The sequence below is a fragment of the Manis pentadactyla genome, chromosome 4 (assembly GCF_030020395.1).
Source record: "Manis pentadactyla isolate mManPen7 chromosome 4, mManPen7.hap1, whole genome shotgun sequence".
NCBI lineage: Eukaryota > Metazoa > Chordata > Mammalia > Pholidota > Manidae > Manis > Manis pentadactyla.
In genome coordinates, this window is record NC_080022.1 from 122,980,448 (window position 1) to 123,041,810 (window position 61,363).

Sequence of the window (61,363 nt, forward strand, 5' to 3'; positions counted from 1 at the left end):
GGTGTTGCAAATATGAACATATATGCACACATTTCCTTATATTTAATGGAAGAATACATCAGAAACGTTTTAAATGTTTAGCTCTGGGGGAGGGAGGAAATTGGGTTGAGGGTAAAGAACAGAAGTAGATTTCTCTGAAGTGCTTTGATTTGTAGACTTTACTTTGACAGCATGAAAAAAAATACCCAATTATAAAAAAATAAACAGTTAAGAAAAGGCACTTCCTGAATTTTGAAAGTAAAATAAAACAAATGAACCTGTATATATTAGTTTCCTAGGACCACTGTAACAAATCACAACAAACGTGGTGGCTTAAAACAACAGAAATTTATTCCCTCAGTTCTCAAGCCAGAAGTCCAGAATCAGTTTCAGCCGTAATCAGGTTGTCAGCAGCCCATGTTCCCTCCAGGGTTTCTAGGGGAAAATCCATTCCTTGCCTCTTCCAACTCCTGGTGGCTGTAGGTATTGCTTGGCTTGTCACAGCATCACTCCCACCTCTGCCTTTATGGTCACATTATCTTCTCTTCTGTTCAATCTTCCTCTGCCTTCCTCTTATACTGCATTTGTGATTGCATTTGGAGTCATGCAGCTAACCCAGGGTATCTCCCCGTCTCATGACCTTTAATTAGTTACACCTGAAAAATCCGTTGCCATACAAAATATTCACAGGGTCCAGGAAGTAGGACCTGGATATATTTGGGGGCCATTATTTAGTCTACCATACTGTGTACAAGGAGGTGTTGTAACATCCAGAGAAGAATTACTCCAAGTTACTTTAAAACATATTAATTTGACATATTTCCCTAGTAGGCTATAATCTAATGTCTTGCCAATGGGTTTCAGCCCCGGGCAAGTTAGCTATGGATTCAATGTGACCAAAGAAATTGACAGCAAAACGTTCTTTGGAGTGAAAGGGTTTTATTACCCAGCTTGTTCTCCTGGCGGTAGGTTGAGCACTAACGTCTCTGCTTCCGCGCAGAGCACTGGGCCGAGCTCTCTATATAGCACAATAATAACTTATTGCCTAAAGGTGTGGAAGCGGTAGCCTAGCAACAGGCCAGTTACATCAGCAGGTGGTTTAAGTTCAGTGAGGATCCTGGCCTTAGAAACCTCACTTCCCCACATCTAATAACAGAAATAAATTTTAAAAAATCTTCAACTTCTCAAAAATATTGTTTGTAGTAGTGTTATGGTTATTCTGGGACTTGTTTAAGTATAGTTTGATAAAGCAAATTAGTACTTATCTTGGTATAATTGACAATTTGTGTCCTCAACATGAGAAAGTAGAGATAAAGATGTAAGATTGATGATTTAAGTAAAAATCTTGTTGTTCTGAGTTGAATGGGAAATAGTAGTTTGAACTCTAGTCCTATCTGGAAAAGGCCTAGAAACACCAGTACTCTTTAGTGATAAACTCCGCTAACCCCTACCTAGATTGTGGTCTGTAAATACCAGATCCCTCTAAAAGGAACCAGGGTTCTTTGAAAAAGTTGTTAAATCCAGTTCTGGGGAAGGAGGTGTACATGATGAACTGGATACATGTTATCATTTCAGAAAACAAAGAAGTACCAAATCATTTATGTTAAAGGACTTAGGAACCAACCTAAAAAGACTTCCACAGATCAAAGATTGTACAATTAGAGCATCAATAAGAAACTAATTGCAAAGAAATTGAAATGCTGTCTTGCCAAGGGGTTTCAGCCCCGGGGCAAGTTCACTATGGATTCAATGTGACCAAAGAAATTAACAGCAAAACGTTTTTGGGGTGAAACGGTTATATGCAACTTTATTTCCAGGTGGCAGATCAGTCACTAGAAGCCCATTCACTCAGAGCGAGTCTGCGTGCAGCAAGCCGGTCTCTGCCTCTGGGCCCCTCTGTCTGCACAGCTGTCCTCTGGGCCTCTCTGCCTGCACAGCCGTCCCACACAGCCGTCCTCTGGGCCTCTCTGCACAGTCGTCCTGCACAGCCGTCCTCTGGGCCTCTCTGCACAGTCGTCCTGCACAGCCGTCCTCTGGACCTCTGTCCTCGGTGCTGCCACCACTCCAGCCTCTGCTCTCCTGCAGCCTTGCAGCTCTGCCACTGTGTTGCGCCCAGAGCACTGGGTGGAGCTCTTTGTATAGAGTCAACAGCCATGTATTGCCCACAGGTGTGCAGTGAGCTAGTCAACCAGGGCCAGGTGAGAATCCTGGCCACAGGAACTCTCATTTTATCCACAAATGCATTAAGTAGTTTAAATACATGAACGCCCACACTTAAAAAGCAAGCAAGCAAACAACTAAATAAACCTCATTGGTCATTTTTGGGGTATCCTAGAGAACAAATTTATTACTTTGAAAGCTGTTTAAGAAAGGAAGAAACCACACATTTATCACTTTCCTGTATAAACTTTTTACTCTAGAGTAGTTCAAGAGTTGTTGAGGAATAATCCAATTTATAAATGAAGGAATAACAGATTCAGAAGATCAGTATTTTGCAACCCCTAATGGATTAATGATCAACAGTTGCTTACATCACAAAAAGAGAAATCCAGACATTATGTTCCTTCTGAACGAAGAACACAAACACCCTATGAAGTATTCTTGCTAAAAAATTAAACTGAATGGGTTCAAGCCACACTGTGATATAATAGGAAACATTATAGAAACACTTAGGACAGAAGAACAATAAAATTAATTAATGAGCAAACCCTGGATTGTGGGAAACTCTACAGAACTAAAGACCCAGTTTCCTCAAGAAATATACTGAAATAAATAAATGTCAGGGGAATTTATAGATTGAAAAAGAGATTTTAAGTGACTTATCAATTGACTTAGAAGTGTAGAACTTATTTGGATCCTTTTTTAAAGTGTAAAGAAGACATCGCGCTGTGCTTAAAGAGTCTCCCTCTCTAGAATGTACACTGAAATGTTTATAGGTAAAATATGATGTTGAGATTCGCTTCAAAGTAACAGGGGAGTCGTGAGGCGGGGGAAACGGGACTGGGCGGCTGTTGAAGCAGGTAAACGAAGGTCCACTGGAGACCAACGAGAAGGCCTCTTGGAGGGAGATGGTAGCTGCTATCACGGGGGCCAACGCGTAACTTATGGAAACTGCGTCACCAGGCCTTTCAGTCCCTGAATGCTCAGCTCCCCAGAGCAGCTCAGCTGGAGGAGGACGGGAGCGCAGCTCAGTTGGCGCGCGAGGCCTTTAGCAGGTGCGCTTGGGCACATAGGGGCGGAGCCACGAAGGCGGGAGGTGCGCCTGTGCCGCGGGGTTGCAGCCCATACTTCCCGGGAGGGCCGGCGCGCTTGGCTCCGCCCAGTGCCCCAGAATCCCTTTCAAGCCGGAAGCCTCAGTCTGGTGCTACCTTTGGGCTGCCGGGTTGCGTGTTCTGTGGGCTCATGGACGATCCTTCAGGGACTGGCTGCTCTTGCACCAAGGCCGTTTTGAACAGGCTTTAGGTTCGAACTCTCCCTGTAGGAGGTGAGCTGGGTCCGGTCACTTTCCGCTCAGCCGGACGGCGGGGTCGTCTCCGGTGGCTGGCGAGGTGGGGCGGTCGCCCCGCCACGTGGGCCGACTTACAGGCTCTTGGAGGCGGGAGGAAGTTGGGAGTCGATGAGGAGTGGAGGTTACAAAGCGTTTCATACTTAAAGTGAAATAAGCACTCACTTCCTAAAAGCTACCCTACCTCGTCCTCGTTTAATTGAGTGAGCGACTGACGTTAGGGAGAGGAAAGGGATGCCCGAGTTACACGGCAGGTTAGGAACAAAATGCTAACTTGAACCACGTTTCCTTTCGCAAGACTAGAAAACGAGTACACACATCGGCGACTCCACACAGGGAGTCGCCCCTGAACCGGCTCAGATAACCCTCTCCAAGACCCACCTTCCCCACCTCACCACACCCACCCGACTCTGGTTTAAGATGTAGGATTATAGGTGCACAGGCGTGGGGTGGTCGGCAGGGGGCGCCGTTGCTCCAGCATTCTCTGTCGGCAGCATTGACTTACTGCTTCCTCAACAGCTTTCCCTTCTTAACCATGCCTTTACGCGCACTGCGCCTATACCCCTTTAGGTCTATGCTTCGGCGCTCTCCTGACCGTTTTCTCACTCCCCTCCCCCACATGCTATAAATGTCGTTCCTTTTATTAGTCTGCCTGGTGTTTGGCTTAGTCCATAGACTTGAACCCCAGGCCTATTGTGTAGATGTAGAATCGGCTGACTTGTTCTATAAAGGGTCAGATAGTAAATATTTTAGGGAGTGTGGTCTCTGGTCTTTTTATGGTTCACAACTTTGCCTTTGTAGCTGGAAAATAGCAATAGATAATACTTAAAGGAATGAGTATGGCTGTGTTCCAATAAAACTTTGTTGACCCTGAAACTTGAATTTCATTTGTCAGGAAATAATCTTTTTATTTTTTTCAACCATTTAGATGTAATATATGCTCAGAATGAGTATAATACCTCAGGTGTAGTATTAAATTAGTGCACAGTGGAGTGAGAGCATTACTTTGCAACTTCTGGGTATAGATCTGATTTGTGACCTAACAATTTTCTCAGGAAGAGATCTCTGCCTTCTAGGCTTGAAAACAGGCGACTCGTTTTGCTTCCTATCTTCTCTATAAGCTGCATTGGCCATCAAATTCTTGGTTGGAGATTTCTGGTCTAATACACTGGAAAGGACACTACTGGGCGAGACAGTGTGTCATAAGCCCTGAGCATCCATACATGTTTGTGCTGTGTATGCCAAGAATACAAGGTCTTAACTGTTCTTTACGTGGGTCCTTTCTCAGGGTTGTGTTTACAGCAAGCAAATATATAACGCAATGTCTCTAGGGCAAAAAGCATGCTTGCTTACTGTTAACCATAAAAATAATTTCCCCGAAGCTCAGTGTTGTTTTTCTCTAATGCTCATGCTGGAATCCATCTAGGCCCACCTATGTCACCCACTTGGAACTTGGGGTCGTGGGGTTGCAAGAGTAATCGATTCAGATGTGAAGTCTGGCTACTGCTTTTGCCATGAGAAAATTTTTTTATCTATGCCACAGGAATATCATCTTTGGCCAGCATCTGTGAAATAACAGGAAGCTAGTTTTATTATTTTGTTAAGTTGGGTAAAATCCAGACCTTTCACAGTTCTTGGACAGACATGTAAAATAATTTTTATTTTCTAAGAATACAATCTTGATTAGTGTGCAAAAATTCCGGCAGAGTTGCATTAATCAAACATTTATTGAGAGCCTACTTACTCAGTATGTTGCGTATTGCTATGTGCCTGGTGCTGTCCTTGGTATAAAAGATACAAAAATGACTTAGTCTCTCCTTTGTAGGAGCACATTCTCCAGTAGGAAAGGCAGTCACCCTTGAGTCCTATTTGTCTCACTCCCAGTCCAGTTAATTAGCAAATCCTATAAACTCTACCTTCAAAACATCCAGTGTTGGGTAACTTCTGCGGCCACCACTAGTCCTCTGAATTACTGTAATGGCTTCCTGACTGGTTTCCCAGAATATGCCCTTGCTCCACTTTAGAACATTAGAGTCACTAGAGGAGTTGAAGTGCAGGCACACCTCGTTTTATTGTGCTTTGCAGATAGTGTTTTTTTACAAATCAAAGATTTGTGTCAACCCTGCATCAAGCAAATCTATTGGCTCCATTTTTCCAACAGCATTTGCTCATGTCATGTCTCTGCACATTTTAGTAATTCTCCCAATATTTCAAACTTCTCATTATTACTAAATTTGTTATGGTGATCTGTGATCAGTGATTACGATTTGCTGAAAGCTCAGATGATGGTTAGCATTTTTTAGCGATAAAGTATTATTAGAGTGTGTAGTTGTTATTGCACACTTAATAGCCTACAGTATATTGTAAACATAACTATATGCAATGGGAAACCAGAAAATTCATTTGACTCACTTTACTGCAGTGTTCTGGAATTAAGTTAGCAATATCAGTATATAGGTATGCCTATACTGATACCCACACCACATCCCAAATGAAATAAATTAGTATTTCTGGCAAGGCAATTTTAAAAGCTCCCAGGTCATTCTTATGTGTAGCTAAGAATGAGAGCCATGCAGTATAGCACAGAGAAGACAAAAGTAGTGACTCTATAGCATCTTACTGTGCTGATGGACAGTGACTATAATGGGGTATGTGGTGGGGACTTGATGATGGGGGGAATCCAGTAACCACAGTGTTGCTCATGTGATTGTATATTAATGATAGAAAAACAAAAAAAGAATGAGAGCCATGGCTATTGACCATGAGAAGATACTGAAGGATTTTAAGCCAACAGTGACAGGGCCACATGCACCACTCAACCTGCACAGCTGCAGGTGCAGGAACCAGTTAGATGTTTTCAGGAGACTTAGGCAAAAGGGTGGGAGATATATCGAAAGTGGTGAGATTAGGGTCAGGGTAAACACTTATTGGGCTATGAAATAATATAAACGAGCTGACAGCCTGATATGATGTAGTGGCAGAGAAGAGATAATCAGCTGTAACACAGGGGAGGTAAAAAACGGATAGGACTAAACTGCTGATGAAGAAGAGAGTGGCTTCTGGCCTCTCTAAGCTATGGTGAATTAAAGAGGAGGTTTGGGGGTAAAAATTCCATTTTAGATGAAGCCACTTACGGTATTTGTGAATAGTTCCAGGTGATCATTGTGTGATTCTGAAACTTGGGAAAGATATAGGGGTACACAAGAGTTGAAGGGGGGAGTGCATTCTCTGTTGGGCTATTCAAGTTTAAAGATTTGGACTTCAACTATATAGGAGGGGAATCAAAAACAAACTTTCAATGCTCTAGTCTCATCAAAATATATCATTTTATAAAATTGTAGGTACATACTGTTTGTGCTCTGAACTTTCATTAACATTTTATAGGAAGAACTCAGTGCTGAAGTCATGGGTTCCCATCCTTATTCTGTCAGTGTGACTGTATGACCTCAGGCAAAACAGTACAGCACCATGGCCATCACTTCAGCCATCCATACAGATGACTGTATTGCTTGTGAGCTTACACATTTATACACATAAGTATGGTACACATGCAAATGGCTATACTGTCCTAAGGAGATTAATGACTATAGTGAAATAGAGGACTAAGTACGTTTACAGGCACATGCAAATGAATTGATACCAGAAGATACAGATGAGGGATAGCTCATTCCAAATCTGGGGCATGGAAGGTAAAAGGTGAACCTGAGATATCTTGTGTCAGAAGGCAATTAGGTGCCTAAAGACTAGAGAAAGGATGTCAAAGGACACAAGAGCTACTTGAAGGGCTCCAGCTGGCCAAATTGGGGACAATCTGAGCATCAGAAACAATGGTCATAATTGACTGTAATGGTCAATTAAAAAATTGAATTATTTGTCGTCATTGCCAACTCCTTACTCTGAACAAAGGAAAAGAATTTAAGCACACCCTGCCTCTGTTGCATTCCCAGTTAATGCAGGAAAGCTCTTCTTACAGAAGAATGCCAGTCAATAAATGACAGAATTAGAGAATTGCCATTTTGCAAACCTTGGTGAAATAATTGATTCAGGCAAAAATCGTCTTTGGGTACTAAAACCACCAGGTGAAAGGTTGTTGGTAAACAGGCCCAATGCAGCCAGTGTCAGTTCACAGATTTGTTGACTGCAACAGGAAAGATGTATCTTCACATTGGGAAGACACAGTGGTTACCACCTCACTCAAGTGATCAAATTTGGCATCACTGAAAGTCAACCAGATATTAATCAGTCTTTTGATGTGATGCACCATGAAATAATTTAAAAATGTTTAACCTGAATCTAATCAAGACTTTGATCCTAAATGCTAATTTACAAAAACTACAGGGGATACAGGAATGAGATAAACCACATGTAAACAATGTTAATCAGAATGTGAGACATTCTACAACTGATCTGATGTATTTTAAAAATCATGGAAAAAAATCAAAGGTGGGATACTGCTCTAAATAGATTAAATAGCATAACAATAAAATAGTAATGGTGCAACTTGACTGGATCAACAGGGAAAATTTAAACATGGACTAAGCATTAAGTATAAGAGATTTCCTGTTCATTTTTTGAGGTATGTAGTGGTATGGTGGTATAAAAGACTTATTTTATGAGATGCATGCTTAGTATTTAAGGGTGAAGTATTATATCTGTAAATTACTTTCCAAGTGTTCAGTAAAATATATGGCAGAATGTTAACTTTTAAAGCTAAGTGGTGGATATACAGTTCATTTTATTATTTTTAACCTTTCTGTATATTTAACAGTTTTGTAATAAAAAGTTGTGGAAATAGGACTATCTGCTAAAAAACTTGAATGACACGTGGGTCAAACAACTGTAAAGGGAAAAATACGCAAATCTAGGATTCTCCATGATTATTATAAGGGCATTAATTGCTTCAGTCTATCAGCGAAGTCTTTATAAATGCATTATTTACAGAAAACACATAAAGGCAGGAAATACAAATTAATGCAAAGAAAGGTGCTATGGAATGGACTGCAATACTCCACACATACATTCCAGGACAAAAAAGTGTAAAGTTTGAAGTGGCATTATAAAAATTGCATCTTGGTTATTTTCTAACGTGACAACTACGGCATAAGCATAATTTGAGTATTACTGCAACCTGGAGACAGTCTGCACTTTGTGAAGGATAATTCCATGACAGCAAGATTAACCAATGTGAAGACAAGGGGAAGCAGTAACTTCTTAAAAACACTCAACAGGAAAGCCTTGAAGACGCTAGCACCCTAGGTCTTTCCTTTGGCACCTGTTTATAGGATGTTTATATAAACAGTAATGTCCAAATGAAGCTGTGTGGTCAAAACATGCTTAAACTAGTATTTATGGATCCAGAATTTTTATCAATTTTTCCTCAGCTCAGGAAAACTTCCTATACAAAGATATCCTCTGATATCCTTAGGAATATCCCCATTGTTAATATTTGGGGATTCTAAATCTTCATATTTAGGTGGTTCCTATTATCCAGTAGATGCCCAAAATTTGATAAATATTTCTTTGCATGGATGCACAAAAAATATTTTAAATTCTATCAATTTCACTCCATATCAGTTAATTCTACCTTATTACCCAACTCTGAATTTTTACTTATTTACTCATTAATTCAACCAACATATACTGAAGAAACAAAAGCAAGACAAAATCTCAGCTCTCAGAATATGGTCTTATATTCTGATAGTGGAATGCTACACACATTATAATAGCATTTCTACCTATTTGTTTGTATTTCTGCCATTTTCCTTTTATGTTTAACATCACAAGCTCAGTTATTTTTTAATGATTATTGTATCAATTTTTGTATCTGATCTTTTTCCAATGAATTTTTTCCCTGATACTGTAAGAAAAATCCCTATTTTACTTATATGTATAAAGGAGTACCAACTCCAATTATTCCTTTAAAATCAGTCACTGAGTTTCTTATGAACAGGCAGAATTTTGTTTTAATTCAGTTAGTTACTCTTATTTTCTTAGGTAAACAAGTCCAGTAACATTTCATGTTATAAGTTATCTGTTTTCTCTATCCTCATTGTTAAGTCTTCACCTTGACTTTTTTCCAACCTAATTTCTGCAGTGAACTCAAATCTACCTTTTACACTATTTAAAAAGCTGCTTTCAGTACTTCCCTGTCATGGGATATGGGGTAGCATTTGGCAACCACTTTAGTGAGTTTCTTATGCTCACTTCATGACACAGTAGTTAAGATCATGTCCTTTGTTATGGTTCACTATAGAGAGCTTTGTTGCTTAAATCAGCTGTGATTTCTAGCACTAAGAAGCTCTGAAAGAATCCAATTAGGAATGTTAGACACTGAGCACAGTAGGCACTCATGAAACATGTTTCAGTGGAAGAGGTGGACTTTCTACAGTAAAACAGTCACAGGGGAAGCTTAAGTTATGAATTTAGGAGTCAGGAAAAAAATGGAATTTTGTATTTTCTTTCAGGATGACAGATGTCAAAACTGAAACTAAGGCTATTTTAAAGATTAAGGTTGGGTGTTTAATTTTTAACCTGTTTAAATTTGTTCATGTCTAAGGATTATATATGTTAGTTTATTGGAACAATCTTTCACTAACCTCTTCCTTTAATAGTATTTCAGTATTTAAAGGAAAGTGTAAACAGTGGTGGTCACATAGAAATCCTTCAACCACTACTTCCAACTTTTTTTTTTTTGCAAACCTACTGGCTCCATGTGACTGTTTCGGCATATTAGGAAAAGGGAAGGGCATCCTTTATGTATTTAAGGCTTCAATACTGGGAAGAAATAAAGACCTGAAAGCAGCTTTTTCTTTTCAATTATCCCAGGATTCTCTCTAACGTGCAATCTCTACTTGATGGAAACTTTACCAAGTTTACATTCATAAGGCCTCATTAAGAACTGCTTGAAATACAAAAGAAGTTGATGAGTTACAGGTTTTTGAGTGCTCTTTTATAGGGTTTCTTCTGGAATGAACTAAACTGGTATCAAATAAGGGTTAAGAAATGAAGTTTTCTTAAATTTCACATTAAATGTAAATAGGTAATATCCACATTACTAATTCCAATACTTGTGCTGAGCAGTGTCTAAAGTACATTGCACTTCTTTTGAATGATGTTTTAACGCAGGGAGTACAAAATAAAGTTAAATGAGTAAGTTGTAAAACCTAAATGAAGTCTCCCATATCCATCATTTATGATGCTTGGCCCCTGTATGAACACGCTGATGTTGAATAAGGTTTGTACTCTGGGTGAAGCTTTTACCACATATACGGCATGCATAGGGCTTCTCTCCTGTGTGAATCCTCTGGTGTTGAATAAGGCATGTTCTCTGGCTAAAATCTTTATCACATTCATTACATTTATATGGTCTCTCTCCAGTATGAGTTCTCTGATGTTGATTAAGTGATGAGGAATAAATAAAAGCTTTCCCACATTCATTGCATTTATAGGGTTTCTCTCCAGTATGAATCCTTTGATGCTGAGTAAGATTTGCACCCTGTCTGTATGCCTTCCCACATATATTGCATTTAAAAGGTTTTTCTCCATTATGAATCCTTTGATGTTGAGTAAGGTGTACACTCTGGCTGAATGCTTTTCCACACACACTGCATTTATATGGTTTCTCGCCAGTATGTGTTCTGTGATGTTGAGTAAGGTTTGCACTCTGGCTGAAGGCTTTCCCACATATGTTACATATATAGGATTTCTCTCCAGTGTGAGTAGTCTGATGTTGAATAAGAGTTGAGGAATGAGCAAAGGCTTTTCCACATTCATTACATTTATAACACTTCTCTCCAGAATGAATTCTCTGATGTCGAATAAGGTAAGTACTCTGACTAAAAACTTTCCAACACTCGTTGCATTTATATGGTTTCTTTCCAGTGTGTATTTTTTGATGTTGAAGAAGGTGTGTACTCTGACTGAAAGTTTTCCCACATTCATTGCATATGTAAGGTTTTTCTCCAGTATGAACTCTCTGATGATTAATCAGTGAGGAACTGTGGCTGAAGGTTTTCCCGCATTCCAAGCACTTATAGGGTTTCTCCCCAGTATGAGTCCTTTGATGTATAGTAAGGTGTGCACGCTGACTGAAGTCTTTTCCACAGTCATCACATTTATAGGGCTTCTCTCCGGTATGAATTCTCTGATGTATAGTAAGGTGTGCACGCTGGCTGAAGGCTTTTCCACACTGGTGGCATTCATATGGTTTTTCTCCTGTATGCATTCTCTGATGTGCAATAAGGGATGAGATATGCCTAAATTCTTTTCCACACTCTTCACATTCATATGATTTCTCTTTGGCATGGCTACTTTGGTGTTTCAAGAGGGATGGGTATTTCCTAAACTTTTTCCCACACACATTACATTTGTAAGGCTTCTCTCCAGGAAGTATTTTTCTATGTACAATACCATATGAAACATGACTGAAGGTTGCTCTGCCTTTGTTATAAATACTTTTATTATCTGATTGGGCACCAAACTGTATAATTAGATTTGAATGCTTTTCGAAATCATTTCTGTATATATTATATTCACTATGACACACTTCTGTAGGATCATCTTCCTGTGAAAGGACTGACTTCAGCCTGAAATTTCTTTCATTATGGGGAATCTTCCAAAAGGTAGCTGTAGCTTGCTTCTCTAATCTGTCATCATAGTCATATGTTTCTTCCAATTTGATGGTCTGAGTTCCATCCTTTGTGGGTTTAGAAATATGTTTAACTGGAGTACACTCTTGGGCTTCTGTTTCCCGTTCTGAAATTAAAGAATATATAAAGTTTTCCTCCATTTGGAGAAAGAAAACTGCCCAAACAGAAACAAAATAGCAAACATGAATAAATGCTTAACCCATGGTTCTGGTGTCTTCCTAACATGACTCTTATAGCTTTGGAAAAGAATGAAATGGCATAAAAATAGACTGAACTGTTGAAAAAGGAGAGGGCCCTCACTCTTCATCATAGGCACAGAAAATAAAATCGGTTAGGTCAGGTGACAGAGCTAAGTGAGCTGAAAATACTGGAAGACAATGTGGGTTAACCTGGGATGGCTTCATGGGTTTAGATAGTGGCTCATAAAGTATGCATGCTAACTCCCATGACTCCTTTTTCCAGTATACTCTGCATAACCCTAAATATTATGAAAACATTTCATTAAATGCTCTCCATGCTTAAATATCTCTAGTAAATCTCATAACCTAAAGCAATAGTTCTCAAAGTACAAGTCCCCAAACTAGTGGCATAGGCATGACTGTCACCTAAGAATGTGTTAAATTATTAGGATCCACCTAGATGTGCTGAATCAGGAACTTAGGGGTGGGGTCGAGCAATCTGTTTCAGCCCCCACAGGTGGTTCTGAAGCACACTAAAGTTTGACCATCAGTGGCTTAAAGGAGAAAAATTAAAGAAATAAAAGTTCAAAATAACTCTGGCATTCAGTCCCAGAATAATCTAGCTTTTCCTATTCTATATATTCTATCAAACTTCACATTCAGCCTAAAGTTTAAAGTTTGTTATTCACATAACAAAACTACTTATTCAATCTTCTATGGGTACCATGCTGATTTTGGATTCTAGGCATTCTCTTAAGATAACTTATCCACTTACTAAAAAGAGATGTCTGTGGTCCAGCTCACATTTCTTTCTCCTTAGAGTCCTAAAGTCAGAATAGATTGAATCATATGAAATTGCCTTTTATGTAGGTCAGCATGGCTAAATATCAGTTTCATATGGTTCAACCTAGTATAATGTTGAGGCCATGACAAAACTTGGCCTTATATTGTTTCACGTTTTTGTACATTTATCATATTTCCAACTTAGATCAAACTCCAGAAACAGCTTACACTTCTTTTACATTTCCTTCGGAAAATGGCTTAAGACTGGATGCAGTGGCTGCTCAAATGAATTAGTAAAATAAATGGCAATAACTTGTTTTTAAAAGGTGAACCTAAATGAAAGCGTACATATACACACAAAAACAAACGAGCAAAACAAAAGAATTTCTGACCTCAAAACAGGCTGCAAAGGAAATGTGTATTTTTTGATGCCTATTATGTATGTTTCCAGCATGATGGTTTAAAACAAACAAGTTACATATCTTTCTCTGAAATCAGGTGGTAAAAATATAACCTGCAAGTATTAAAAATTATATAATGAAATTAATCAAATATCAGCTTATATTTGATAATATATCAAAAATTATATTGGATAGTTCAGAAATTTTTTAAGATGCAAATCAAAGTGGTTATAACTATAAGTATATCCGTTCAGTAGAATCATGTAGTCGTTAAAAATGACAGCTCTATCCATCAATAAAGGAGTCAACACCAGAGGTTAATGGAATATTAATACCTAATAAGAAAAGGTAGGTCTATGTACATTGATATGAAAAGGTGTGCAGGACACACTAAGTGGAAAAAGATACTTGTAAAGGAAGATCCTATCTATGTAAGGATATGCTGTATGTATTGGAGACAGACAGACAGACACACACATCAGACAGTCATAATCTAAGGGGATAAGATCCTGATAATGGATGAGAGGAGGGAGACACACATTTCATTTTGCTTCCCTGTACTGCCTGGATTTACAAACTACTTTTATTACTTTGATTGAAAAAAAAGTTGATGTTAGTTAATGCTTAGGAGTAATGTTAGATAAAAAAAAGCTGTACAACTAGCATGAAAACTCATTAGAATGACAAATATGAAAACATGAGATTTTAGGCTTTTAAAAAATTTCTAATTTTCAGTAAATTTGCTATAATTTTTTGTGATTTAGTACTAGAAATGTAGTTACATTAACTTCTATAAAAAATATTTTAAATCAACTTTATCAAACCAGGGTTTGTTATTCTCCCCTCCAAAATAATATTAGTAGATTATATAGGTAAGTGTATAGATACACAAAAAGATGAGATAGTGGCAAAAGCTGAGTTTAATTCTGATTCTATGTATAGAGTCAGTCTGTGGCAGACATATACCTGAAAAGGAAATAGTAAAGTTACATTTAACAAGCCTAAAGTAACAAGACTGAATGATGACCATGAGCTACAATAAACACATTTTTAAACCAGTTGGTTTATTGGGATTCAGAAACTGAGATCATTAAGCAGGGCATAAATATGTGTATATAACTAACCAGAAAGGATTGGTGAGAAGTAGTTTGAGTGTGTTGGTCAAAAGGACCAAAAGTCATATAATATTTCTATTAGATGAGATCAGTGTTGACTCAGGTAATCAAAGAAAGCTTCAGGAGGAGGTGTGATGTGAGTTGAACTTCAAAGAACAGTAGGTCCTGTATAAAATATAAGACATCAAAGTTCTGGGACACGAATGGTCACCAAAGACCATACTACTACTATGAGTTACCAGAGTTTCCATTTCCTGAAGTTATTATTACCAAAGGTTCAATTTATATATCTCTGAGCTGCTAAGAAAGAAATCCTCAAGAATCCAAAAATCAAGTAAAAGGAAGACAGGAAGTCAGCAAGAGTGAACTTGGATAGCTTCTAGATCTGGTTGGTGACCTTATGCTTCCACTTTGAGGGGGCATGGGGCCCAGGGGCCAGAAGACAAAACCTGGAGCCCTCAGGAATTATGAGAAAAATTAGCTTTTTAAGTAATACAATAATTACGATACCTAATGACCAGATAAAAACTTTTCAAATAAAGTGAAGCAGGTCACTCTAAAGTGGCATACTATATTGTCATTACTCTTTACATGGTTAGTGCTGTATTTCAGCATCAATTTTGGTAGATATATAAGAAGTCAGTGCCTTGAAAAGGCAACAGGAAAGCAAGATGCCAAAGAGCAGTGTGCTGCTTTTGTATTTGAAAGGAGATAGAATATATTTATGATCTATTTTTGCAATGAGAAATATAAGAAGGATAACCAGAAATGAATGAATATGATTACCTATAGGGAATGGATGGGAACAGGGCAGAAGGGTTGGGAATGTATACCTTTCTCATAGCTTTGACTTCTGAACCATGTCAGTGTTTTTGCATACTAAAAAATGTAAAATTAAATTCAAAAGAAAAAAGCAAAACAAAATTGAATACAAACAGAATCAAACTTAACTGTATCAAACAGGATAACCATAAGGAAAGAACTTTTAACCTAGTACTCTGTATACCCTTAGGGATATATTCTTAGCCAAGGACTTAGAAGAAAATTAGAATTTTACCTAGACAGTTTGTTATGGGTCATGATACTGATATAATACCGAAATAATTTTTTTCTGTATTACATGACAGAACAAATGAGTAAATATACTGGTTCTTGGGAACCAGGTCACTCATTGTAAGGGAAAGGAAATATAAATGGGATGATGCCCTTGTGGTGTTGGGATTTGAATTAGAGTTACCACTGTGAACTTATGATTAATAAACTTCATACATACATACATATACTTTCCAGCTCTGTCCACTGAACACATTAGAAGCAATGGTACCTACAGTAATGAGCACACTTACTGTCCTATTAGATTTCCTATTAAAATGAGCCAGGGTTTCTAGGAAAAATTCCAGGTCTAAAGGAGGCACAAAGGTGAGCCTAAAGAACATCTTATGCCAGAAAGACAGGCAATGCTCAGAGACTACTGGGGATATGTCTGAAGGATGCTAGACTTGGTCTGAAGGACTCCCACTGTCCAAATTTGTGACAATTGAGCATTAAAAACAAAAAGTTGGGATTAATGGACTAATAACATTGAATTAAAAAAATACCATTAGTCCAGTGACATGTACACATAAAAATGGGGTGGGAGGAGGAAGAGCTGTTCTTTACAGGAGAAAGCTATGGATCCTTTAGAAGAGATGACTGAATTAGACAACATTTTGCAACCAGCAACATAATAAAGGTTATCAGGGAATAGAATAGGCATGTGGCCTTTAAGTTTAATTCCACAGATCACCTACTAATTAAAAAAATGCACATTTAAAAAGGAGAGCCTGGTAAACAACACCTTCACCTAAATGAGCATCACCAGTCATGAAATTATCTGTAGAGGAAATCATACATCTATGAGTTTATTCACATAAGTATTTAATCTGGGGAAAAGAGATGGCAGAATAGGAAGGCAAGGCTGAAACCTCCCACAAACACACCAAGGAAGCAACTACAGCAAATAAAACTAAACCTGAAAATGACCTGAAGACTGCAGAACAGACCACCTACACCTGGGGAAGAGAAGACCACACAGAAAAGGGTAAGGTGGCAGAGCTGCGATTGAGCAGGACCCAAGCTGTTCCCCCATCCCAGCCCACAGGTGGGAGAGGAACGGACAAGGAAGTGGACAGGCACACATGAAATCTGCACACCTGGCCCCAGAGACGTGTTCTGGGAGCACAAATCCATATTGCATTGGGTTCTGATAAGTGGGACTGGACACCAGGGACGGTTGGAACACTGGGAGGCTGAGACTCCAGCTGCTCATGGAGGACAAGCATACTCCACCAGTCCCATGAGACACAAAGCAGAGGCAGCAGTTTGAAAGACTTGTCAGCAGTGGGAGGGGTATTGGGTGAAGGTTGAAAGGAGCTTCTCCGCAGGAGAAAGAGCAGGTAGATGATACCTCTACAGGCCTCCCTTGGCCCAACAAGTTAGGCACTCTCAGGAGTTGTGATTTGCATAATATGGAGTACCAGAAGTAGAAGAGAGAGACAAAGGGATAGAAAGTTGAAATAATTTGTTGAAAACTTCCCCAGTGTGGGGAAGGAAATAAGACACTCAGGTCATAGAAGCACATAGAGTGCCTAACAAAAGAAACTCTAGGAAAGACAAAACCGAGACATATAATAATTAAAATGACAAAGATTATGGATAAGTAGAGTATTGAAAACAGCCAGAGAGAGAAAAAAGATTAGTTATAAGGGAAACTCCATCATGCTATCCATCAGACTTAGCAGAAATTTTACAGGCCAGAAGGGAGTGGCATGAAATACTTAACAGAAACACAAAGACCTTCCATCAAGAATTCTCTACCCAGTGAGACTGTCCTTCATATTTGAGGGAGGGATTAAACAATTTCCTGATAAACAAATTCTCAAGCAATTTACAACCACTAAACAAGCACTACAGGACATGTTAAAGAGACTGCTGTAGAAAGAAATGTTCCTAAGGCTAAATTGTTTTCACTAGTGAAAGTAAACCCACGGTAAAGGTAGTAGACCAATTAATTGGCAAGCAAGTATGAAATAAGAAAAAAAAACAGTAGTAAGACCAATTATACACAGAAGCAGTCAAGGGATACACAAAAAGTGCAGATTATAACACCTAATACATAAAGTGTGGAGGAGGAGGAAGAAAAAAGTTGTTTTAGATTTTGTTTGAAACAGAGCAGTCATCAACTTAAAGACTGTCAAACAAGAAGCTACCCTTGAACCTTATGGTAACCACAAATCTAAAGCCTATAATAATAGATACACACAAAGAGGGATCTAATCACAACACTAAAGAAAACCAGCAAATAACGAGAAGAGTATGAGAGGAAGAAAGCAGCAGAGAGGAACTATAAAAACAACAGAAAACAATAAAATGGCAGTAAGTACATACCTATCAAGAATTACCTTAAATGTAAAGTGGACTGAATGCACCAATCAAAAGACACAGAGTGGTAGAGCAGATAAACAAGACCCATCTATATGCTCCCTACAAAAGATGTTATTTCATACCCAAAGATATACACACACTAAAAGTGAAGGGATGGAGAAAGTATTCCATGAAAATAATAGGGAGAAAAAAGCATGAGTAGCAGTACTTTTATCAGACAAATTAGATTTCAAAGCAAAATAATAAGAGACAAGGACATTACTTAATGGGGTCAGTCCAACAAGAAGATATATGTCTATGCACCCAACATAGGTGCACCTAAGTATGTAAAAAATACTAACAGAATTAAAGAGGGGGATAGAATGCAACACCTTCATTTTAGGAGACTTTAACACATGACTCACACCAATAGACACATCAGACAGAAAATAAATAAGAAAACAGGCATGGAACAACATTGTTTCAGATGGACTTAACAGATATCTACAGAATATTCCACCCAGAACAACAGGATACACATTCTTCTCAAGTGTACATGGAACATTCTCCAGAATAGATCACACACTAGGCCACAAAAAGAGCCTCAATAAATTAAAAAAGATTGACTTTGTATCAAGCAGCTTCTCAGACCGCAATAGTATGAAACTAGAAATAAAGTACACAAGGAAAACAAAAAATCCTACAAACACATGGGCTAATCAACATGCTTCTAAATAACCAATGGATCAATGAACAAATTAAAACATCAAGCAATGCATGGAGACAAATGAAAAAAAAATCAACAGTCCAAAATTTGGGGGATGCTGCAAAAGTAGTACTAAAAGGAAAGTACATAGCAATAACAGGCTTACCTCAAGAAACAAGAACAACCCCAAATGAACAGTCTAAAATCACAAAGAAACTAGAAAAAGAAAAACAAATGAAACCCAAAGTTAGATCAGAGCAGAAACAAATAAAAGAGAAGAATAAACAACAGAAAGAAAAATCAGTGAACCCAAGAGCTGATTCTTTGAGAAAATAAACAAAATGGATAAATCCCTAGCCAGATTTATCAAGGAAAGAAGAGTACACAAAGAAAATCAGAAATGAAGAAGGAATGGTCATGACAGATAACACAGAAATAGAATTATTAGAGAAATATTGTGAAAAATTATATGCCAATAAATTGGACAACATAGAAGAAACACATAAATTCCTGGAAAAATACAACCTCCCAAGACTGATCCAGGAAGAAACAGAAAATCTGAACAGACCAATTACCAGCAAGGAAATTGAATCGGTAATTTAAAAACTCCCCAAAACAAGTCCAGGTCCAGATGGCTTCACAAATGAGTTCTACAAACATTTAAAGTAGAGCTGATTCCCATCCTTAAAGTATTCCATGAGGTAGAAGAGGAGGGAATACTTCCAAACTCATTATATGAGGCCAAAATCACTCTAATACCAAAACCAAGTAAAGACACTAAAAAAAAAAAAAAGACACCAATATCCTTGATGAACATAGATACAAACATCCTCAACAAAATATTAGCAAACCAAATCCAAAATACATCAAAAGGGTCATCCATCATGACTAAATGGGATTCATTCCAGGAATGCAAGGATGGTATAATATTCATAAGTCAATCAGTATCATATACCACATTAACAAAAAGGATAAAAACCATATTATCATCTCAACAAATGCTGAAAATGCATTTGATAAAATTCAACATCCATTCATGGTAAACTTGCCACAAAATGGGTATAGAGAGTATGTACCTCAACATAATAAAGGCCATATCTACAAACCCAAAGCTAACATCATACTTAAAAGCAAAAAACTGAAAACTTTTCCTCTAAGATCAGGAACAAGGATGTCCACTCTCACCACTTTTATTCAACATAATACTAGAGGTCCTAGTCATGGCAGTCAGACAAGACAAAGAGATAAAAGGCACCCAAATTGGTAAGGAAGAAATTAAACTGTCACTATTCGTAGATGATATGATATTATATATAGAAAACCCTAAAGACTCCACCAAAAGACTAATAACTGGATTCAGCAAAGTTGCAGGATACAAAAGTAATACACAAAAATCTGTTAACGTTCCTATATACTAACAGTGAACTAGCAGAAAGAGAAATCAGGAAAACAATTCCATTTACAATTGTATCAAAAAGAATAAAATACTTAGGAATAAACCTAACCAAGGAGGGGAAAGACTTTACTCTGAAAACTGTATGACACACTTATAAGAGAAATTAAAGACACACATAAATGGAAATCTACCCTGTGCTCATGGATAGGAAGAATTAATATTGTCAAGATGTCCATACTGCCCAAAGCAATTTACTCAATGCAATTCCTATAAAAATACCAATAGCGTTTTTCAATGAACTAGAACAAATAGTTCTAAAATTAATATGGGACCACAAAGAACCCTGAACAGTAAAAGCAATTCTCAGAAGAACAAAGCTGGGGATTAGTGCCCCAATTTCAAGCTATACTACAAAGCTGCAGTAATCAGAACAGTATGGTACTGGCACAACAACAGACCCATGCATCAATGGAACGGAATAGAGAGATCAGCTATAAACCCACACATATGTGGTCAATTAATATACAATAAAGGAGCCATAAATATAAAATGGGGAAAAGACAGCCTCTTCAATAACCTGTGTTGGGAAAACTGGACAGCTACATGGCAGGAGAATGAAACTGGATTACTGCCTGACTCTAAACACAAAAGTAAACTCAAAATATATCAAAGACCTGAATGTAAATCATGAAACCAAAAGACTCTTAGAAAAAACAGGCAAAAATATCTCAAACATAATTATGAGCAATTTTTTCCTGGACACATCTTCTTGGGTAAGGGGAAAAAAGTAAAAAAGAACAAGTGGGACTTTATCAAACTAAAAGCTTCTGTACAGCAAAGGACACTATCAGCAGACAAAAAGGCAACCTACAGTATGGGAGAATATATTCATAAATGATTTATATGATAAGGGATTAATATCCAAAATATATAAAGAACTCAAATGCTTCAACAGCTAAAAAACAAATAACCCAATTAAAAAATGGGTGGAGAATCTGAATAGACATTTCTCCAATGAAGAAATCCAGATGGCCAACAGGCACATGAAAAGATGCTCCACATTGCTAATCATCAAAGAAATGCAAATAAAAACCACAATGAGATATCACCTCACATCAGTTAGAATGGCCACTATCCAAAAGATGAGATAAATAATGGGGAGGATGTGGAGAAATGAGAACCCTCCTACACTGTTGGTGGGAATGTAAATTGGTACAACTGCTGTGGAAAGCAGTATGGAGGTTCCTCAAAAAACTAAAAATAGAAATACCATGTGACTCAGTAATTTTATTCTGGGAATTTACCCAAAGAAAACAATCCCTGATTCAAAAAGATATATGCACCTCTAAGTTTGTCACTGCATTATTTATAATAGCCAAGATATGGAAGCAACCTAAGTGTCCATCAGTAGATGAATGTATAAAGAAGACGTACATATACACAATGGAATATTATTCAGTTGCAGAAATAAAAGAAATCCTGCCATTTGCAACAACAAGGATGGATGTAGATAGAGGGTATTAAGTTTAGTGAATCACGCCAGGTAGAGAAAGACAAATACCATATGATTTCACTTACTTGTGGAATATAAAAACAAAGTAAAACAGAATAAACAAAATAGTAGACTTATAGACACTGAGAAGTGACTGGTGGTTACCATGGGGGAGGGGTTGGGAGGGTGGGTATGGAGGGCAAGGGGGATAAAGGGGCACAAAAATTCTCAATCATAATACAAGTTGGTCATGGACAGTAATACAGCATGGAGAATATAGTCAAAGATTTTGTAACATCTTTATGTATTGACAGATAGTAACTACACTAGAGGGGGTGAGAATTAAAAAAAAAAAAACTTGGTCTGAATCTAATCATAAGGAAACAACCAGGCAATCTAGATGGCAGGTCATTCTAAAAAAAACCCTGGCCTGCATTGTTTAAAAAAAAGGCAGTATTGGAGGCAGAGCCAAGATGGCGGAGTGAGTAGAACAGTGGGAATCTCCTCCAAAAAACATATATATTTTTGAAAATACAACAAATACAACTATCCCTAAAAGAGAGACCAGAAGATACAGGACAACAGCCAGACTACATCCACACCCGCGAGAACCCAGCACCTCACAAAGGGGGAAGATACAAGCCCCGGCCTGGCAGGAACTGAGCACCCCTCACCCCAGCTCCCGGTGGGAGGAGGAGTCGGAGCAGGAGGGAGAGGGAGCCCAGGACTGCTAAATAGCCAGCCCTAGCCACCTGCACTGGGAGTGCAGACACACAGTGTGAGGAGTGCGGGAAACTAGCGAAACGGGAGAGTAAAACCTGTGAGCAGGTCCCTGCAGCCGGTGCCCCTGGGACAAAGAAAAGCGAGTGCTTTTTGAAAGCATAGCTGGACGGAAGCGTCCCGGGACACTTATCCCAGCAGCTGGGAATCCCGGGGAACTCTGGGCACCCTAACCCCCTGGGCAGCAGCTCTGAGACCCCTCACTGTGATAAACAGCTCCCGGCCAGTTCCCCCTCCAGCGTGGCCCCGCCATAGCAGAGCAGCAGCCTGAGGCTGGCCACGCCCACAGCAAGGGAGCTTCCTCCATAGAGGCCAGGCAAGAAACAGAGACCCAGTCTACGCGCAACTGCCCAACACAAGCCACTAGGGGTCGCCGTTGTCCCAGTAAAGAAAGACCAGGAGCAAGTGGAAAGGGTCTTGGTTCTCCCAGTTGACAGACGAGTCAACAGCATACCACTGCATCTATCAACATGAAAAGGCAGAAAAATTTGATCCAGACCAGACTAACCCAGACATCTTCTACATCCTCCCCTGAGAAGGAATCTGGGGAGACAGATTTAACCAATCTTCCTGAAAAATAATTCAAAGCAAAAGTCATAACCATGCTGATGGACTTGCAGAGAAATATGCAAGAACTAAGGAGGGAGAATACAGAAATAAAACAATCTCTGGAAGGACTTCAAAGCAGAACGGATGAGATGCAAGAGATCATTAATGGACTAGAAATCAGAGAACAGGAACTTAGAGAAGTTGACGCAGAGAGAGATAAAAGGATCTCCAAGAATGAAAGAATTATTAAGAGAACCGTGTGACCAACTGAAACAGAACAATATTTGCATTATAGGAGTAGCAGAAGAAGAAGAGACAGAAACAGGGATAGAAAGTGTTTTTGAAGAAATAATTGCTGAAAACTTCCCAAACTGGGGAAGGAAATGGCCTCTCAGACTACAGAAGCACACAGAACTCCCATGACAACGGACCCAAGGAGGGCAACACCAAGACACATAATAATTAAAATGGCAAAGATCAAAGACAAGGACAGAGTATTAAAGGCAGCCAGAGAGAGAAAAAAGGTCACCTACAAAGGAAAACCCATCAGGCTATCATCAGACTTCTCAACAGAAACCTTACAGGCCAGAAGAGAATGGCATATATTTAATGCCATGAAACAGAAGGTCCTTGAACCAACAATACTGTATCCAGCACGATTATCATTTAAATATGAAGGAGGGATTAAACAATTCCCAGACAAGCAAAAGTTGAGGGAATTTGCCTCTCACAAACCACCTCTAAGGGTGTCTTGGACTGCTCTAGATGGGAGCACTCCTAAAAAGAGCACAGAACAAAACACCCAACATATGAAGAATGGAGGAGGAATAAGAAGGGAGAGAAAGAAAGAATCATCAGACATTGTTTATAATAGCTCAATAAGTGAGTTAAGTTAGACAGTAAGATAGTAAAGAAGCTAACCTTGAACCTTTGGTAACCACAAACTTAAAGCCTACAATGGCAATAAGAACATATCTTTCAATAATCACCCTAAATGTAAATGGACTGAATGAACCAATCAAAAGACACAGAGTAATAGAATGGATAAAAAAGCAAGACCCATCTATATGCTGCTTACAAGAGACTCACCTCAAACCCAAAGACATGCACAGATTAAAAGTCAAGGGATGGAAAAAGATATTTCAGGCAAACAACAGCGAGAAAAAAGCAGGTATTGCAATACTAGTATGAGACAAAATAGACTTCAAAACAAAGAAAGTAACGAGATAAAGAAGGACATTACATAATGATATAGGGCTCAGTCCAACAAGAGGATATAACCATTATAAACATATATACACCCAATACAGGAGCACCAACATATGTGAAACAAATACTAACAGAAATAAAGGAGGAAATAGAATGCAATGCATTCATTTTAGGAGACTTCAACACACCACTCACTCCAAAGGACAGATCCACCAGGCAGAAAATAAGTAAGGACACAGAGGCACTGAACAACACACTAGAACAGATGGGCCTAATAGACATCTATAGAACTCTACATCCAAAAGCAACAGCATACACATTCTTCTCAAGTGCACATGGAACATTCTCCAGAATAGACCACATACTAGGCCACAAAAAGAGCCTCAGTAAATTCCAAAAGATTGAAATCCTACCAACCAACTTTTCAGACCACAAAGGTATAAAACTACAAATAAATTGTACAAAGAAAGCAAAAAGAATCACAAACACATGGAGGTTTAACAACATGCTCCTAAATAATCAATGGATCAACAAACAAATTAAAATGGAGATCCAGCAATATATGGAAACAAATAACAACAACAACACAAAGCCCCAACTTCTGTGGAACGCAGCGAAAGCAGTCTTAAGAGGAAAGTATATAGCAATCCAGGCATATTTAAAGAAGGAAGAACAATCCCAAATGAATAATCTAATGTCACAATTACCGAATTTGGAAAAAAGAAGAACAAATGAGGCCTAAGGTCAGCAGAAGGAGGGACATAATAAGATCAGAGAAGAAATAAATAAAATTGAGAAGAATAAAACAATAGAAAAAATCAATGAAACCAAGAGCTGTTTCTTCGAGAGAATAAACAAAATAGATAAGCCTCTAGCCAGACTTATTAAAAGAAAAAGAGAGTCAACATACCTCAACAGAATCAGAAACAAGAAAGGAAAAATCACGACGGACCCCACAGAAATACAGAGTTACTAGAGAATACTATGAAAACCTATATGCTAACAAGCTGGAAAACCTAGGATAAATGGACAACTTTATAGAAAAATACAACTTTCCAAGACTGACCCAGAAAGAAACAGAAAATCTAAACAGACCAATTGCCAGCAACGAAACTGAAGCTGTAATAAAAAAACTACCCAAGAACAAAACCCCCAGGCTAGATGGATTTACCTCGGAATTTTATCAGACATACAGAGAAGACATAATACCCATTATCCTTAAAGTTTTCCAAAAAATAGAAGAGGAGGGAATACTCCCAAACTCATTCTATGAAGCCAACATCACCCTAATATCAAAACCAGGCAAAGACCCCACCAAAAAAGAAAACTACAGACCAATATCTCTGATGAACGTAGATGCAAAAATACTCAACAAAATATTAGCAAACTGAATTCAAAAATACATCAAAAGGATCGTACACCATGACCAAGTGGGATTCATCCCAGGGATGCAAGGATGGTACAACATTCGAAAATCCATCAACATCATCACCACATCAACAAAAAGAAGCAGAAAAACCACATGATCATCTCCATAGATGCTGAAAAAGCATTTGACAAAATTCAATATCCATTCATGATAAAAACTCAACAAAATGGGTATAGAGGGCAAGTACCTCAACATAATAAAGGCCATATATGATAAACCGACAGCCAACATCATAATGAACAGCGAGAAGCTGAAAGCTTTTCCTCTGAGATTGGGAACAAGACAGGGATGCCCACTCTCTCCACTGTTATTCAACATAGTATTGGAGGTCCTAGCCATGGCAATCAGACAAAACAAAGAAATACAAGGAATTCAGATTGGTAAAGAAGTTAAGCTGTCATTACTTGCAGATGACATGATATTGTACATAAAAAACCCTGAAGACTCCACTCCAAAACTACTAGAACTAATATCAGAATTCAGCAAAGTTGCAGGATACAAAATTAACACACAGAAATCTGTGGCTTTCCTATACACTAACAATGAACTAATAGAGAAATCAGGAAAACAATTCCATTCACAATAGCATCAAAAAGAAGAAAGTACCTAGTAATAAACCTAACCAAGGAAGTGAAAGACTTATGCCCTGAAAACTATAAGACACTCTTAAGAGAAATTAAAGAGGTCACTAACAAATGGAAACTCATCCCATGCTCCTGGCTAGGAAGAATATTGTCAAAATGGCCATCCTGCCCAAAGCAATATAAAGATTCGATGCAATCCTTATCAAATTACCAACAGCATTCTTCAATGAACTGGAACAAATAGTTCAAAAATTCATATGGAAACACCAAAGACCCCAAATAGCTAAAGCAATCCTGAGAAGGAAGAATACAGTGGGGGGGGGGGATCTCACTCCCCAACTTCAAGCTCTACTACAAAGCCACATTAATCAAGACAGTTTGGTACTGGCACAAGAACAGAGCCACAGACCAATGGAACAGAAAAGAGACTCCAAACATTAACCCAAACATATATGGTCAATTAATATTCGATAAAGGAGCCATGGACATACAATGGGGAAATGACAGTCTCTTCAACAGATGGTGCTGGCAAAACTGGATAGCTACATGTAAGAGAATGAAACTGGATCACTGTCTAACCCCATACACAAAAGTAAATTCAAAATGGATCAAAGACTTGAATGTAAGTCATGAAACCATAAAACTCTCAGAAAAAAACATAGGCAAAAATCTCTTAGACATAAACATGAGTGACCTCTTCTTGAACATATCTCCCTGGGCAAGGGAAACAAAAGCAAAAATGAACAAGTGGGACTATATTAAGCTGAAAAGCTTCTGTACAGCAAAGGACACCATCAATAGAACAAAAAGGTATCCTACAGTATGGGAGAATATATTCATAAATGACAGATCCGATAAAGGCTTGACATCCAAAATATATTAAGAGCTCACGCACCTCAACAAACAAAAAGCAAATAATCCAATTAAAAAATGGGCAGAGGAGCTGAATAAGACAGTTCTCTAAAGAAGAAATTCAGATGGCCAACAGACACATGAAAAGATGCTCCACATCGCTTGTCATCAGAGAAATGCAAATTAAAACCACAATGAGATATCACCTCACACCAGTAAGGACGGCTACCATCCAAAAGACAAACAACAACAAATGCTGGCAAGGTTGTGGAGAAAGGGGAACCCTCCTACACTGCTGGTGGGAATGTAAATTAGTTCAACCATTGTGGAAAGCAGTAAGGAGGTTCTTTAAAATGCTCAAAATAGAAATACCATTTGACCCAGGAATTCCACTTCTAGGAATTTACCCTAAGAATGCAGCACTCCAGTTTGAAAAAGACAGATGCACCCTTATGTTTATTGCAGCACTATTTACAATAGCCAAGATATGGAAGCAACCTAAGTGTCCATCAGTAGATGAATGGATAAAGAAGATATGGTACATATACACAATGGAATATTATTCAGCCATAAGAAGAAAACAAATCCTACAATTTGCAACAACATGGATGGAGCTAGAGGGTATTATGCTCAGTGAAATAAGCCAGGCAGAGAAAGACAAGTGGCCAAATTATTTCACTCATCTGTCGAGTGTAAGAACAAAGAAAAACTGAAGGAACAAAACAGCAGCAGAAGCACAGAACCCACGAATGGACTAACAGTTACCAAAAGGAAAGGGACTGGGGATGATGGGTGGGAAGGGAGGGATAAGGGCGGGGAAAAAGAAAGGAGGCATTATGATTAGCATGTATAGTGTTGTGGGGGGAACGGGGAGGGCTGTACAACACAGAGAAGACAAGTGGTGATTATACAGCATCTTGCTATGCTGATGGACAGTGACTGTAGTGGGGTGTGTGTGGGGGACTTGGTGAGGGGGGAGCCTGGTAAACATAGTGTTCTTCATGTAATTGTAGATTAATGATAGCAAAAATAAAAAAAAACAAGAAAAAAAAGGCAGCATTATAAATGATTATAAAGAAGAGAGAGAAGAGAATGGAAAAGGCTGGGGAACAGTTCTGGATTAAAGGTGACTAAAGACAGGTTAACCAAGTTGTCTTGTGATTCCTGAATGGAGGTCCTGGATTGGGAAGAAAATCATCTATAAAGGAAATTTTGGAACAGTTGCGGGAATCTGAATATTGACTATACATTAGAGGACATTATTGTCTAGATGTCAAATATTTGGGGTGAGAGAGTGGTATACCTAAGAGCACTGGAAAGACAATGTTCATGCTCTTTGGAGATATTTGTGGAGATATTTAAGGGTGAGAGGTCATGATGCTTGCAATTAACTTTCAAATGGTTCAGTGCAAAAGCAAAATGTTGCATGTTTGTAAAGAGATAAAGCAAAAGTGGCTAAATGATTCCATGTAAAAAATACATAGGTGTTCAGGGTACTAATCCCACAACTTTTCTGTAGATTTGAAGTCTTTCAAAATGAAGTGGAGGATGAAAGGAATGGGAACAACCAAAATGTACATCAGAAGAGTTTCAATAAACCATGAGACACAATAAAAATTTGATGCAGATATTAAAGAAGAGAACAAGGAAGTCCTTTACATCCTCATCTGGAATACTTTTCCATATATACTTTTAAGAAAAAACAAAACAAAACTGCACAGGGTATGCTGCCATTTATATTAGAAAAGGGAGGAAAAATATTTTATATTGACTTTGTATACAAACAACTGAAAGAATAAACTAGAAACAAGTGATAGTGTCTGTGTATTAGGGAGATATAGGAACTGGGTGAATGACATACATAGGTGGAGGCTTTGTATATATCTGACTTTATATATTTTCAAATATTCTGAGTATGTTTCTAAATAGGAAATAAAGGAATGAGGGAAGTGGAAGCATGGAGCTACAGGGTTTTTTCAGTAAACAGAATAAACTTAAAAAGTTAAAGTTTGAAACTTAAGATTTTAGGGATAATTGTGCTTGCTTATATGTATATACAAGAAGTGAACAACGGCACAATGAAAGCCCCAGACAAAGCTCCGAGGGATGGGACCCAGGGGTCATGTAGAAAGACAAAATCAGACACAGTGGAAAGGTAGGACGATGATGTCTGGAAACCTCTTCCTGAAAATGGCCTCTGTAAGGAACTGAAGACAAAAGCTCAGAGAAATGCTGGGATGTCTTTTTTTTTTTTTTCATCTCTCATATTTATTGATCAAATGGTTGTTAACAACAATAAAATTCTGTATAGGGGAGTCAATGCTCAATGCACAATCATTAATCCACCCCAAGCCTAATTCTCGTCAGTCTCCAATCTTCTGAAGCATAACGAACAAGTTCTTACATGGAGAACAAATTCTTACATAGTGAATAAGTTCTTACATGGTGAACAGTACAAGGGCTGGGATGTCTTTATGGAGAGTGACTTGGCTATATTTTAAAGATACATCCCACTGTGCTTAGGCTCTTCCATGCAAACAATGTTACGTGTCAGTTATTCTCACCTGGACTAGGGCCTTCTAAGATTTCTTTTATCACCATCCATGGTTCTTCCAATAAGGGAATCACAGTTGGTCTGTACACTGTCAGTCCTGTTAAAGAGGGATATAAGTTTTATCCGGGAGATGAACAACATTCAAATTTTATTACCTGACTTCTATTTATCTGTGAGGACAGGCCTCTACAGGAAAACAATGGATCACAGACACGACCCAATAAGGGAATTAGGTCACTGTCCTTACAGAAGTAGAATAGAAAGTTCCTGCCACCTGGAGGACATATACACAGAGACAGTGGGGGGAGTAGACAATGGGCAAGGTGCAGTATTGGGTGGGAGCCCTGTGAAGCTGTGCATCACAGTTTGCAAGTATCTTTCACTTTAGAAAGCTTTTATTTGGGGAAAGGGAGTAGAACACAGCCATTTCTGTGCCTGAACGGGATGAGCACATTCATCTCTAGGCCCCATTCCTAGCAAAATACTTTAGAGGCCCAGCCGATTTTTAACAGTGGAGGAAAGATAAATACTTGGTGGGTATGCTGGGAGGTGGAATGGGCACAGATGACACTTACCCAGAGAAACCATGTTCCAATAGTTCTGTAGCGTCACAGTCTTGTACAGTTCCTTCTGCACAGGACGCATTAGCTTCCAGTCCTCCTGGGTGATATCCACAGCCACATCTTTGAATGTCATTGATTCCTAACACATTAAATGTAACTTAACTTGGCTCAAAAACTAGTAGGAAGGCGATGGTGGTAACACCAGGTATATATGTTGTGGGGGAAGCACCCAATTTTGAGCTTTAGTAAGACCATAAAAGTTACCTAGTCAAAACCCCCACCAAATGTACAGATGAGCACAGCTGACTGGCCATAAAGGGTGGTTTGAAAAGAAGGTAGGATTTATTGTTTTCAACTGGCACTAGTAGCTCCATCTTAAAAGAGAAAGGGTTTCACACAAAAGGCAGAGTTGATGGTTGTACTTTTAAAGCTTTGCCTTAACAGTAAATTCAATGCCTTATAATTTGAAGTTTTAAGATGTTTCTGTGCTCTATGATGAAATGCAGAGTCCTTCCTTCCTTGTTTAAATAAAACATACCAAAGTACACTATGGGATTTCTCTTTTTAAATTTTTGGTGTATCTATTATAGGCTTTAGGTTTGTGGTCACCAAAGGTTCAAGGATAGTGTCCTGACTATATAACAGTCTATATTAAGTTGCTGATTGCTCTATTTCAAACAATCTAAAAGTACTTCTTTTTCCTTTGTCCTCCACACTGTATTAGATGTCATAATCTGCACTTTTTAAAAATGTATGATTTTGTGTATAGTTGCTTTTACTAATATGTATTTTTTTAAATTTCACACTTGCTTGGCAAGTAATTGGTCTACTTTTACTGTGGCTTTATTTTCACTGGTGAAAACTATTTAGGCTTAAGAACATTTCCATATACAAAAGTCCCTTCAGCATATCTGTAATGCAGGTTCAGTGGTTATAAATTCCCCGAACCTTTATCTGGGAAATGTTTAATCTCTTTCAAATTTAAATGATAATTTCACTGAGTAGAGGATTCTTGGTTGAAGTTCCTTGTTTCAATACATTAGACATTTCATGCCACTCCCTTCTGAGTTTCTGCTGAGAAGTCTGTTGATAGCCTGACAAGGTTTCCTTTATAAGTGATCTTTTATCTCTCTTTGGCTGCTTTCAGTACTCTCTCTTTATCCTTAATCTTATCCTTTTTGTGTATAGTTGCTTTTACTTTTTGTTTTGTTTTAATTTCAAGATACATGTCTTGGTGTTATCTCCTGGAGTTCATTTTTTGGGGGCTGTGCTTTTATGACCTGATTGAGGAAGTTTTCAACAATTATTCCTTCAAAGAGACTTTCTATCCCTTTGTCTCTCTCTTCTCCTCTTCTGGTACCCCTATTATGCAAATAGTTTGTTTGGATTGGTCACACAGCTCTCGTATTCTTTCAAACCTAGATACTCTTTTTTTCTCTCTGTTCCTCAGTTCCGTTGTTTTTCTGTTCTCTAATTTCCATTTCATTGTCTCCTCTACTTGTAGCAATCTATTATTCATTCCCTCCATTGAATATTTCATTTCAGTTCCTGTATTCTTCAGCTCTGAGTGGCTTTTTCAGCAAAGTGCACTATTGAATGGCACTACTGAATGCATCCTTAGATACATCTTACAATCTGGTGAGTGTCCCTCTACAATTCTTTTGTTGAAAATATGTTCTTGATTACTCTTACATGCTTTTCAAATAAACTTTGTAATTTTCTTTAAAAAATTGTATTGGGATTTGTTTTTTCACAATTGAAATGTGAAAAATCACATTAAGTTTATAATTTAGGGAGAACTGACAGTTTAATGATATTCAAGGCTTCTTTCATGTCCTATAGAATGATGTAGGACACAAGGTACTACAAAATTTCTAGAATGTTTAGTCCTAGATATTTTTTAAATTATTGGAGGATAACACTGTGAATGAAATGTTTTATTTTATCTGTGTCTGATTTTGATATATATGTAAGAAATTTACTAATTTTTGTATGTCACTTTCTGTAGTAGTTGCCAAACTCAGATTTTCTATTATTGTTTCCAACAGTTTTCTTTTGATATTCGTAGGTTTTTTACATAAACAATCATATTATCTATAAATAATTTTACCCTGGTTACCAATTCCAGATCATGTATATTTTTATAGCAAACCTTTCTCTTAAGGCAGCCTGAAATAAAACAGACCCATGATCAACAGTAACACCACAGAATACATGGCCTTTAGTTATTTGGTATTAGCAAGTAGTGCTTATTGAGCACTTACTATAATCCACACTAACCACAAGTCTCAAAATGTTTAAGCCTTACATTCTAAAAGGTAAATTTTATTTATTAAGGTTGAATAACTCAGGCTAAGAGTGGTCAAATATCTTGCCCCAAATCACAGGTTCAGTGGTAGAACCAGAAACCAAACCTAATCCATCTGGCTGTGGAGGTCAATTCCTTAACCTCTATGCACCATTGCTGCCTAAAAATCAACACGGAGGTAAGGCATAGCAAGGGACGGCAATGGGAGTCCATTTCTTACACAGGGCCTTCACCTACCTTAACAGGCTGAGGTGACTTAAGGAGAAACTGATGCTTAGCTTATAGGTAGGCCTTTGAGGGCTCAAGTTACAGGAAAGAAAATGTCCTCACACACACATCTTTAAGAAGGCATTTAAAAATCACAGAAGAAACTAAAACTCACTTTGGTCACCAATTCATTTAACCACCCTGCCTGGAAAGCATGTCTTCCTTTCGGGTCTTCCTCTGGGGTCTCTTGGGAAAAGGCAGAGCTCTGAGGAGCAGCTACGGGAAAGAGAGAGACCATGATGGAGACAGTTCTGTTTGAGCAGCCTGAGTAACTCTTCACTACATAGATACCTACACTTTCTTAAAGTGAGAGGTCAGAAGGAAACCAAAAACGCAGTCCCATTTCAAAGAAGCGAGGCCTAGGCCTTCTCTTAAGATGTCAAGGCAGCCTTCAAAAACAGGTCTGCTCTAGGACTCAAGTACATGTACAAAATTCACAATTGCTACCAAATCCTCATGTGATGTAAATTTTCTGAGATTTCTCTTAAGCAAATGTTCTTTGGACCCTTTCCTGCCTTTTAGGAAGTATGATACTGTAAAATCCAATTCACGAAGCAAATGATTTATCAGTAGAATGGTTCAAACCTCTGTAGATAAACTTCCTGAGGGCTCACATGGTTAATTTGGTTGTAACTGGTCATCATTTTATGACACTAGATAACACGTGTCTGGTTTCCAGCAATCTGGAAGGGGAACCCATGCAGCATGGGGCTCATGGTAAAGCCTGTTCTTGCCCAGTGACTTTTCTCCCCAGTTTCTTTAAAGGGCTGCTCTCTGCTGCTCTGCATGTCTCCTCTAACCAATCAGGATCCTCCACTCTCTCCTCTACAATTCTCACCTTCCTCTTCTAGAATTTGAGTCAAATCCTCCACCAGAGTCACCACTTCCTCGCTGTTCTCTGGGTACTGGGACTTCACCCAAGTCCTAACCTCCCCAGGCAGGATGGTCAGGAATTGCTCCAGCACCAGCAGCTCGAGGATTTGTTCCTTTGAGCGAATCTCAGGCCTCAGCCACTTACGGCAGAGCTCTCGGAGTTGATTCAGTGCCTTTCGAGGACCAGCCAGGTCTGGATATGGAAAATTCCTAAAATTTTGTCGACAGGTCTCAGTGTTGCGTAAGAGTCTTGAAGCAAGGATTTCCTTCTCAACATTGTGGGGTCCACAATGAGCCTTATTTGGCTTCCACATTAGAAGGATTTGGGAGCGTGAAGAACTGGTCATCCTTTTGCATGGGGCTAACATTGCTACAGTCAGAAGAGTTGATCTGGCAATATCCTTTATTTCTCCAGTGGTAAGCCAATGGCCTTCAGTTTCATTCTAGAGCCACAAAGACATGAAGGGCTGCTGCAGTCAGGAGCAGAACAGAGTAAGGTAGTTACAAATGTGGAGCCCAGAACTTGCAGGGATGGTTAGAAGACCCTGAAACACAAGAATAGACCATAAGGTCAAGAATTCCTGGTGCTTTGCTATACACATACACAAATGAGAGAGACTACTCATTGTTCACAGATAAACACAGACTTTACCTTGGTCTCCCTCTCCTATATCCTTAAACTTGTAAGATAAACGCAGTCTGCGTCAGGCGGGGGTCGGGACTGCCACAAAAAAAAGTGGTAAGAGAAGCAAAGACTGGAATCACGAACGATACGACAGATCAAACTTCTTGTTGAAACAGAAATTAAACATTTTTTACAGGAAAAAAAGCTTCATTATTTTAGTCTTTGATGTTACATTAGCTGTAATGACTGAACTGGCTCTTGATAACAGAACAAATCTATTAGAACAAACTGGAAGAACTTAGTAAAGTGCCCAAGGTGCCCAAGGAAAAAGGGCGAGCCGTTTGTTTACCTGTTTGGTGTATTAACGCCAGTCTATTCGGGGTTTTTGCTGTCTGAGAGCCGGGGAGACTTAACGGTTAGACCGAAAAGAAGTAGAAGGTTGGTGTGATTCGAAACCCGTTACAGCTGCTACAGGAGACAAATCCATATGAATAAATGTGAAGCCCGGGCTCCCGAAGAAAACGTCAGAAGAGGCCTGACTCGGGGGGGCGGGAGACCGACACCACCTGCCCAAGAGCTCTAGCTCTGAGCTGTCTTCACCCTCAGGCGTGTAACCAAAGCCAGCTGTTTACCGGCTCTGCGGAGGAGAATGCGCCGGTCCCGCCCGTCGCCTCCCCCTTCCCGGTCCGGCCTCCCTAAGCCCTCCGCACGGAGGGTTGCGGCCAGCGAGGGCGTGGGGACCCGCTGACGCGCTGCGCTGCTACTGGGCCGCTCTCAGCAGCCTCCACCCGCGTTCGCTCTCTCCGCGGGCCGCGAGCACGGGCGCCCGCGCCTGTACCGGCTGCGGCTCGGGCCCCGTCCGCGCGGACACTCGCCCCGGCGCCCGCGACATCATTACCTGTCGCTGGGACCCAGCCGACGCGCAGCCGGAGCGGCCCGAAAGGCCCGGGGCAACAATGGCGGCGGGGGCACGGGCGCCTGCGTGGCGGGCTCAGCCACGCTCCGCGGAGGGGCTTTTGGCCCCGCCACTTCGCTTCCCCGGGAAGCAGAACGCGTCTCGGGGAGGAGCCGCACGTCCCAGCCCAGTTCTGAGAAACCGGGTCCGAAACCCACATCTAGGCTCCACCGCGACCTCGCCTCTGCGCCACTGCGCATGTGCGCAGTGAGAACGCTGCGCGCCCGCTGAGCCAATCGGAGGCCGCGCCCCGGCCCTCCCTCGCCAGGCCTAGTTCCTTGGACCTGTCTCCATGGCAACCTCCTCCACTCATCACTGTGACTTGGTCGTTAGCCTCCAAGGTTCTGAAGCGAACTTTAAAGTTGCCCTGGGCAGAGGCAGGTGTAGTAGACGACTTGGAGGTCGGGAGCTACCAGCATCTGGGAAAGGGGGGTGCGATTGTGGTGGCGGGTGGTTGAAGCCCTGCACTAATTAAACCAGAGGAAACCTGGTGCCAGATTCCTAGAGGGAGGGTGGGCAAAGAAGATGTGGGTCAAGGCAGAAAGGCCCAAAGTGCTGGTTTAGGCTCTATGTGCATAAACATTCACTGTTAACGGTTCTGAGTCCCTCCTCAGGAGTCTGATTTGGAGACTCTCAGATTAGAACAAAGAACAACAATATGCTGTTTATAAGAGACACAGAACATAAAACAGAAAGCTTGAAATGAAAGGATGGAAAAACATTTCAGGTATTCTGTTATCTACCGCTGTGTTGGCAAACCATCCCCAAACGTAATGGTTCAAAAGAACAACCATTTTGTTATGTGCATGGATTTTGTGGGTCAGAAATTTGGAAGAACAATGGGTGTGGCTCTTCTCTGCTCCATTGTGTCTGGAGCCTCAGCTGAGATGACTTGATGGCAGGGAAGGTCCACTTCCAAGATGGCTTCTCCACTCACCTGTCTTGTGCGTGGGCTGAGGTGGCTTAAGGATGAGTTCAGTTTGGATTTGGACAGAGCGCCAACATGTGGCCTTTTCAGCATGAAGGACTTGGGATGGTTGGGCTCCTTACGTGGTGCCTCTGGGGTTCAAGAGCAGGTGTATTAGTGAACAAGAAAGAAACTCCGTGGATGATGACATAGCTTTGGAAGTCACACAGGAAGTCATATCACTTAGGTCATAGTTTTGGTCAAAGCAGTCAGGTCCGTGCAGAATCAGCTGGAGGCAAATGTAAACCTCATCTCTCAATGAGAGGAATGTCAGTGTCTTAATAGTACCAAAGCAGGCAAATCTGAGCAATAACAAAAAAATAAAACTACCATATTTTCCAGCAATTCCACTAATGGGTATTTATCAGAAGGAAAGGAAAACACTGACTTGAAAAGATATATACATCCCCATGTTCACTGCAACAGTATTCACAGCAGCCAAGACACGGAAGCAACCTAAGTATCGATGGATGAATGGATAAAGAAGTTGTGGTGTGTATGTATATATATAAATGGAATATTAATCAACAATAAAAAAATGAAATCTTGCTCTTTGTGGCAACATGGATAGACCTTGAGGGCATTGTGCTAAGTGATATATACCAGACAAAGACAAATATTGTAGGATCTCACTCATGTGTGGAATCTAAACAAACAACTGAACTTACAAATACAGAGAACATATTGTTGGTGGCCAGAGTCAGGGGGTGGATGTGGGTGGGTGAAGTGGGTGATGGTGGTTAAAAGGTACAAACTCTTAGTTACAACAACCTTCAATCCTGGGGATGTAATGTACAACATGGTGACTGTGGTTAACAATAGTGTATTGTATATTTGAAAGTTGTTGGGTGAGTAGATCTTCAAAGTTCTCATCACAAGAAAAAGAAATTATGACTGTGAGGTGATGGATGTTAACTAGACTTACTGTGGTGATCATTTCACACTATATATGGATATTGAACCATTACATTGTACACCTGAAATAAATATATGTCAATTAAATCACAGTAAAAAAATAAAACGTTGCTTTGCATAATTGCCACATGAGGAACTGCACACACTTAAAATCTACATTTTAAGTATTGACGTATGCAAACACTTGTGAAAACATCACCACAATCATGATAGTGAATAAATGTTTGTCATCCTCAAATGTCTCCTAGTGGTCCTATTGCAGTCGCTTTCTGTCCCCCTTTCCTCCTTCTCCAAGCAACCACTCATTTGCTTTCTGTCACTCTTGATTAGTTCTCATCTTCTTGAATTAAAAACAAAGCAGATATAGCCATATAGTATGTACTAATTTCTGTCTAATTGCTTTCATTCAGCATAACCGTCCAGAATTGTCCCTAAGTCAATAGTTCAGCCTAGCATGGCATTGAATAGATATGTTAGCAATTTGTTCATTCATTCATCTGCTGATAGATATTTATATGTGTTTCCAATTTTTGTGTGTTTGAAATAAAGTTGCTATGAACATTCCTGGGGAAGTCATTGTCCATTGTAAGGACACACACTTTTATTTCCCTTGGTTAATACCTAGGTATGGAATGGGCAGATCATACAATAGGTGTATGTTCAACTTTTTAAGACACTGTCAAACTGTGTCCCAAAGGGTTTGCATTATTTTGTGTTCCTACCAACAGTGTATGAGATACTTAGCTCCTCTGGTGAGGATTTTTAATTCCTGCTGTAGTATATTCAGCATTTTCTTATTTGATTTTGCAGAATCACAATGAGTAAAGGCTATTTACATTACATAAAGTTAGTTAAATTTGCCCTGGTAGTAATTGAAAAATAAAATAAGAAACAGACATCATCATAGTTATACCATTGTAATTATTTTCATGTATTTTCCTTCATATTTTTTTCAGGTGTATGCACAAGAACATACACTTCACTTAGGAGGTACCATAAATAAGCAATTACCTTAATGTGACATTTCTATTTTTAAGTAAACATTTTATTTCACATCCAGTTATAAAAAATAACGGAGATCCCATATACCCTATACCCAGTTTCCCTCAGTGGGAACATTTTACAAAACCATTGTTCAATATGGCAGCTGGGATGACATTGACAGAGTCAGGATACAGAACATGAGCATCACTAGAGGGAGCCCACGCTTGTCCTTTTATAGCTACACTCACTTCCCTCCTGCAGCCAACCCTGCCTTAGCCCCTGGCAACCACCAATTTGTTCTTCTATTTCTTCTTCTTTTTTTTTAAAAATCATTTTATGAATTCTGTGTAAATTGAATCATACAGTATGTAATTTTTGTGAATGGCTTTTTTCACACAGGGTAATTCTCTGGGATTGATCCAGGTTGTTGCTTGTATCAGTTTTCATTGTTCAGTAGTCTTCCATGGTATGGATGTAGCTCACCTACAAATGGACATTTAGGGTGTTTCCCGTTCTTGGCTATTACAAATAAAACTTGCATGAAAACGTGAGTGTAAGCTTTTTGTGTGAATGTCTTCTTTTCTCTGAATAAATTCACAGAATTGTAATTGTTGCACTAAATGGTAGTTGTATGTTTAGTTTTTGAGGAACTGTCAAGCTGTTTCCTGCAGTGGCTGTACCATTTCACATTCCCACCAGCAATGTGTGAGTGATCCAGTTTCTGCCTCCTCACCAGCTTTTGGTGTGGTGACGTTTTTATTTTAGCCATTCTGGTGGATGTGTAGTGATATCTCATTGTGGTTTTAATTTGCATTTCCCTGGTGGCTAACGATGTCGAACTTCTTGCTTATTGGACTCTATCCTCTTCTAGGAAGCTCTCCAATCAATAAATTAATTTACGTGTTAAGGAACTAGAAAAAGAGGAACTAGACTCGAGGTTGAAAGAAAGAAGGAGATGATAAAGATTAAAGTGGAGATAAATGAAATTAGGACTAGGAAAGCTGTAGATAGAATCCACAAAACCAAAAATTTGGAAAGATCAACAAAATAGACACACCTTTACCTTGAATGACCAAGAAAAAACAGGGAAGACACAAAGTTATAAAATCAGAATTGAAAATGGAGACTTCATGTAAAGAAAAAGGATTACAGAACTCTGTGAACAATGTACTCACACAAAGGTTATCAAGACGAAACGGAAAATTCAATCAGTGATTCAACAGGCGGCCGGCAGGGGGCACAGGGCCACCACAGTGGGCGCAAAACTCCCTGTGTTCTCCTCGATGGCCACCAGAGGACGAGCGGACCCACGCTTAGCTTATGGGCGTAGAGCACATGCGTGTTCGCCGGGGACTCGGATGCCAAGTCCAGGCGGAGGGAGCTGCTTGGTGTCCGATGGTCCCCGCGGCCGAGTATGGGAGGGCGGGGGGGGATAGAGGGGGGCTTTATCGCAGACTTCTCTGGAGCATTTCTGAAAAATAGCGAGTGCAGAGGCTTTCGTTTCCTGGAAAGTTCCTGGGTGTTTTATGCTTGACTTTCTCATGCAATATTTTATCAATACGTTTTACAATAGACATTTCAAGGACAAAATTTCGGTTCTCCCTGCGGTATGAAGGGGAAGGAGAGCTCTCCTGGCATGCTTTAATTAATTTTGTTTCATTTTTTCCCCCTGTAACGTTAAAGTAATTGAAAACATTGAAAACCTGCAAAGTTGGGGTGTTGAAAATGACATTGTTTAGTTTATACCAAAAGAAAATGTTATGAATTTACTCTCCTGGCCTTGATGGAAGCAAACTCATCAATAATGTCTTAAAAATATACACTTCTTACCTGATCCATTTTCACTTAAGATTGTTGACATCTTTGACGATTTATCATGACCCAGTGACAATCTTAAATATTTGTTCATAAATTTGGCTTTCTCTCTTTAGGACTCCATTGTGACTGGTGGTGTTAAAAATTATGCTGTGCTCATAGTTAATAACATGGTATTGTGTACTTAAGAATTTAGTAAGAGGTAGAACTCATAGCATGATTTCTTATCACACACATGAAGAAAGGACAGAGGGAAATTTCTGGAGGTGATGAATCTGTTTATTACCTTGTTTGTGGTGATAGTATCATGGGTGTATACATATGTCCAAACTCATCAAATTGTATACATAAAACACATGCAAGATTTTTCTTGCCTTATTATATGTTTCAAAATGTCCAGTTCCATGTTTGCATGTAAACATTTATTCAAATTTGGAAACAGGGACAGATGAATGTTTGAACTACCTTTTCTTGAAGCCTACAAAGAATCTCATATAGGAGTGAAGTCTGTGTCATTTTGATTCTAAGTTTAATCCTTATTGGATACTCTCTAGAATCATTATCACTGAAGAAAAGAAAAATAACATTGTTATGAGTCCCCCCCAAATTCATGTGTTGAAGCCCTAACCCCCAATGTGATGGTATTTGGAGGTGGGGCCTTTGGGTGGCAATTAGGTTTAGATTAGGTCATGGGGGAAGAGTCCCCATGATTTAGTGTCCATATTAGATGATGATGAGAGACCTTGAGGGTGCTTCCTCTTTCTGGGAATGCACACATGAAGGAAGGGCCATGTGAGAACAGAGGAGAAGGTGGCCATCAGTAAGCCAGGAAGAATGTTCTCACTGGACATTGAATCTGCCAGTACCTTGTTCTTGGATTTCCTAGCCCCCAGAACTGTGAGAAATAAATGTCTGTTGTTGCAGTTAACCAGTCTATGGTGTTTTGTTATTGCAACTAGAGCTGAGCAAGACAAATGGGATGTTAGAAACAGGTAATCCAAAAGACTAAAATACTCTGATTTTTCACAAAAACAATCCGGAGCTCAAAGTTTGTGCTGAGATGAACATATGAGTTGTCTTTTCTTGAAGCCATAGAAGATTCTGGCACAGGAGTTAAATCTGTGTCATTTAGATCTAGAGAAAATAATAAAGATTATCCAGTAGGAACATTAAATATTTGGGCACACATACAAATCCCAAAAGGCTGTGTTTCTCAAAGAGACTTGGAGGAAGCTGAGAGGACATACTCAGACCACAAGAAACTTCACTCTGGTGTGACCAGGGCCCTGAAGGACTTCTGGTGTCCACAGAGCTGTGGGGAGGGTGGAATGGGGTTGGGAAGGTCATGAGGGGAGGGGTGGATGCCTTATGAGGACCAAGAGCACAAAACAAGTCTTGCAGTCAAGTCTGACCTCTACAGCTTAGAGTGGGAAAGGGCTTCACATTTTCTTAGGGATGAAGTCACTCTATTCTGTCTATTCTAATGACTTTTAAAGCTTTATTTCTACAATTGTTACTAATACAAGGAAATGATAAAGAGAATCTACTAATTGTAGCTTGTTCCCTTATTTTAAAACATCTCTGGAAAAAAGATGTAAAAAAATAATCTCTCCAGTTAGGAACTGGGAATTGGAGGTGAGTGGCAACCCAGAAAGTGTACGTGAGGGTTGGGGAGCTGGGTTGGGATGGACAAGGAATCAGAATGTCCGGAAGTTTCCAGAGAGGAGCTGTCCTTAGGATAAGGAGTGAGTTAGGGGCAGTGGTTGAAAGAATAGGGCTGCAGGGGGAGGGGAGTGGGCCACCGTGATGATCCAGAGGTACAGGTAGGAGTTGGGTGAGGGAGGTGGAGCTCAAACAAGAGGCTGGGGGACAGAGTGAGCTCTTGTCCTCAACACTGCACCCAGCCAGAGGCCCTGCCCCCGGCGGTGCCCCTCCCTGCTGGTGCCCTGTCCTCCAATTCCCCCTCCCCCTGCCACTCCCTGCCAGTGCCATGCCCTCATCCCTACCCCAACCCCCACTGGTGCCATTCCCACCGGTGCCCCACTTCCAACTCCTTACTTACAGGTGAAGGAATAGGACAGTGTGTAGGAGAAATTGGTCATCCCGTCCTTCCTGAGCTGAAGGAATGAAACGCTTTCCCCCTTCCCAGATTTGCCTCCATCTGCATCCTGCAGATTTCCTTCTCCACTCTCCCCAGAAGCTGCTGTCAAGTGTGGGTGAAAACACCAGCTGTGCACCAGCAGTGACATCTGAGTTGTAACAGCTCAGCAACCTTTCCACCAAGGGTAGAGAAGTCCACGCTACCCTCAGCGGCAGCCTTGGGCCACCAGTCCCAGGAAGGCTGCCCCCGCTCTGGGTCCTTCCTCTCAGAGCCACATGCACAAGAGGACATTCTGTGGCTGAGAGGCCTGAGGGGAATTTGCAGGGCTGTATGCAGTGCTGTGAAGGGAAGGTCTGATGAGTGCTGCTCCGGTTCCGCTCATAGATGTGATTCCTAAGAGGAAATGCTAAAAAGGAAACAACACACCCAAAATGGAGTCATTTGCACCCCAAACCAAGACTTAATTAGTTTTAACCTATCCCAGGAGTGTGACCTTTTAACAGTATCTGAAATTTCCTGACCAGCACCAGTGAGCTAATCTGCATGATAAAAACCCTGCCATTCCCTTCCCCCACAAAAGATGATGTCCTGGCCTGAAACTGCCCCCTTTTTTTCTTTTGCCAGTAATTTCTGGTCCCACCCTCCTGCCTATGAAAACCTTCCATTTTGTACAACTCCTCAGAACATCTCTCTGCTTACTGGAGGGGATGCTGCTTGATTCACGAATTGCTTAATAAAGACAATTAGATCTTCAAGTTTACTTGACTGTTTGCTTTTAACATATAGAGATGGGGAGTCCATGTTGTAGGCTTGGCCAGTGCTCAGCTGCAGCCAGCACACAGCTGGACCTGATGCTCCAGGATATATAAACAATTCTGGGGATGGGAGCCTGCAAGCCAGCACTTACTTTGCTAATTCATCTTACCTGCCAGTTCTCCATTTGCTGAGTCATGTCCTCCCGCATTATGGCTCTCAGACTCAGACTTACAATATAGTGGATTCATCTGTCAGTGCATTAGTTGGAGTCTAGGACATAATAGGATTGTATTGGAAACAGCCTCTTGAATTTCGGCAGATTTCCAACTATGCTCATGAGGATGCACTTACATCAATATTATCATCTTTGTGAATCACAGCTCCTTCCAAAACTTTCTGAATCTTCTCTAATGATGTGATTTCTCCACATAGCTCAGCCTGCACCTAATTTCAGTTTTCAATTTCCTGCTGGAATGGCAAAGGAGAAACTGCTTTCATCTAGTATGGATAAAATGAGGGTTCCTGTGGCCAGGATTCTCACCTGGCCCTGGTTGACTGGCTCACTGCACACCTGTGGGCAATACATGGCTGTTGACTCCATATAAAGAGCTCTGCCCAGTACTCTGGGTGCAACATGGTGGCAGGGCTGCAAGACTGTAGGAGAGCAGAGCAGAGACTGGAGAGGTGGCAGCACTGAGGACAGAGGCCTGGAGGACGGCTGTGCAGGATGATTGTCCAGAGAGTCCCAGAGGACGGCTGTGCGGACGGTTGTGCAGGACGGCTGTTGAAGGCAGAGAGGCCCAGAGGACGGCTGTGCAGGACAACTGTGTGGGACGGCTGTGCAGGCAGAGAGGGGACTGTGGGCTGGCTGCTTCTCACAGTCTTGAAAAGGTCTACAGGGGAGACCCAAGAAATGGCTGCATGAGAACATGAGCTGCAAACCTCTGTGGATTCCCTGAGGAAGGAGACAGCCTTGATGCAGAAGGAGGCAGCACGAGAATGCTGGCAGCAAGGTACCATTGGAGATGAGATGGCAGCGCTGCCAGGTGCTCTGAAGGAGGAAGAGGCCATCAAGGAAAAAGACGAACTCCTGAGGGAAGCACAGGCGGAGGTGGCATGAGAACACCAGCTGCAAAGCATTGAGCTGAAGCTAAGAGACCTTCTGAAGACTGAGCTGGCATTGCTGTGAGGCACTGTAGCAGAGGAGGCACTTGGGGGAGGGGAGAGAAAGGTGCCATCGGTCCCAGAAATGGAGGAGCTGGGGAAGGATGAAGGGGTGGTGCCGGAGCCACTAGCCCCTCCTGTTTTGAAAGCATGCCCAGTGGTTGTAAAGAAAATGAAGACCCAGCAGCTGAAAGTTCCCCAAGGAGAGGAACAGCCCCCTCCCCAGGTCATGGTCCCCTATGGTCCGCCCCTATACTCAGGCTGAGCCAGTGGCTGTGGGACTTAGGGGTGGATGGAATTGTTCTGTCGGGATCAGAGATGGGAAAGCTGTCTTCCCTGACAGTGCGGCCAACCTTGAGGCAGAGATTAGAAAATGCGAGGTGACATGTACGGTAGCTGAAGCAACAAGAACCTGGAAAGAAATAAGACCTGTTACTCACAGGAGGAATTTGAGGGGCCCCGTGCAAGTTACGAGGACCCAGATGTGGGTTGATTTGATACGGGCAGGAGTAGATGGAAGGAAATTAGATGGGAAGCTAAATAGGATCTTACTGGAGCTATGGCAACAGCTGAAACCAGAGCAGCAGTTCCAGCCATTAAGACCAAAGAGGCAGAGGTCAGAGACAGAGCCATGAGTTCAGCTTGTGTGTCTGCAAGACTTTTTGCTGGAGAGGCTGGAGAACAATGTTCAAGCTTCCTTGCATAGGGACCATTGCAGAGGACTAAGGGCATATGGATTGAGAGGAGAGAATCCTGGAGGGGTGGAGTGTGGATAAAATGAGGGTTCCTGTGGCCAGAATTCTCACCTGGCCCTGGTTGTCTAGCTCACTGCACACCTGTGGGCAATACATGGCTGTTGACTCTATATAAAGAGCTCTGCCCAGTACTCTGGGTGCAACATGGTGGCAGGGCTGCAAGACTGTAGGAGAGCAGAGCAGAGGCTGGAATCTGCTCGACTGGAGGAAAATAAGAATGAGAGTGGTGGCAGTGCTGAGGACAGAGGCCTGGAGGATGGCTGTGTGGGACGACTGTGCAGAGAGGCCCCAGAGGATGGCTGTGCGGGCAGAGAGGCCCAGAGGCAGAGAGTGGCTTGCTGCATACAGACTCACTCTGAGTGAACGGGATTTTAGTGACTGACCTGCCACCTGGAAATAAAGTTGGGTATAACCCTTTCACCCCAAGAACGTGTTGCTGTCATTTTCTTTGGTCACACTGAATCCATAGTGAACTTGCCTGGGGCTGAAACCCATTGGCAAGACATCTAGTCTCACAGTTGAGCTATTCACAATATCAAAAAGGTGGAAACTACCCAAGTGTCTGTTAATAGGTGAATGGATAATAAATTATGATATAAACATACAATATTAACTGTGGCTCGAGGAGGAAGGGGGTTCTCCACTGGACGCAAGCTCACTACGCATCTGCTCAGACTGGAGGAAAACAAGGATGAGAGGTTGGGGAAAGGGTTTTTACTCCCCATGACCCAGTCTCTCTCCCAGTGAACCCCGGCTGCTTGGCACTGTCTCTCTCCTGGCGCACTCCAAAGCCCTCCCTCTCTGGCTGTGGCCCACTCACCTTCCCTCCTGCCTCTTCTGGGAGGAACTCCAGGGGTGGGTCCCTGGTGACTGGCTTGTGCCTGACCAATTATGCACCAGGAAAGGAAAGGAGGAGAGAATGGCTGCTACTCTCCACCCCCTACCCTGGACTGGTAATCCCGTGATGGACCAATGGCTCTGCCACAGTAAACATCACAATGGTATGCAAACAGGCCCTTACATGCATATCACTATCATGGCCAGGCAGGAATTCTAGTGGAAAACTTCCATTTACCCAACATCTATCTATCCATGTGGATGAATATTGATAACATCACCTTGGGAAATCATCACCTTGAGCAAGTGAACGAAGCCAGACACAAAAGGTCACATATTGTATTCATTCCATTTATATGAAATATGCACAAAGATCAATTGACAGAAACAAGTAGAGTGGTGGTTTCTGGCCCTGGTGAGCCAGTATAGGAAGAACAGGAGGAACTCCATCTTAAGGCTAAGATTCTGTTTTGGAACTAAGAAGTTAAAAATTAAAATTTCCAACATATTTTAGAAACTATTAGCCAACAACTGACCATATCCTGAACCAGGGAAAAAATCCCAAAACAAATGCTATGCTCCCATTATCTGAGGGAAATCATCACCTTGAGCAAGAACAGGACTAACAAATTCCTTGTCTAAGCTTATTTTGTAGAACAGCAAAGACAGAAGTGAGACAGTGTAAGGAAGAGAAAACAGGGACTCTGTTCTAAGTTACACCTCCATCTTGGGGGTTAAATGTCAAAAGGTAAAATTCCCAGACTGTCTTTAAAGCAAATAATTTATGGTGAGCCATTAACTGACCATATGAGTGATTTAAGGCTTGCTATTTTAAAGCAGATCTTGCAGTTGGCTATTTATCCCCTAAGACAAATTAAGAAACTTTCTTCATTATTCCAGATATACAGCCCATATTGTCTGTGTAAGGTTTTTCAAATTAAAGAAAAGGAACCATTCGAATAGTTGACTGCAATTTGGGAAGCACACATACTCAATTCCTTTAAAAAGGAATTGGCCCAGCCAGGTTAGGGGGTCCACTGTTAATGCAGGGGGTGAGCTCCCCAGTTACCAGGGAACAGGCCCAAAAAGTCAGTTGTCACCACGGTGAGGTCCAGTTTCCCTATAGTAAGTCCTTGGGATTGTTTGCAAGCAGATCACTGATGCCCCATTGGATCAAAGAACAATCTTCATTGATTTTGTAGCAGAAAAGAAAGCACAACTCTTCAAAAGTGCTACCATTCTCTTTGGGGAGGGTCTTTCTGGAATTAGTTTGTAATCCAGCATTTCTCTTGTACTCATATCACTTAAAAAATTATTTCCAACCATCTTCACTACAGAGACAGAAATGACTCAAGTAAGAATTACAAAACCAAGCCCTTTAATAGACATTACACAAGTTAGCTTTAAACATTTGACAACACCCTAAAAAAAAAGTCAAAATCCTGTACCTGTGTTTTAGGCAGGCAATCTCCTTGTTAGTTTCAACTATCTCTTTCCCAACAGGGTTCTGAGCTAAGGGAGAAAAATTCAAATTGACCATGGTTGACTCTGCATAAAAAGAAAGAGAAAACATCTTATCCAGGTGTCTCCCCATTTCTTCTCAAGAGTGGTGATCACAAGAAGACAACACATTAAAGAATATAAGACCAGGGCCTCCAAAGGCCATTGTAATTGTCTGCATTAGGGAGTGAGGAATTCTGCAAACCTTGGGCGGGATGAATATTACCTGGTGTCTGAATGAGTGTTCATCCTTTGTTTTCCACATCCTCAACTCTTCGCTTTCATCAGCTAAATTGCAGTATTGAATACAATTCTGAATACTCTGCTCATGTCTCCCTTACCTTAAGGGCACCTTGAGGAACATTATCCATTATCAAACATATTTCTATGATTTTAACAGAATTGTGGGATGAGAGTATGGCTGTCATTTCCTTATTATATTTGATGCACGGAAGTTCTGAGTTGATATATTTCCTCTACCCTTTCCCAACAGGGCCCTAATTAACCCTTCTATATTTATCTCCATTCAGAAGCTCTTCTTCCTTTAGTTATATATCCTCTGCCTTTGTCCCAGGGATTACTACCTGGTCTATAAAAGGGCAGGATCATGTTAATGGCACATGAGAACCAAACTGTTCTCTTAAGATACAAGGGCCATTGCTACCCACCCCGGAACCCTTCTCGGGGAACCACGTGCCCTCAGTCTGGCCAGCAATGGAGGCCAGTACACTTTCATAACTTTACATTATTTTCATATGATTGTAACTGGGCCTGAAGGAGTTAAAAGCTGGTTTCTAGCTCCTTGCTGTCCACTAGGAGCAAGACAAGGATGATAACTGGATGGTAGGGCAACAGTATCTATTTTGTTCTTGGAGATTAGAGATAGAAATCCTCCAAAGACAAAGCAAGGAGAGGAACTGAAAGTTACAAGATCCTTAATCACCACTCCTTTTAGATTTGCCAAAGTAACTGCAGCTCTGTACACAGGTCTGTGAATAACTTTGCTTTCAGCTTGAGAGGTAAGACAATAATTGTCCTGTCAAGTTTGCAGGAACATCACGGCCAGACCTCAGGAATCCACCCACCAAGGAAGGGGAGTTTCAGGACCCTCCTCAGACCCTGGCTGACGTCTGGATGTCCGCAATTACCTGTCACCTCCCGCTCCCCCTCCTACTCCCTCTGTCCCCAGCATAACGGGAGCTCGGCCTCAACCCCGAGTTAAGAGGCCTTGAGGACAGCAGTACTCCCCGCCTCCAACCTGAGGCCGGTTGAGCGCAGCCTTTCTCTACTCTCCACTCTGTCCCTGGGTGCCCTGGCTGAACCGTGCAGCAGCGAACCGGGCACGGCTACACGATGATGTTTTTCTCCAGCGTGAATTCCCGAAGCTCGGGTCGCCTGCCCTTTGCGCTGTGTGCGTGTGAATGGTGACACAAAGCCAGCAGGGCTTGCGGACGCTGCACGCCGCTGAACTCACCCAGATGATGTGTAGTTCTCGCAGCCCAAGTCTTTTACGACGCGCACCTGAGAGCTGACGCGTGCTGTGATTGCTGGCCTCGCTTCCTTGTCACCTCACACTTTGCCGCCACGGGCAACCTGGCTACGCATTTGTGATCCTGGGGGGCGGCGACGGGTCTCCGCCTCAGCTCCACCCCCGCCCCGCCTGCGCACGCGCGCTGCGCCCCCGCTAGCCCTGCCTGCGCGCGCGCGCCCCCTGGCGGCCGAGGCAAGAAGCGTCCCCGGAGCGCCGGCGCAGGCCACCCTGGTCCCTTCCTTGCAGACCGGTCGCCCCCGAAGTAAGTGTGCCGACTGACAGATTCAGCCAAAGAACAGACCAACGATTGCATGGCCACATATCGATGCTAACAAATGATTGGTTGCTACTGTGCAATTCAGATTTAACTGGATTTTATCTAGTATTTTACCTGACGAGCCTAGGACCAGGGCTCCAGAGCAACAGTGCTTGCGGTAAATTATAAAAACGTGTAGGACAGAAACGACTGAGTTTTGAGTAACAGGAGGCCCCTGTGCTGTACTATTTTATTTTTCCATGTACACTGCTTACTACCAAGCGCTCTGGAAATAGTAATTCCTTGGATCCTCAGAACAACCCACGTTCTCCAATTCCACAGGTAACGAAATGGAGCCATGGAGGGAGGCGGCAGTTCTGTGTTGAAAGAAAGCCTCTTTCTAGGTACCCCAGGGGGCTCTGAAGGGCCGGGCTCCTGTCCTTCGGGTTCCAGCACTCATTTCTCCTAGTCCAGCTGCATTTCCACCAGCCAGGTGTCCTGGGGGCATTGTCCTCTGGGGGCTCAGCAGAGCCCGGAGTCCCCTGCTCCGGGGGTGAGGAGCGGCGTGCAGACCAACAAGCCCACACAGGAGGCTGCTTCTGCAGTGAAAGCAGAAGAAGCTAAAGCCGCTGGTGACGCGGTGATGGAAGGTCCCAGGGCCCTAGTAGGTGAAGTGGTCAGGGAAGGCCTCAGAGCAAGGTCCGAGAGCCGGGGCCCACGGGCGTTAGGGAGTTACTCTGTGTGGGATGGCAGTCATTCACTGACCAGTCAGAACTGGCACTGCCATGGTCAGTTACACATTTTAGAAAGTTCTGTCTGGTGACTGTGCAGAGAATGAGCTGTTAGGAGGGCAAGTGGGGAAGGAAGCAAACTCAGTGGTATGTATGGTGGTCCCAGTGGCTTCAAACCAGGGCAAGGGGTGACAGAAAAGTTCAGGGATAGCTGAGGGGTGGGCCTTCTGGAGAGCCCCCGGAGGAAGGAAGGGGCCCTTCTCATGGCTGGAGCCCTTTCCTCCTCCAGGTCTCAGCCCAAATGTCTTCTCTAGGAGAGCCTTCCCTGACCGCCCTCTGGAAATGGCTCATCGGCACAGCATTCTGTTTGGTTTTCTTCACAGCAGTCAGCAAGAGCTGGTAGGACCTTGTTTAATCATCTGGGTATCCCTGGGGGTCTGTCTCCATCCACATATGAGCAGAGACCCTGCTTATTTTGTTCTGTGACCCCCACCCCTAGAATAGTGGCTAGCCCTCGATAAATATTTCTAGGATAGAAGTCTCCAGGGCCCTTGGAGCTCAGATCTGAAGCAGGAGGTAACCAGGTAAAGAGATGCAGGGAGAGGGGAGAATTTAAGTCAGACGATCATGAAAAGCTGGGGTGGCTGGAGCACCAGGGAGCTGGATGGGGCTTGAGGGAAGTGAGTCAGGATGAGCGAGGGCCAGGCCTGGTTGTGAAGCCCTTGTAAAGCCATGTGAGGGTTCATCTGCAAGTGCAAGGAAAAACTTAGTAGGTCAAACCAAAGGAGTTGTGAATTTGGACCAGTTCTGCTCACTGGGGGCCCTTGTCAAGGTGAGACTATCCCCTGCGTATGGAACAAAACAGACTAAGTTCTGACTAAACCTCTGACTGAGGCTTCCCTCTAGCGGGGAGAAGTTTTTGGACTTTCCACTAGGCCTGAGAGCAGCCGCCAGGATAGTACTCACTGGGCGCCTATTGTGTGCCAGGTCCCGCAGCACGCAAAGCCGAGTAAGACGGGATCCCTGCCCTCAACCGGGCCAGACTCAGGGAGCAGTGGGGCAGAGGCTCTGCGCGTCTAGTGCTGCAACAAAGGTAAGCAAAGGACTCTCTGGGGGCACAAACTCGGGAGTGACAAGCTCATGATCTCAACAAATACCTACTGAGCGCTTACTATGTGCCAGACCCTGTTCTAGAGGCTTCGCAGGCATCAGTACACAACACAAGCCAAGATCACTGCCTTGTGGAGTGTATGTTCCAGGAGAGTGAAGCAGGCAGCAAACAGGATCCATGAAAGTGCATTACGGGGGTGGAGGGATGGGGTGTGGGAGCCTGCTGAGCACCATGTAAAGCATATGGAGCAGTAGGGCCGGTTTCAGGTTGGGGAGGGCGTGGAAGGGCAGGGTGCAGCGGGAATCAGTCCTCATCCCAGATGCCGGCACAGATGTCAGGGTGAGAAGCGGAGAGATAACAATGGATGCTGTGTGAAGAGGCGTCATAAAGGAGGGGCATCTGAGCCCAGGCTTCCAGCAGCGGCTGCAGACTCAGAAGCCCACACGGGTCCAGCAGGTGATTGCAGAGGGAGGCTGCCCACGGACACTGGGTGGGCTGGCTATGTGGGCTGTCGCGACGGGGGCACCTGCTTCTCAGCCCCCTCTGTTTGTTGCCATGTGGACTTCAAGCCCAGTTTTGCCAGAAATACTAGCTTTCCAAGACAAGCCAGGAATTGGAACGTTATTACAAGAACGTTCCTATTTTGAAATGTTAAATCAATTAAAAAATGAGATAAACTACACAGGGTAAATGACACGCGTCAGCCCATGGGCCACTCATTTGCAACTTGTGGCTCAAAAATTAAAGGTATTTCGATAGGTCTTGAGCAGGCCACTGCAGATTAATAATGGTGGCAATTATAATGTGACACAACTTGTTCTAGTGAGTGTCATTAAAAAACACTTGTATTCTAAGTAAGAGAAGGGAGCTAGAGGTGTTCTTTATATGGGTTCTATTTTCCTGAGATACGTTATATTAGTTTTTGATTTCAATCCTCTTTCCCACCTTGAAAATTCCACTATCCTGCTTGTCATTGTATTTATTATTCCTCAGCTGTTTACAGGTTAGTTTATAAGACTACTTAAGGCTGACTTTACTGTTCTTTTCAGCTGGGCACCAAATTAGGTACTTTATGTAAAAGCCACATTTCCTGGGACCCATCTAGAAATTCTGGAGTGATTTCTCCTTGGAAAAAGGGTGTCTGGACATGAGCTCCTGCATTTAGACAATAATAGCAGCAGTGATTTTATTTTACATGTAAAGTTCTCTAAGATTCCCTGCTGAAGACAGCATGAACAATGCCAAATACTTACCTATTTTTCTATATCTATGTATCTGTATACGTACACTGACATTTGTATATTAAACAGTGGTGGGAAGGGCAGGGGTCTAGGAGTTTGGGGTATAGAGGTATAGAGGTTTAAATCCCAGATCAATGCCTACAACATCTGGGTGACCCTCAGCAAATTTCTTACATGCCAGAGTCCTGATTTCATCATAACTAAGTGTAAATAACAATACCCCTGAGATGGTAAGAATTAAATAACATGCATGTAAGGCACCTGGCACAGACAATGTGTTCAGTGAACATTAATCAGCTTCCCTAGAGGTGCTGACCAGTGAATGCAGGAAGCTTTCCAGCAATCGTTTGTGGGTGGGAAGAGGCCCTTACATTCCATGCCCAGAGACTGTGCTTCATGCTCCTGGCCCTGTTGGGAGTTGCTGCCATCAAAGGACTCTTCCTGATCGCCATGATGGCGGGTGACGAACCCCTCTGGTGCACTGAGCTGGAAAATGGTTGAGAATCACTGGATTAAATGGAATTTAGGACATAAAGCTACAATTGTGACACCATTTTCATATTATTCACTTACATGAATTTATCACAGGGCCAGGCTCAAATATGAAAGAATAATACAAGCCATCTGTTCGCAAATATTGCATGTCTGCGCCACAAAGGGAAGCACTTAATTTTATAGCACTCAGAAATGAAAGGCATGTGCTAAATACTAACTTCATATAAATGGAATTACTTAATAAATGCCCTCTATAAGCTTCCCTCCCTCAGCATAATCCCCACCAGATTCAACCATTTTCTTGTGTGTACAGTAGTCACACTCTTTCAACTTAGAGTTGACTCTTAGTCAGCTCTGTCTAAGTCTAAGACAACTTAGAGTAACTCTTTCAGTTACTCTCTTTCAACCACAGTCCAGAAGCTGATGATCTTCCTAAGGTCATAGGTCAGTGGTAGTCTGACGCTATGACCAACTGCCTACGTCATTCACGTCACTTCATCTCATCATGTAGGCATTTCATCATCTCAAGTCGTCACAGGAAGGGTTAGTGCAGTACAATAAGACATTTTGAGAAATAGAGATCACATTCACATAATTTTAACTGCAGTATATTGTTATAATTGTTCTATTTTATTATTAGCTATTGTTGTTAACCTCTTACTGTGCCTAATTCATAAATTAAACTTTATCACAGGTATGTGTGTAGAGGAAGAAAACACCGTACATATAGGGTTTGGTACTTTGTGGTTTCAGGCATCCACTGCGGGTCTTGGAGCATATCCCTTGCACGTAAGGGGGGACTACTGCATACTTTGATCCCATTTTATTTCTGGGTAGTATTCAAGTAGATGGCTATACTACAACATGTATATCTGTTCAGCTGTTGCTAGATGTTTAAGTATCTCCCATTTTTGGCTACTAAAAATAAAGCTGTTAGCTGATGTTGGCAAAACTGGACAGCTACATGCAAGAGAATGAAACTGGATCATTGTTTAACCCCATACACAAAAGTAAACTCGAAATGGGTTAAAGACTTGAATGTAAGTCATGAAACCGTAAAACTCTTAGAAGACAACATAGGCAAACATCTCCTGAATATAAGCATGAGCAACTTCTTCCTGAGTGCATCTCCTTGAGAAAGGGAAACAAAAGCAAAAATGAACTCATGGGACTACATCAAACTAAAAAGTTTCTGTACAGCAAAGGACACCATCAACAGAACAAAAAGGCATCCTACAGTATGAGAGAATATATTTGTAAATGACATATCTGACCAGGGGTTAACATCCAAAATATGTAAAGAACTTACACACCTCAACCCCAAAAAGCAAATGACCCAATTAACAAATGGGCAGAGGATATGAAAAGACAGTTCTCCAAAGAAGAAATTCAGATGGCCAACAGACACATGAAAAGATGCTTCACATCACTAATCATCAGGGAAATGCAAATTAAAACCACAATGAGATATCACCTCACACCAGTAAGGATGGCTACCATCAAACAGACTAAGAACAACAAATGCTGGCGAGTATGTGGAGAAAGGGGAACCTTCCTACACTGCTGGTGGGAATGTAAGCCAATTCAACCATTGTGGAAAGCAATATGGGGGTTCCTAAAAAACTAAAGATAGAAATACCATTTGACCCAGAATCCCACTCCTTGGAATTTACCCGAAGAATACAACTTCTCACATTAAAAAAGACATATGCACCCCTGTGTTTATCACAGTACTATTTACAATAGCCAAGATATGGAAGCAACCTAAGTGTCCATCAGTAGATGAATGGATAAAGAAGATGTGGTACATATACACAATGGAATACTATTCAGCCATAACAAAGAAACAAATCCTACCATTTGCAACAACATGGATGGAGTTGGAGGACATTATGCTCGGTGAAATATGCCAGGTCGAGAAGGACAAATGCCAAATGATTTCCCTCATTTGTGGAGTATAACAATGAAGCAAAACTGAAGGAACAAAATGGCAGCAGACTCAGAGACTCCAAGAATGAACTAGAGGTTACCAAAGGGAGGGGTGTGGTAGGGCAGGTTAGGAGGGAGGGAGAAGGGGACTGAGGGGTATTATGTTCAGTACACATGGTGTGGGGGATCACAGGGAGAACAGTGTAGCACAGAGAAGGGACATAGTGAATCTTTGGCATCGTGCTGCACTGAAGGACACTGACTGCATTGGGGTGTGGGTGGGGACTTGGTAATATTGGTAAATGTAGTAACCACATTGTTTTTTCATGTGAAACCTTCGTAAGAGTGTATATCAATCATACCTTAATAAACAAACAAACAAACAAACAAACAATAAAGCTGTTAGATATATGGTTAGAGATCTTTTTGTGGATGTATTTATTTTAATTGGGTAAAAATGTAGTTATGGAATGCCTGGGTCACAGAAACGTTGTATGTTTACGTTTTCAAAAAACCCCAATATTTTCAATGTAGTTACACCATTTTAAACTTCCATCCACAATATATAAGAGTTATAGTTGTCTCACATCATTGCCAAAACTTTAAGTATCTCCCATGGATATGGTAAGTCTTTTTAATTTTAGCCATTTTAGTGGATGTGTACTGGTATGTTATTAGGTTTTTCTGTTTTCCTAAAGAAAAATGCTGTAAGAAGTTTTTCATAAGTTTATTGGTAATTAAAAAAAATCTTCATTTATCAACTGTCTATTTAAGTCTTTTGTCCCTCCCTCCCCCCTTATATTACTGGACCATTACTCTTTTTACTATTGGCATACAGGATTTCCTCATCTAATCTGGATACAAACTGTCAATTATATATGTGAATATTTTCTCCTTGTCTGTGGCCCACTTACTTGCCTTATTAATGGTGCCTTTAATAGACACGTAGTTCAAATTTTATGTTGTTTCACTTATTACTCTTTCTTTATGGTTAAAGATTATTCTGACCATAGAATTCTTTGCCTACCCACAAGTAAAAAAAATAACCTGCAACTTTTCTCTCAAGTAATTTTATAAATTTTACTGTTATATTTAGGTCTATAATTCATCTCAAATTAATATTCATGAGGTGTGAGGAAGGGACCATGGATTTTCTTCCATACAGATATCTAATTATTTCAGTATTATTTGTGATCATATGATCATCTCCATAGATGCAGAAAAGCATTTGACAAAAATCCAACACCTTTTGTGATTAAAAACCCAACAAATTTGGTATGGAAGGAACGTACCCCAACATGATAAAAGCCATATATGACAAGCCCACAGCTAACATCATACTCTGCAGTGGAAAGATGAAAGTGCTTCCTCTAACATCAGAAACAGAACGAGACAAAGGTGCCCACTTTCACCTTTTTTGTTCAACATAATACTGGAATTCCTAGCCAGAACATTGAGGCAGGGGAAGAAAGAAATATAAAAGGTATCCAAATAGATAGAGGAAGTAAACTTGTCTCTGTTTGCAGTTGCCATAATACTATATATAGAAACCCTAAAGACTCCACCAAAAAATGGTTCAGTAATAAATGAATTCAGTAAAGCTGCAGGGTACAAAACCAATTCACAAAAATCTGTTGCATTTATATACACTAACAAAAAACTATTAAAAAAAGAAAATCCCACTATGATAGTAGCATCAAAAAGAATAAAACATGAATAAATTCAACCAAGGAGGTGAAAGACCTGTACATTGAAAACTATAAAACATTGATGAAAGCAATTGAAGACACAAATAAATGGAAAGACATCCTGTTCATGGATTGCAAAATTAATATTGTTAAATGTCCATACTACCCAAAGCTAGAAGGATAAAGCCAGACACATAAGTCAGTGGAACAGAACAGAGAGCCCAGTCATAAACCTGTGCGTATATGGCCAATTAATGTTTGACAAAGAAGGCAGGAACAGACAATAGGGCAAACTGGGTAGCCTCATGCAGAAGAATGAAACTGGGTCCCTGTCTTCACCATCTACAGAAAAACAGCTCAGAATGGATCAAGGACTTGAACATAAGACCAGAAACCACAAAAATCCTAGAAAAAAATGTAAAGGGGGTCAGGTTCTTGACACTGGTCTTGGAAATGACCTTTTTGGATTTGACCCCAGAAGCAAAGGCACCAAAAAATTAAAAAAACCCCAAGTGGGTCTGCATCAAACTAAAAAGGTTCTGCATGGCAAAGGACACCATCAAGATGAAAAGGCAAAAATACCTGCAAACCACCGATCTGATGAGGGCTAAATATCCAAAATAAACAAGAAACTTACATACCTCACTAGCAGAAAAACAAATAACCCAATTTAATAATGGGAAAAGGATCTGAACAGACATTTTTCAAAGAAGACATACAAATGGCCAACAAGTACATGAGAAGGAGCTCACTGTCCTTAATCATCAGGGAAATACAAGTCAGAATCCTGCTGAGCAAACACCTTATGCCTAGTAGGATCTCTATTATCAAAGAGACAAGTGATAACAAATGTTGGTGAAGGTGTGGAAAAAAGGAATCCTTGTGTACTGTTGGTAGGAATGTAAATTGGTTCATCCACGGTGGAACATGGTGTGGAGATTCTTAAAGAATTAAAAACAACTGCCATAGGATCCAACAATCCCACTTCTGGATATATATCCAAAGGAAACTAAATCATTGCATCTCGAGGAGATATCTGTACCCTGCATTCACTGTGGCACTATTCACAATAGCCGAGGTGTGGAGACAACCTAAGTGCCTGTCATGGGTGAGTGGATAAAGAAAATATGATATATGTAATATAATATACATGTTATATATAAGTGAAATATTACTCAGTTTTAAAAAAGAAAGAAATTCTTCCATTTGCAACAATATGGATGAAACTTGAAGACCCTATGCCAAGTGAAGTAAGTTAGATACAGAAAGACAAATATTACACAGTATCACTCATATGTAGGATCTTTAAAAAGTAACAATTACACCAGTTAGGATGGCCAGTAGAGAAAAGAATAGGAACAACAAATGTTGGCGAAGTTGTGGAGAAAGGGGAACCCTCCCACACTGCTGGTAGGAATGTAAACTAGTTCAACCATTGTGGAAAGCAGTATGGAGGTTCCTCAAAAAACTAAAAATAGAAATACCATTTGACGCAGGAATTCTACTCCTAGGAATTTACCCTACAAATGCAGGATCCCAGTTTCAAAAAGACATATGCACCCTTATGTTTATAGAAGCACTATTTACAATAGCAAGAAATGGAAGCAACCTAAGTGTCCATCAGTAGATGAATGGATAAAGAAGATGTGGTACATATACACAATGAACTATATTATTCAGCCATAAGAAGAAAACAAATCCTACCATTTGCAACAACATGGATTGAGCTAGAGGGTATTATGCTCAGTGAAATAAGCCAGGCAGAGGACAAGTATCAAATGATTTCACTCATCTGTGGAGCCTAAGAACAAAACAAAAACTGAAGGAACAAAACAGCAGCAGATTCCCAGAACCCAAGAATGGACTAACAGTTACCAAAGGAAAAGGGACTGGGGAGGATGAGTGGGAAGGGAGGGATAAGGGGAAAAAGGGGCATTATGATTAGCATACATAATGTGTGTGTGGGAGCATGGGGAAGGCAGTATAGCACAGAGAAGACAAGTACTGACTCAATAGCATCTTAGTACGCTGATGGACAGTGACTGTAATGGGGTATGTGGTGGGGACTTGATAGTGGGGGGAATCCAGTAACCACAATGTTGTTCATATAATTGTATATTAATGATACCAAAATAAATAAATAAATACAATAAAAAAATTACCCAATCAATCCAGAGAATATAATGGTGTTTGCCTGAGGCTGGGGGTTGGGGAAAATAGGGAAAAGCTGGTAGATGAGCACAAATTTTCAGTTGTAAGGAAATTCTGAGGATCTAATGTGTAACATGCTGACTGTGTTGATAATACCACAGTGTATAACTGAAATTTGCTAAGAGTAAAACTCAAGTGTTCTCACTAAAAAAAATGAGGTAAATATGTGAGGTGATGGATGTGTTAGTCATAATTGACTTTGATACAGTAGTTTTGTATGTCCTACTGTCCATATTGTAATTTTGTCAAATGACTCAAAATGGATATTTTTGTCCATTTTTCATGTCCTTTTTTTCTCTCTCCTAGTATAGGATCTAGTCCACTTATAATTATCAAATATCTTTTATTTTCTATAGTCTAGTGTATTTCCACAGCCTTTCTGTGACAGCTATGACATGGGCATATTTTATTTTATTATTTTATTATGTATTTCTGATAGAAAAATCTTTAATCAAAGCAAGTTTACATGTTGACACTTGTGGCATAACTAGAATAAATCTGTTCAAATTTAAATTGTATTCAGGACCAGATACAATGTAATAGCAAGAGTTCTCTCAAAACAGTGGGTCCTAGTTCCATTCTAAGACCTCTCAAAAGCAAAACTCCTTTTGAAATAATTCACACTTTTCATCTGTAGATGAAAACAATTAATTATCTAAGAGGCCAAAACATACAATGTGTGTCATGTGCAGAAGTACAAACACTGATATTAAGCCTTTTACCCATATTCACAGTTTCAAAACATCACAAGTGTCTTTTAGCTGTTGAAAACCACCAACCGACCTAATATTCAACATATCTTAGAAATGCTGTTAACTTACTCTTTAACTTTGTGTTAACCTTGGTTCACCCTGATTTAGTCCAGATAAATAAATATACAGACTATCAAACTACTCTTTTACTTTGTCTACTGTGTTGGAGCAACGTTAAGTTACCACATTTTGCAATCCTGTCACATGATATAGGAATAAAAATGCCCTTCTGATACAGCCATGTTTTCAAATAGGTTGGTTTCTTTATAGGGCATATTTTAATATTACACACCCCTCTCCCCATTTAAAAAAATACACAGTTTAGATTTAATCTGATGTTACTCCTGCTAGATTCAATTTATTTATTTTCATTTGAAAGACTACATGGGTGATCTGTGTCTTTTAACAAGGTTTGACAATTGGAGGTGAAGGGTGTCAAAATATGCCACCCCAAAATATCCTTCTTTTCTTCCTGAAATCAGAAGGTAAAATGTGTGTGAAAGGTGTCCTCCCTATGCCAAGAAAAAAGAAATCTTTTTATCACCAGAAACTGGGAGTCAAGGCTGAGAGAATTCTCTACAAACAGACCTTGTTAAGTAAGTCTTATCTTCCTTTAGCCTCCCCATATATTTTAGTAACTTTCCACAATTGCCTCTCTTTGTTCAACCTGGTTAAATGACATTTAGGTTTTCCACTTCTTTGGTTCTTCATGTCCTTATGGGAGCTCTGGTGTCACAAATATTGAATAAATACGTATGCTTTTCTCCTCTTAATCTGTTTTATGTCACTTTAATTCTCAGTCCCAGCCAAAGACTCTAAGAGGGTAAAGCTTTGACTTCCCTAAAGAGGCACAGAATGTCCATCTTTTTCTCATGGCAATAGGTAAGAAGAAAAAAAATCCTTGGTGATCATTTTGATTACCCAGTGAAGGTTTTATCCCATCTCTATAATATATAATTAGTGCTTTCTGCCCCTGCAACTAACAAGAAGTGTGTGAAGAGATACTTCAGGAAAATACAAATATCCCGCTCCTCAGTATAATTTCCCCCAAGTTCCATAATGTTTAACATTCATGGATGATTCTTGTCTGATTCATTGTTACTATGATGGTGGCAAAATGATAATTTTCCAATGCTAGCAATCTCCCCACCTTCACAAGTTGGCCCTTGGTATTGTCCTTTTAGCAGGAGTCATTCTACATCTTTATCTATTTTCTTTCTATCTATCTATCTATCTATCTATCTATCTATCTATCTATCTATCTATCTATCATTTATCTATCATCTATCTATATCTATCATTTATCACCTATTATCTGATAATCATCAGTATTTACTCATTTTTGTGCTTAATAGTTCTAGCTGTGGCCACTAGGCACCCTTTTAAGCTAGTTGGCTTCCTTGTGACATACCAAATACGTTTTTTTTGACTCTGAACAACTCGGGGATTAGGGGCGCTGACTCCCGAGCAGTTGAAAATCCTTGCATAACTTTTGACTCGCCCTAAACTTAGCTACTAATAGCCTACTGTTGACCAGAAGCTTTACTGATAAAATAAACAGTTGATTAACACGTATTTTGTATATTATATGCATTATGTAGTGTATTCTTAGAAAAAAGTAAGCTAGAGAAAATGCTTTTTCAAATTGCTGCAAATCCCCCCCAAATTTTCCAATATATTTATTGAAAAAAATCTGCACGTAAGTGGATCAGCATAATTCACATCCATGTTGTTCAAGGGTCAACTGTACACGCAAACATTGTACTCTGTTGGTGAATTTATTTCTCACAGGGTTATGGGTCAGCAATTGCAAAACTACTTTATATATACTCTGGAGTTGAACAAATTTACTGTAGGGAATGAAAGCCAGATTTCACTATCGCAAAGGGAAGTTATGACTACAGGGGAAGGGATATGCGGAAGAATTTAGGGATTGCTTGAGGCTTTTGAGATGGGTGGAGTCCTTTGAAATTGGGAGGAGTTCCCTGGGCCCAGCGCCTACTAACAACTCATAGGGAAGTTCTGAGCAGGTTGGGGGGAGGTCCTTAGTGCGTTAACTCTACCGCTCCTAGGAAGGTGAAGGCGAAGTGAGCAAACAATATATTTTTATTTGCTCACAAAGTCACGTCATGATCCCATCTGACATTTGCACTTGTTTAGAATGCCCTCTGAAATAAAAGCTAGGTTCCATTGCTTCCCACCCAAAGCACAAGACCAGGAGGAAGGAGTCGTAACTTTATCACCCCCATATCACCCTCTCTGGACCTCCTCAGAGAAGAGGGGACCTCCCGAGGAGATGCTGGCTCCAAGGCCCGGTGGTCGGAAGGGCTGAGGCAGCGTGGAATTACTGCGGATGGTTGGGTCTGGGTGGCCGGGTCTGGTGGAAATGGAGGCTTAAAGGGCGGAAAGAGCCGAGATACTTCAGCACCGAGGTCTGGACAGCGCCCTCCGGGCTGGCCTGCGGCGCCCT

At 40.8% G+C, this 61,363-nt stretch overlaps 1 protein-coding gene and 1 long non-coding RNA gene across 7 annotated transcripts; both read right to left on the reverse strand.

Annotated features, from left to right (window-relative positions):
* Window positions 1-8,401: 8,401 nt before the first annotated feature.
* ZNF287 (zinc finger protein 287) lies at window positions 8,402-35,238 on the reverse strand. 6 transcript variants are annotated; one of them, XM_057500826.1, is made up of 8 exons: window positions 35,098-35,234; window positions 34,549-34,664; window positions 34,227-34,295; window positions 33,540-34,119; window positions 32,817-32,917; window positions 30,139-30,265; window positions 29,574-29,660; window positions 8,402-12,238 (listed from the first exon to the last, which is right to left on the reverse strand). In XM_057500826.1, the coding sequence occupies exons 4-8, from the start codon at window positions 33,940-33,942 to the stop codon at window positions 10,671-10,673; spliced, it is 2,286 nt and encodes a 761-aa protein (XP_057356809.1). In that variant the 5' UTR covers window positions 33,943-34,119; window positions 34,227-34,295; window positions 34,549-34,664; window positions 35,098-35,234; the 3' UTR covers window positions 8,402-10,670. The 6 variants fall into 6 exon arrangements, with proteins under 6 accessions (XP_057356809.1, XP_057356807.1, XP_057356808.1 ...); XM_057500824.1 differs by having other exon boundaries at window positions 34,549-34,667; window positions 35,098-35,227; XM_057500825.1 differs by lacking the exon at window positions 34,227-34,295 and having other exon boundaries at window positions 34,549-34,667; window positions 35,098-35,227.
* Window positions 35,239-45,895: 10,657 nt separating this feature from the next.
* On the reverse strand, window positions 45,896-48,558 carry LOC130683431 (uncharacterized). The gene is made up of 3 exons (XR_008997146.1): window positions 48,423-48,558; window positions 46,897-46,996; window positions 45,896-45,924 (listed from the first exon to the last, which is right to left on the reverse strand). It is a non-coding gene; the product is annotated as an uncharacterized LOC130683431 (long non-coding RNA).
* Between the last annotated feature and the right edge of the window lie 12,805 nt (window positions 48,559-61,363).

Coding starts and splice junctions, on each gene's coding strand:
- ZNF287 (XM_036920620.2), bottom strand. CDS start 33,942: ATGTTAGCCCCATGCAAAAGGATGACCAGTTCTTCACGCTCCCAAATC. Junction 30,266..32,816: donor TAAATGAATTGGTGACCAAA/GTGAGTTTTAGT, acceptor TTAATGTGTTAG/GAATCAATGACATTCAAAGA. Junction 12,239..29,573: donor CTTAGAAGGCCCTAGTCCAG/GTGAGAATAACT, acceptor CTTTAATTTCAG/AACGGGAAACAGAAGCCCAA.